The 72,089-nt window shown below is 36.6% G+C and overlaps 1 protein-coding gene across 2 annotated transcripts; it reads left to right on the plus strand.

Annotated features, from left to right (window-relative positions):
- The first annotated feature begins 19,424 nt into the window (after nucleotides 1-19,424).
- On the plus strand, nucleotides 19,425-53,834 carry LOC132280187 (uncharacterized). 2 transcript variants are annotated; one of them, XM_059782335.1, is made up of 6 exons: nucleotides 19,425-20,077; nucleotides 28,548-28,716; nucleotides 51,421-51,560; nucleotides 51,653-52,239; nucleotides 52,327-52,549; nucleotides 53,292-53,834. In XM_059782335.1, exons 1-6 carry the CDS (start codon nucleotides 19,574-19,576, stop codon nucleotides 53,484-53,486), a joined length of 1,818 nt encoding a protein of 605 aa, XP_059638318.1. In that variant the 5' UTR covers nucleotides 19,425-19,573; the 3' UTR covers nucleotides 53,487-53,834. The 2 variants fall into 2 exon arrangements, with proteins under 2 accessions (XP_059638318.1, XP_059638319.1); XM_059782336.1 differs by having other exon boundaries at nucleotides 52,327-52,554; nucleotides 53,292-53,431.
- The last annotated feature ends 18,255 nt before the right edge of the window (nucleotides 53,835-72,089 follow it).

Consider the following 72,089-nt stretch of genomic DNA (forward strand, 5'->3'; position numbering starts at 1 on the left):
GATCCGATGTTTGATTATGGTATGGTCTGGTAGTTGATATGTTTCAGGGAGATATGAGGGACTTTCGATGAAATGCCTTGTTGTGAGGTTCATTTTGATTTTTGGAGGTGCTGATTTGCTTGTTAGGCTTTGGATTCTTGATTGATGTTGTTAATAGGAGTATTTTGAGATGTTAGAGTTGTTGGTTTTGTTATATTGAGGATTTGGGGCCTTAAGCATAATGGTGCCTATGACATTGTTGTCAGAGTTTGGGATTGGTCGGGATGGTTTGGAACGTCTTTGGACCATATTCCAACTCTCATAGATGCCTGGTTCCCACATTGCTTTTAACCATGATCGTTTTGCGACATTAATGTCATTTGTATCAAAAGGTTTCATGGGTAGACCTAGTCGGGGTGGATTATGAATTAGTGCCTTATACTGTCATGCTACCGTACAAAGTTGTGTGTTGTGAGTGAGTGCTAGTTGCCGTCGATGTTACCTTACTGACGAGTAAGTGTGGGCGGACACTAGGTACTGTCTTTGCTACCACATATTTGAGTACGTCGTGGGCGGGTTCTAGTCGCTATTCGTACTGCCACGTCGTCTTTATTCAGTACCCTAATTTGATACGTGGTTATTTTGGAGTTCTTTTGGTAGTTATTTTTGGTTCCTTATGATGGTTCATCAAGAGGGATGCCTACGGTTGTTGTCTTCTGTTCCTTTGTCAGACCTTGGGTTCTATGTATGAGTTTCGACTTGTCGTGTGGCCGTGTGGTCACTTTTCTTTTGAGAGGTTGTCCTGTCATGAGCACGTGGGTGCGAATAGGTTTGTATGTTGTCTTTTAGTTCTGGGATTGCTTTCGTAGCATGTTGTGTGGGATACTCGAAGATGTACTCCATAGTTATCTTGGTTTCGCCTTTTGTTTTGTCTGGGCCGGATTTCGGGGACTAAATCCCTTTAAGGTGGGAAGGTTGTAATAACCTAGTCATTTTCATTCCTTTCCTTTTTCTCAGATTTTTACGGATATTTTTTTTTTTCCGTTGATCTTTTCTTTTCTGAGTTCAGTTTCTTGTCACTTAGTGTTGACTTGAGAGCTTGGGAATGGTTTCCGAGACTCTTTCCTTTGGATTGACAATTTCCGTTAAGAACCGAGTCATTTCCACATTTTCATTTTTTTGGACACTATTCACTTTTCGTCTTTTTCCCATTTGTCACTTTGTTGGAACAACCTTACTTTTCATGTTTGGAGTTAAGTTTTGACTTCATGAGTTTTCATTCCAGTTGATTTCCTCGAAACGCGTAGCTTTACTTTTGAAGAAAAGCTCGCCGGTTGTTTCCTTTTCCGCAGGGGCGTGGATGAAATCAGAAACATTTTTGTTTCTTGGGGTGTTTTTCATAAATATCTTTTGAAGATATTTATTTCAGGGGTTTTTAAGAAAATATCTTCTAAAAGATATTTTCATTCTGGGCCAGTTTTGCAGTATTGTATAATTAATAAAAGTTATTACAAAATGCCTCGTTTTGAACCTGGATCCTTGTATGTGATTCATTTTCACTTTTCATCGAGTCACGTACTCTTGCTCGGGACTCAGTTTTTGATGCCGTTTCTTTCGTTGTTCATTTTTTCTCATTGCGGTTCTTTTTCGTTCACAGTGTTTTACCGTTTGAAAGCGTCTGCGCAAATTCTATTTTTTCAGACCCGGCGGGGCCCGTTCGGGACACTTTTTGAGTTTTTCTCTAAATATGGGGTCTAAAATGAAAAAGTCATATTTCTTTATCTCTCTCCCCTTTCTTGACCGGATTCCATTGGGTTGCCACCTTCTCTCTCCTCTTTTGAACCTCATCCCTTTAGTGAAACACCGTAGTGCCTTAGTGTTTAATGTTCGCCTTGGTGAGGCCTTCGATTCAAACAGATTGGAATTCCGTTTTGGCCATTTTTTGAGTTCGGGTTTAAAGCCAAGTTTGGATTTTGGTATGACCTTTTTAGTGTTTAATGTTCACCTTGTTATCCCTGACAAAACCCCAAAGTATCGTCGGATTCGGGGCGGTTTCCGTTTGGTGGCTTTTGAGATTTTCATCTCAAATTGAGGTAGGGGATGCTATAGGTTCATATTTTTGTTGTCTTATATGCTATTGATACTTATATAACTTGTATACATGCCTTTATATTAAATCTATAAATTTAATTTAATTATTTCTTTGTATAAGATTCAATTCAGATGATTGTCTGTGATACCCCCAATTTTTAAAGGATAGTCCTGGTATTTATTTATTTGTTTAATTGCATTTTATTTTATTTTATTGATTATTTGCTTGCTGGAATGTTTGAATTAATTGTGATTTTATTTAATTGTTATTTAATTGATTAATTGAGTATTTTCATTTTTATGTTAATGGGTTGTTTTAAATTGACTTAATTTAATTTATTTAACTTAATTGGTTTAATTTAAATGTTTAATTTTTCACGGGGTAATTATTTTATTTATTTAAATTTAGGGTTTTAGGATTTATCGTAGGCCGACTTATAGTCAGAGTTGGAATAGGGTTTGGTAAATTGAAGCCTATATATACATGTACATACTAGGGTTTATGGTTTTAGAAAACATAAAGCTACGTCTGTATCACCAAGGGCTACTAAGAAACAGAGCGTGAACTTGGGGAATTGGCAAAGCAGTTCAAGGAAGACTACAGAAACTGTGGAATTAGAGTTTCAAAGTCTGAAATTCAAGGCAAGTCTCTGTTCTTCTCTATCCCTTTCATTTGTGTTCTGTGCATGCTTAGGAAGACTCCAAGGATTAAACTAAGTTGTAATTACATCTTTTAAACATGTTTAATCAGAATATTGAAGCATTGAATAAATCCGGTTTCAATTGTTTTAACAGTTCAGTATTGAATTTTGTTATCGTTGCTTTAAAAATTGATGTTTAATTCAATTCTAAGTTGTATAATTCTGCCTTATGATCAATCTGGGATGAGGATGGAACCTTAATACATGTATTAAAACTGTATTCAGTGTCGGGAAACCACCGGGGTCGGAGAAGAAAAGTAGTACAAGGGGAAACGGCTCTTAAGGGTGTGAGAGACGGCTCCCAAAAGGAGGGAACCGCCTCCCACAAAGCTAGAGCCGGCTCTCTAGGGTTGAGAGCCAGCTCTCAATAGCCTAGAGCCGGCTCCCAAGGGTGGGGAGCCGGCTCCCCTTTAATGGAGAAGGCTCTCAAAGTTTCAGAGCCTTCTCTCTCTTTTGTTTTTTCGCATACTGAGTTTGAATGGACTGTTTGGCTGAGACTGAGTTTCTGAAACTGTTTCAAGGCTACTGAATGATGTAATACACTGCTTAAGACTTATATATGAATTGAGAAGCAAGCTTATAATTAGGAATTTGGGATGGAATTAGCCTAGGTTTCAAAGTAAACCTGTATGGAGTAAGGTTAAACATAAATTGGTAATTGCTCATTGTTTTAGTAAGTTGGTTTCTCTGCATGTCTTAGAATTATAAATCATGTTTTGTAGCTGTGTTATAAGCATACTGTTGTTTAATAATATGCATGCTTAGTGGGGATTAACTGATGATTAAATATGTTATCAATTGTATCGATTATGACACTATTCGGAGGAGTTAAGTGTATAGTTTTACTTTGCCATACTAATGGACTGTAATTGGGATTCAAATACTTATATTGGATGCATAAATTGGTTATATATACGTTAAACTGTATTTGTGCTTGCTTTGGGATTGGTTGATGACTATTTAATACTGTATTATCAACCGTATTAACTAGAGGATGGTATGTACCGGTATGGGACGGTGACATACTAGATATGGACTAGATTAAATACTAAGTCCCATCCAACATGGATTAAGATATGGATTAATCATATAGGTTAAGTCCATCACCTACTTGTGTCATATCAATTGAGAATTGAATGACCTACTTTGGTTTCAGAATGGCTTGGTTATACATATATCAGACCACTACACAGATGGATAGTATTTTGTATTAGGAGGAGTATGGACTTTATATATATATTATATGGTACCGTGGTATGAGCTTGAGTCTCATGACCATGGTTAGGGTGCGTATATCGCCTAGGATGGATAGCTAGACAGAGGTGTTGTTCCCTGGTAGGTCTAGATACACATGACCACAGTATATGCGATTTGCATGGTATCTTTATTCAGGCTGAGACAATCCTTTTTGGACAAGTGAACATCCTATAGTGTGTACTATATACATATATGGACTATTCTAGATATTGTTGAGTCTTCCTAGGATGTATCTGCGTATCAAATTACTGTTTGGATTGTAGTAGATCAGGACTTGCATGTGGGCTTGACCCACTTCTTTATTTTTCAGGTGCTCGTCAGTTCTAGGGTTAGAGTTTGAACGTGCAAAGCAGATACAACTATTCATTCCTCCGATTATGTAGGAATCTTCTCCATGTTAGTTTTGGATTTTATTTTGATTATTTTTCAGTATCTTTTGGAGAATTTTAATAAGGGGTCTAATGGATGGATTCCCGAGTTGTAAACCTATGGAGTTTGGGATTGAACAGTTTTTAATAATTATATTATTTTAAGGATTTTCAATTAGCATTCTTTCAGTTTACTATTATTATTATTTATTTCATCTTGTATTCTGTGTTTAATTACATATTAATTGTTTGATACCCTCGGGTTTTGGGCCCGGGCCTGATCAACCGGTGTCTCGGATTCGAGGGGTATCACATTGTCTATAGCTTGGAATCAAATTGTGGCATGGTATTAAATTAAGCCTTGATATGTTCATTAACATATATTAAATTGGGTAGATTTGAATAAGGGTCCATTTTGTTTTAGGTGTTTTGTTTTTGGCTAAAACAGAAACAATGTTTTTGCTTTATGGTGTTTTGGAAAAAAATCAGAAGCATGTTTGGGAACGATTTTTTGCTGTGAAAATATCAAAAACAGAAACACGCAAAACATGTTTGGTAGGCCATGCGTTTCAAGAATTTTGAAAACAAAACATGTTTGATCACTCCAATTATTACCAAAAAAAAAAAAACCGAAACAAGAAAAACATGTTTGGTTATCATTGTTTTTAATTTGTTTTTATAAATTTAAGTATATTTATAAATTTATTTCTATATAAATAGTCATCATATTTTTAATAGATGTGGAGAAATTTGAACACACAAACACACACACACACACATATATATTAATTTTTGCAATAACCTATTTACAAGTTGTTTGCAATAACTTGCTTCAATTTTGTTATCCTATTACTTATACAGTCGGACACAATATTAAAAATAAAAACAAAACTCGACTGCAAGCATAAGTCAAATAGAGGGTATGCCATTTACAAGTGCTTAAATATTCAACCAACAAATTTATTAAACTTGCAAGTCATTTACTGTTTTTTTAGCCTTCTTAAAGTGATGAAGTACAATAATTAATACAAGTTAAAATATACAAAGACAGTATTTGAAACAGTAATTTGCGACCACTTGTTTTACAATTATACCAAGGTAATAACATCTATGCTATGAAGGTAAATAATAACCATCTATTCTAATATATATACTGGCAACAAAGCTCTCAAGGTAAATAATCACTTACAAACACTGTGTGAGAGAGCAAAATGCATAATCTAGTGAGTTATACAAATGAATATTACAAAGATGATACAACTGAGTAGTGAAAATACATAATGCAGAATGCCATTTTTGAAGATTACAAAGGTGATACAAGTGAGCTAGCCTCATTGATTACAAGGATGACGCTAGAAATACAGAATGAAGATTAGAAGGATGATACAACTGAGCAGCATCCAGAATGCCACTTATGAGGTCTTTAGCTATGGAAATGCCAGGATGAAAAACTTGAGATAGCATCCTTGATGCACAACAATAGCAAAGACTTTTCTTCAACCAAAATGCATCATCTATCTTTAGAAACTTGCAGTATGGAAGCTTTCTCAGTATTTTGAGAAGATGACCTCAAAATGAATTTGATCATAGCAGCCCCATTACATAGCAACAACCATATGCAAAAGAGGAGTACAACAATATTACCCAATTGTCCACATAAAGTTATGACAACAATGAATTATACCAAGTATGATAAATGCCACCATTTTGTAATATTCTCTTCCATTTTCATTGGTTATGAAACATTTGAAAATTGCCATTAAATATGTGTGAATCACATAAAATTTGAACAAGTATAAATAATTAATGAATAAAATCATAATGTTAGAGGTGGAATGATGAAACTAATGACAATATATTCCCCAAGTATTAAAAGATCAAAAAAGAAAATCCCCATAAGGCAACCTTAGAACCAATAGGTAATCTGATTGACTGTCCCTTGAATTTGGATGGCCACAATCATATTTTACATGGCATTCAAACAGGCCCTCAATTTGTCTCCATTAGTACACAGTGTTGTCCCTTAATTACCTTGGCTATGCGGTCCATGCCATGATTCCTAATCTTACACCTCTTTTGTTAGATCTTTAATCTGTTCATAATAATAATAAAATTTCAAAAGGAACAAGTTTTTTAATCTACCCCAATTACTCTTCAAACCTGCTAATAGAGCCATTCGATAGCACCCAAAAATGGTGAATTATCCCACTAAATCTACCTCGATTACACTACACAATTCATATAAATAATTTCCAAATTAGCAAAAAAATTAAGTATTAGTGCTTCTAAATTTCTCATTTTGTCTAATGTCTTCAGACTAAGATCAAGAGAATTATTGGACCTTAATTCACTCTGAAGACGTGAAATTCCTAAATAAGAATAGAGCCATGGAGTTTCTGATAGAAAAAAACATTAAATCTATTTTGTAGCAAAGATGGCATTATTTTGACTTCTGTATAACAAATTTTCAGTATAATAATTTTTGATATGAAGGCAACCGAACAACAATGACACTATGAGAATTATCTTTAAGCATGCTTCACTTAAGAAATTCAATTACACCTTGAAATAAGCTTTTAGGGAAGCTCTTCACATTAGATGTTTTTATGTAATTTGTATTATACTTATAGGTTTTCTTTGTTGTTTAATACATTAAACACCATTTGTTATTTAATCTATTAGTTACCAAACCCATCTGTAACTCTTTCCAATTTCCCAATAATGGGTATACACTAGCAGATTTAACAACTGACGTGTAAGCATTCGATATCATACTCTGTTTTCTCTTTCTTCTCACTTCGCTCTCACATCAAATTTTCTCCAACCAAGTTACTGAGTTCATTAACATTAAAAATGTAAATATAAACACACCATTGAGTCTTAAGCTCAAGTTGTATCTCCTCATCCTTCCCACGTGGAGGTTAAGGGTTTGAATCTCATTTAGGCACAGTGGGTCATATGTAAACTCACTTTCTCTCTCTCACACACACACAAACAAAAACCTTGCATATGTATATATGTTCCAATCATTAGAGTACATGTCTTTGGCAATGTGTTACATATACTATGTCAATGTCAAGGGTCAATTTGAGATTCACATACTATATATCAAAATTGTACTTAATTTCTTTTCTTTGCAAACATTCTCTCTCAGCCAAAACCAGAGAAAAAGTAAATTCCCGTATATTACAATAACGATACCATATATATATATATAAATTAATGCAAACAAATATTTCAATTTCATTCTACTTCCTCTATTTACAATAAGATAAAGAAATCCTAAAACTTTATTTATCTTATTGCAAAGATTTCAATTCTATTCGGTTTCCTCCTATTTAAGTAGGATTAAATAGATTAAAAAACTTAGTGGATAAATAGATTAAATTTTTTTGTTTATCTTATTGCAAAGATTTTCTCAGCAACCAAACAGAGGAATTTCTAACACTTAAACAATAATTTTAACTCTTTTGAACTAATTTCAATAACTCTTTTGGACTAATTTCAAGAATCAAGACTAACTTAGCAAAGATAAAAAAAAATAAAAAAACATTGGAAAATGGTAAGGGCTAGGGCTAACACACGGTTGGTTCGGAGTTTGGAGAGCTTGCCATTGACGATGAGGGCGTTGGCGTCGGTGGTTCTAGCGGACGGACCTCGAACAAAGAAGAAGCAGAGAAGAAGGCGATAAGTGATTTCCAGGTGATTGATGAGTTAAGAGATCGACGCCCTCTGTTCACGAAGACAAAATTGAACAAATCAAAACCGAAGAACACTTAAAAAAACATTAAATCGAATGTCTAGGGTTTCAAAGGCTCACACTACTTTGAATTGACCCTCTTCTTCACATATCGCAGGTCGCCTCCAAAATCGCCAGAGCTTACTAGCTTAGGGCTTCATAGGAGAGAGAAAATTTCGGGCCAAATGGATTACAATATTTTAACTTTTGCTTTTATACGTGGGCCAAAATGTTGCAAGTAGTTTAATTTTGTTTCGACTGCTACAGTTGTGTTTGGCCCGCTACAGTATTGAAACATCCAAAAACACCAATTTCTTATTTCACGTTTTGGGCCTAATTTGTGAAATGTTTTGATACTGTTGTAATACCCCTAATTTTAAAAGGATAGTCCTGGCATCTATTTAATTGTTTAATCTTTTATTTAATTGTTTAATTGCGTGTTATTTTATTGGTTATTTTAATCGTGTGTTTCTTTTATGGTTATTTACATTTGATTTTGTGTTAATTAATTAATTAAAGTGTTTTGTTTTGTTTTATTGTAAATTGTTTAAATTAAATTGTATTATGATGTTTTATTTGCCTTATTTGAAAATTGGTTTTATTTAATTAATTTGGTTTAAATTAGAATTATGTTTTTCTATATTTTCATGTATTAGCCGACATAGGTTATAATTTAGGTTATTCTTGGGCCCATTAAGTGTTGCATTAGGGCTCACATTATATAAGGGTTAGGGTTGGATTACTAAGCCTATAAATATACATGTACGAGTTCCACCTAGGGTTTTAAAACAAAACCCATATACGTAGTAAAATACAGAGAGCAACAGTTGTGGTTTTAAAAAAACAGAGAGTGGAAACTTGAGAGCTTACAGAGAGGGATCAAGGAGGGAAGCTAGGGTTGTGGGTTTTAACTAAGACTAAACCAAGAGTGACGGAGGTTGAACAACAGTCGGAAACTTCATCGAAAAATTCAGGAGACGACAGTTTAGAGTTTCAAATCTGAAACTTAAGGCAAGTCTTTGTTCAATTCTTTTCCTTTAATATGTGTTCTGTGCATGCCTAGCTAGACCCTAGGGGTTTAACTAATGATAAAACGAAGTAATCGTGCATGCTTGACGGACTGAAACTGAGAGTTTTATGGTTATATATACTTGTGTGTGATTTCATTATTTTCTTGGATCTTTGTGTATGGTTTGTAGTTTAACTTGAATCTTTGCCTACTAAAACACTTAAAATAATTTAGTATGGACGTATGAGACTTAGGTTGAAGCTTAGGGGCCTTAACAATGAAGTTTTAGGGTTTACAGAGGCTGAACGGACGAAGAAGAAGACCCCAGCACTAACTGAGGCGCCTAAGTTCGCAACTGAGGCGCCTAAGTTAGCAATTCAGCCCCTTTAGTTCGCAACTGAGCCCCCTCAGTTAGCAATTTAGCCCCCTCGGTTAGCAATTCAGCCCCCTCAGTTGGTAACTTAGGCTGCTTAGTTGTAACTTAGGCGGCTGAGTTGGGATTTTTGGTTTCAAATGCCCAGATTTGTTTTAAAACCTATTTTAATTAAATTAAATGGGTTAAATGGATTGGGGAAGGTTCTAGAGTGTATAATACATCTCTTAGGCCTAAGGAATTGGACAAAATGGATTTGAAAATAATTTTATAAATTATTTAAAGGATGAATCAGTATAAAAGCATACAGCTTAGCATACTGATAAGGGATGGAAAGAACCAAATTGTTTAGTTAAATTTTGGGCAACATAATGGATTGTAATAAGATTATAAATCTTATATTTTGATGCATGATAGATCATTTTATGTTTAAAGTTTGAACTATGCATGCTCTAGATATTAATTGTTGGAATATCAAATTCTCTAGTGCAATTACATGAATTAATGCTGGGATTTATATTGCTGAAATTTTAAATACTTTTCTGCAATGATATGGATAATGGTTTGGATTGTAAATTACTAGCTTATTATGCATGTGTTGTAATTTACAAGGATATAGAGGATTGTATGCACCGGTATGGGACGGTGACATACTAGGGATGGTTTAGCTCAAAACGCTTAAACCTAACCTATCGGATTAAAGGAATGGATTGAAAAAATATTGAATCCTAATTGTGACTAAGTCAGATCAACTACAACTAAGTTGAATGGCTTCCTGGATTAATGGATGGTGGTTAAGTCATATCAACTGAATAAGTTCATTGACTAACTAGTTTGTATATTGTATGTCATCTTAATAAGTATTTGAATGACATACCCTGGTTTTGGACGGACTTTATATATATGTTTATGGTGCCACGAGATGAGCTTGAGTCTCAGACTCGTTGGTTAGGGTGCATATATGCAGTGGATGCGTAGCTGGTTAAAGTAGGTCGAGGTGTACCCTGTTAGGTCTAGGTACTCATGCCCACCTTTGGGTGCGTTTTCGCATGTTGCCTTCTATTCAGGTTGAGACCCATACTGTACTCCAGTGAATGTCCCTTAGTGTGGATATATATGTGTATGGACTAGATAGATATTGTTGAGCTATCTAGGATGTATCTGCGTATCGGATTACTATTTGGATCGTAGTAGAATAAAATTTGCATGTGGGCCTGATGCACTTTTTATTTTCCAGGTGTTTGTCAGTTCTAAGGTTAGAGCTTGGACGTGCAGAGTAGATACAGACACTCACTCCTCCGTTTACGTAGGACTACTCTCTATGTTTAGCTTTATGTTTCATTTCAGTTATTTCAATTTCAGTTTGGGATTTTATTAGGGGTCCACAAGGATGGATTCCCGAGTTGTTAAACTTATGGAGTTTTGGGATTATCGGATTTTAATAATTATAGTTTGAGGATTTTTAATTTAGAATTCTTTCAGCGTTATTATTTATTTTCTTCATTATTTTGTAATCCGTGTTCGTTTTAAAACACTTAATTAACTGATATCCCTCGGGTTTGGGCTTAGGCCTGATCAACCCACGTCTCGGATCCGAGGGGTATCACAAATGTGCAAAACAATCAGCCCACTACCAAACATGTTGCAAACCACTTTTTCAGCTACAATACCCAACCTGTAACAAAAACACTAAAACAAAGCAGGTAACAAACAACCTCTAAGTATTGAGACTTTAATAATTTTCTTTTATGAAAATTTAATTCACATGGTTGTAACTAACAATAAATCAAGTTGTAATGTGATATTAAAATAGGACTTGGTGTGTTCTTTAACCTGTGTTAATTTGATGACATTTGAAGTTGTTTAGAAATATAGAGGAAATTAATTAATTAGCTTAATTAATTTTATTTTAAGTGTTCTAATCACTTAATTTAATTTTTGATGTGATATATGTGATGACCATGCTATGTCCTTTAACATATATTAATTAGAGGCTATTTGGAATTGATTTGAAATCTAGAGAATTTAATTATTTTATTTAATTAAATTCTATCTAATTGCCCCATGGATTTAATTTTGTTTTAGAAGTTGTTTCTATGTTTAAATCATGGACTTGGACTTGTTGTATATTCACTTGGTTATGTTTTGAGTATTTGATAGCATTGTAGTTATATTTATATTCATGATAACATGTTCCTTTATTGAATATATTGTTGTCTTGTATAATGAGTTGCACACTTTGTATTTGGCATTTTTCATACTATAGTAGTTGTGGACTTAGAGCATGCATTGTATGTATTTCCAAATTTCGTTGTGCATGATAGATAGTTTATTACTTTGTATATACATGATGTTATATACGTTATTGCACAACTTGTTGATTTTGGAAACTTGGGACGTCGTTGTTATGACTACGGCTAGGGCATAGTTCTAGTACAGGGGATTGTCCCCCTACAAGTCTAGTGCGCACATAGGGAGGTTACCTGTGGGCTAGTAACCCTAAAGTAACCACATTGTCGGTTTGATCCAGTGTGATGTCCAAGTATATCCACTTTTGTTTGATTTCGCATTTTAAATTCCAAATTGATAACTTTGTGGTTTATATTTTATTACGTTGTGTTGGGAGTTCCAATGTTGGTTAAACATTATGGATATAGTTGATTACTTTTAACTTGTGTTTTGGTGTATGATAGTTCATTTTTACCTACTATACTTGTGTTTTGTATATTTGTATATCGAATATCTTGTTACGTTGTACTGCATGCTTCTATGTCGTTTAAATTGTATGAATGGTGTGGTTTATGCTATAAATGATCTAAGGTAGCTTAGGATGCTCCTTGAGTCTCATATTTAACATAGGCGTTAGGTGGCATAACCGTATGAATTGATATTATCAACTTAATAAATTTATGAAACGTTAGATCTTTGCATGTTCGTCTTTTACGAGTAGCTTTATGTTACTCACTCCAAAGTAATCGATTTTTTTTTTTTTTTTCCAGGTACAGATACCTTAATTCGGGATGCATAATATCCCTAGGTTATGTCATTGAATTGAAGTTCATTTGAATGTATTCTTGTTCACATGCAAATGTTAGCATGTTGGAGTTTTAGTTTTGAAGTTGTAATGGTTAGCTAGGTTCAATATGCCCTTTTTGCTTTATGGTATGTAAAGTGTACTTAGATGCACTATTTAGAACCTATTTGATATGTATGACATAAGGCCAAGGGTCACAAATTTTAAAGTTCAAGTGTATGCATTTAAATTTTAAGTTTTGCCTTTGAAATGTAATTTTTCTAACTTTGGGGATTTGGCATGTGATTTGGAGTAAAAGATATGTAATGAGGCCATGGGCCATTGTAACACATTTCAATATGTAAATTACATTTGTTGGCATGCATTTACAGCTTTAAAGATTTGTTTTTGGACCAATTCATGAAGGGAATTGAGGCTTGGGTTAAGCCTTAACATTTTTGGTGTATGACAGATCTTTCAGCACTTTTTCGAGTCATTTCGGCCGATCGAAAGGTCATTTTGGTCGATCGATGGCTTTTGGGATTCATTTGAACAGTAAAAACTCATTTTCTTATAACTTTCGCACTATTTGGTTCTTCATTTTGGTCGACCTAAGTGATTTTCCTTCATTTTTTTTGAATTTTGGTGATTCTGGGTCCATTTCGGTCGACCTAAATGGCCATTTCAGTCGACCTAAATAGCACACACACAGCTGCCCTTTCGTTTTGTATCAGCTTTGTTCCTCTGACTTCAAACGGTCATAACTTCTTCATTTATAATCCAAATGGGGTAATTCTTGAGCCTAAATTCAAGGATTTTGAGTCAACTTTCCAATGGTATCAATTCCATTCTCAGATTCAAATTACAATGGGAGTTATTTATATTTTAGTGAGATAGTGTCAGATTTTGTTTAAACCAGGAATGAGAGTCTTGTGGGATTCTTGGCCAACGTTTTTAGAACTTCCTGAAATGTTTTGAAATGATTAGTTTAGGTTGTGTGGACCTCATTTGACTTGCTTAGAGTTAAATCTCCCTTTTTATTTGTAAATTGACCATTTTGCCCCTTGATGAATGGATTTTTGCCCGTTTTGACTCTCATTTGCTCTTTTTCATGGAATGTCACATTGGTGTCTTAGGGATGATTTATATCTCTAGAGACTTTGGTTTTATCTTTTGCTTCCATATTTTGGACCCGTTACTGGGTCAACTTTTGGGTCATTACTGACGCACTGGGTTACAAAACTTGGGCCTTCACAATCTGCCTAACTACATTACACTAAGGGTGTAGTATGGTCCATTTTCCCTAAGCATGGACTATCCAAATATCCATAAAACATGCCATGAAAACCACTGCACAATCATCATTCTCATTGTTACTGTAAGAATGATTTTGAGCTTACTCAAGATATGTTTTCCATTTAGATTATGCAACTATCACGCATATGAATAAGTTCTCCTAATTATAAACACAATCAGATAATCATTATTTGATTATAGTTGCATCAATTCCATATACATAGAACAAACATGAAAAATAAAGGAAATAAAACAACTAAAAATAAAACACATAAACAAACTGAAGGGGCAAGTGCCCCTTTTCTGCTCCAGGGAGGTCCGTTCTCTTCTGTCCGAATCCAAAAACTACTTTTAGTCTTCCTCTGCTAGGCTTTTAAATAGATGAATTTCTCTTTCCCCAATATTCTTTTCATTCTTTCATCATCCACCATTCCTTGTTTCTCTCTTATTTGATACCCACGCGGATTCCTAATCTCCGCTTTTCTCTTTTTTTTACTAAAAGAAAATACGTCGATGCCAAGGTTTGAACCTTGGATCCTTAAGCATATCTTTGCAAATACTACCAACTTTCCTAGAGTATGATCCATTAATATATGTTCTGATCTGAAGTGGCGGAGGCAGACCAGTGACATGCAAGGCGGGACTTGGACGATGACATGACGGGGTCGATGATGAGGTGGTAGGTGTCTGGCCCACGTGATGATATGGCACTGATGTGGACAGATGACGAGGCGCTGACTGAGATGTTAACCAAAATATTTGTATATATTTTGCATAAAATCTTAGAGGGATTGAACCATAGACCTCTAGTTGAATTAGCTAAGGACTTAACCATCTTTGCTAGGCTACTCCTTGTATAGAATGTTGGCTAAAAATATATGTATACTCTTGTGCTCTGCAGCCACATTTCTTATTGTTCACCAATTTCTTTCTATAACTTATCTATATTTCTTCTTTTTGGTGAACATTACAAATAAAACAAATAAATATAAAAATCAACTAATTAATTAAAATAAATAAAAATAAAATACTAACTAAAATAAATTTGGGGATAAAGAATGTATAAAATGTGAACTCATCACTCGAGCCTTTGCAAAAAGGGATCGAGCACAAACTCCATCCGAATATGAAAAGATGCTTCGGAAGATCCATGTTGCCAGACCTCGAGCAGAAACCAAAAAGCTCGAGCATAATTCAAAAAGCTTGAGTAGAAGTCCCAAAGCTCAAGCACCAAGTCAAGGTGATCGAGCACCGTGAATAAATTATCCAAAAATTTTCTAAGTGTTGATAAAAAAGACGCTTCAGAAATTATTTGAAGAATACTAGCTAAGTATGGAATTCCTGCTCAAGTATAAGTCAAAAGGCTCGAGCACATGCCAAAAGGTTCGAGCAGAAGCTAGCAAGCTCTACTCGAGCCTTTGATGTTAAGACATACTTTAAAGTTGCGGGATTAATTATATTGAGTCCTAATTCGTCCCAAACGAGCTTAGATGACCCCAGAAGACCTAAAGACCATCCACTCCTTGTTATAAGTCAGTTGCTTATATAAAAGGATGCATAAGGCCACAAAAATTATCTTTTGTTCTCTAGTTTTAGTTTTCATTATTCTGGCGGCTTTTAGGGTTTTTGGAAGTTGTTCTGAAGCATTGAAGGTGAAGATCCTTAAAAGAGAAGTGCAGTCCATGATGATGAAGACCACAACAACACAGATGATATCTTGCGTCGTCATGAGTTGCTAAATCTCCTCTTAGGGCATTGATGTGACCCGAATCTGAATATTATGGTTTGATTGTTCTATAATTTGGGAATTTAACTCTTTATGTATTTTGATTACATGATTATGGGCAATTGACTTAGATCAATTGGTTTTTAATAAAGTACATGATTTTTGAATGATTAATACCTTGTCTTAGATTTAATTGTTCATTAATTATATTCAACCTATTCTTAGCGTACGAGATTGGTGGCTAAGGGCTTCTCGGACAATAAGAATAGAGATCATGCAACAGTGTTCAAACGTTTTCATTAATGAATATTTTTATAGTTTATGCACAGGGAAGACGAGTTATACTATATCATTAGTTAGAACTAAGTAGGTAGATAATTCGTGCCAACTGAAGATAGGTTATTATTAATTGAAATTCATGAAACATTTTAATTAAATCTGAATTAAACAAATGTTATTGAGTTTAATTCCATATTATACATAAGTGTTGAAATGCCAAGGTTGAATAGTTGACCATAATATGAGGTTTGTGGTGAAGTCAATCCCTAAAATCTTCTCTCTCTGATCTTATTCCTTTATTTAGTTTAATTTTATTTATGCCAGTGACACACACCAAATCAAACAATCTTCTTATCTATATAAAATAGTATTAATTGAAGGGTTGAGAATCCACCAGAGTCCCTAAGGTTCAACACCCTCTAAGTAGCCCTATCTTGCAAATGATTCATTTTATTACGAGTGGTAATTTTATAATTAGAAATTTCACACACATCAGGAAGCAAGGCAACACAAAGAGAGAAGGCATAAAAAAAAAAGAAGCAAAAATGGAGGAAAAAGAGGAAAGAGATAGCGAAAGAAACGAAATGGGGAAGAAGAATAAAGAAGATGGATAACAAATATTCTAAAAGAATCCCAAAATTGCAAAGTGACGTCTCTAAAATCCAAAATGGAAATATTTTCAAAACATAATCGCACTCTTGCCCCAAATAAAAATATATGCAAAAGATAATTACACAAATACCCCCAAGCAATAAAGTCAAAAGTGTAAACAAGTGCAATATACATCCATGATGATATGAGGGTAAAACATGCAAGTATGGAATGAATAAAGTGTCTGGAATTATCCTTGATCACTTGACTCGATCTTGGGCCGACATGTCCTGAAGACAAAATAAATAAAATAAAAATAAGATAAATGCAAAAAAAAAAAAAGGAAAAAGATGACAAGGTCATCACAACTGTCGTCCGCCGCCATCTTCCACCATTGCGACCACCCGCCGCCTTCCAAACCACCACCTATACCACTACCATATGTTTTCCACCTCCACCATCATCTTCACCACCATCCAACACCACCACCATTTCTTTTATAATAATAATAAAAGAATGTTATTTTGTTAACTTAATTTATTGTCATTAAGAGGGGTATTTTGGATAATTCAATTCATTATAGTCTAAATTTTAAATTTGTCTAACCAAACACTAGAATGATTATTCATATACATTTCATATTTGCAACCAAACAATAGAATTAGAATGACTATTCCATTATATTCCCATACTCATTACATTCCTACTTGCATTTCATTCCATTCCTGCAAAACAAATGCAACATAATAGTAATCATATTTGTGAAAGGAAATGAAAGGAAACCATTTTATTGAATTACAACTATACCATTTTTATAGATTTTATTTTATTTTATAAAAATAATGACAAATTTGATATTAACAAAGTTTCATTATAAATATTTGTGTTTCATTCCATTTTGAAATGATAACAAAAAGTTACTATTCATGCCTTATTGCATTCCACTGAATCATTTTTTTTCCTTCCAACATTTCATACTAGAAACAATTTATCATCTTTATTACCATTATTATTTTTTCCCTTTTATTTCCATTGTGCCAAATTGGCCCTAAAATCGCAGCATAAGAGATTATGGATTATATATTTAAAATACGGGTGCAACTTGGGTTGGGTAACCTGAACCCACCCAAGCCCAGCTAGATTTTTCACAGGCTTAGACAATCATTTTTATGATTAAGTTTGGGTTTGGGTTGAAAATTTTCAACCCGAACTTAATTAGGGTTGAGCTTGGATTGATATGCTATAAACTTGGGTCGAACCTGAAACCGAATTCTATTTTTTTTCTATACATATTTTTATTTGAAATGCATTATATATAATGTTCAAATTACGATCACCTTTTTTCTTTTTAACTTCCTTTGTTAAATCTTAATTTATTTTATGTTAACATTTAGTAGAATTAATTTTCTAAGAGTTTGTTGGTAATTTATTTATAAATTTGCAATAAGTTTTTAAAACTTTTTTTAAGAGTAATTTAATCATAAAGTAATCCAAGCTCACATTAAATTTGCACCGTGGAGATTGGTCATATAAGTAACCCGAATTAGTCCGACTTTCTAACCCGAAATCTAAGCCCGAATTGTAAACCCGAGTTAAAAAAAAAAAAAAATTGAGATGGACTCGGGTTTAATAGTTAGGGTTGAATATAGAGTTAATGTTAAGATCGGGTTGAATGTAGGGTCAGGATTAGACTCGATTGAACATTTTATATATTGAGTTGGGCGAAAGGTATGCCTCCAATCTGTTTGAGTTGCAGCCTAATTTAAATCTATCGGGTCTAACAATTTTCGAGAAAAAAAATGGGGAAGGGGCGGCACAGGTTAGGCGAAGTTATACTTACAACTCGCTCGACTTCCCACCCTAATTTGGCTTCGTTTGGATGGGAAGATTTGGGGGGATTTGGAAAGAAAAGAAAGGAAAGGATAAGGAGTATTGTGTTTGAATTGGATGATTTGAAAAGGAAAGAAAGGATTGAGAAGGATTTGGAGGAATATTTATCCCTCCAAATTACTCATTTGGAATCCCTCCAAAATTGACAAGATATGGAAGGATTTGGAGAGAAAGGGAGCTAATGACAAAAGTATCCCTCCATGGATGCTGATGACCACAAGCTGTTCTACAAATTGGCAGTTGCAGAGAGAGACCTTGATTACAGACCTTGATTAGTTGAAAAACAAGAATTACAAGTTGATTAGTTTTTTTTTTTTGGTTCAAAGAATAGTTGATTAGTTTGCAAAACAAGAATTACAGACCTTGATTAGTTGAAAAAAAATTAAAACAAAACCAATACATACAAGTTAGCAGTTGGAGAGAGAGAGGGGGGCAAGCTTGAGAGTTGTGAGACAGCGGCGGAAGCTTGCGAACGGCGAACCTGAACTGGAACAGCGGGTGAGGGAAACAAAAAGATATGGGTTTTGATTTTTGGAACATCTGAAATGATATGCCGATATGGGTTTTGATATATTTGAAGACAGATAGATAAACTGAAATATATAGGTTTTAATCTTCTGATTCTTGTAGATTTTGTAATTTACAGTTGGGGAGAGAGAGAGAGGGCAAGTTCAGATTTATGAGAACGAGAATTGAGAGAGATGGAGGCCGGTATGGGTTTTGATATACTTGGAGACAGATAGATAAACTGAAATATATGGGTTTTGATCTTCTGATTCTTGTAGATTTTGTAGTTTACAGTTGCACAGAGAGAGAGGGGGAGTTCAGATTTATGAGAACGAGAATTGAGAGAGATGGAGGCGGTTGGGGAGGCTGAAATGATTTGCCCTATTAACCCCGGTAAGATGATAATTTTATTATTATCCGTTTCCTTCTTTTATCTCATTTGCGTTAGCCAAACAATAATATTGTCAATTTTTTTCTTTTCGCTCTTACTTATCTAAACATGAATATAAATTATAGATATTCTCTCATTTATTTTCTCTTGTAAATTTCTAACAATTTTAGGGAAAAAAAAAAACAGAGAAGGGAAGGCCTGCGTTTGTAACACACAAGGCACGTTGCAGTTTTGTATGCCTCCCACCCAACCAAAAAAGAAAAGGAAAACCTACACCCTTCCCATCTCTCTCACACCCAAAAACTTGAAACAGAAGCTCTCTATACCCATTTTCTCTCACACCCAAAAACCCTAGATGCAACAATGGCATTAAGCTACTCCCTCTCACACCGAAAAACCCTAGATGCAACAATGGCATTAAGAGCTCTCAACACAATCTACTCGAAGCTCCTCTCTCGAATGGCTGTTTGTTCCCTCCGCACATTCGCTCCCATCAACTCCAATTCCCAATCAGATATTCCAACTAACAATTCGGATTCGGACTTACGTTCAAAACAACTTCCTCATGCCGAAGGTAAGAAAAACATAGCATTCAATCGATTTATGAAAGACGGGTCAACATTCCCCCGCAAGGTGTTGAACGACGACGAGAAATATGCTAGGATGGACATGCCGGTGACCCGGAAGCAAGGGCTGAAACTGTTGGTTGCAGACAACTCTCTGAATGCCTTGGAAGAGGTGGATGATGATCCTCTGTCCGTGGAGGAGTATCGAGTGAGTTACTACGGCAACATCGATCTTCCTCAGAGCCTCTACAAGATGGGAAATATCGTAACGGAGCTCAAGGACATTGCGTTTAGCTTGAAAGTAAGTATTACTTTAGTAGAATCGGATATTTAAGTTGTGCTTGTAAATAATAGGTTTTTTTATTTTTTATTTTTATAAAAGAATTTGCTTTATCAATTTGGGACTACAATTGATGGGATTTCAAATACTGGGTAGATTGGAGAAGAAAAATTTAATATTTTGAACTAATTTTTCTTTAATTAATTCCAAAGCACCAAATCCATGCAAACCACTAGTTTATATAGACTCTCGAGTACTTTCCGTATGTCTAATGTCTTCCTACCCTGTAGTTTTTCTTTTATCTCTATATTCCATTCCATCACATCTTCCAACTGCACTCAAGTTTAAACACTAAACCATTATATCACCCTCAATGAATTTGCGCCTACTCTTATTTATATTATAAAATTGGTTCTAGAATTATTAAAAAACATATTTTAAAGATATTTACGAGCAATCAGACAAATTTCTAGTTTAGAACATTTTGAGAAGTTAAGTTCATTTTTTTTATATACTCATTTTACAATTTTATATCTATATATAATAATATTTTCACTTCGAATCCCATCTTACATCCAAACTAAAAACTGAATTTCTTTCTTTCGAATCCAATTGTTCGAAACATACAAATGGAATTTCATTTTAATTCCTATCTAATCCCAATTCCAACTCCTTTTTCAAATTCAAATCCCAAAAGGAACTTTTTTTTGGATAAGTAAGGTTTTATGAAAGGCCCTCAAAAGGGGAGCGATCCCAAAGAAGACAACGGCGGACCCACAATCGGCTCTATAGCTTTAAGCTATCCACAAAATTCAAAAGACTATCCATTGAATTACAATCCCGCCCATATACGCAAAAAAATAAAGAAGTAAGAATATTGTATTTAATAGCCCAAATGGACGACTCCTCTCCTTTAAAGAATCTCCTATTTCTTTCGCGCCACAGACCCTACCAAATACAAAGGGGAGTGGCCCTCCAAGCATCTCTGACTCGACTTTCCATTGTCCATCCTTTCTAAGTCTTTAAAAAGTCAACCGTGGATTCTGGGAACACCCATGGAAGACCAAACGCAACCCAAAACGTAGCCCAAACATCCCTAGCTACTGAGCAATGAATAAGGAGATGGTTGACAGATTCCCCCATCTTCTTGCACATGTAACACATGTCAACCACAATATGACTTCTTTTTCTAAGGTTATCAATAGTAAGGATACTTCCCAAAGCGACAGTCCACAAGAAGAATGCCACCTTCAGAGGAGCTTTTGTCCTCCAAATGGCTTTCCAAGGAAACATAAGGCCAGGGCGCTCCAACATGCATTTGTAGAAAAAATTGACCTTGAACACTCCTCTCCGGGTACCCACCCACAACATCTCGTCCATGCCCACCCTGACCACCACTTGTTTATAGATGAATGCTAGGAAGTCTGTAACCTCCAAAAGTTCCTAATCGTGAAACTGTCTGTGGAACTACACATCCCAAGTCACCTTCCCATTATCGAGTCGATAATAGTTAGCGACCACTGCATCTCTAGCCATAGCAATCCGGGAAATGCGAGAGAATCTACTGGCTAAATCCGAATCCCCACACCATTTGTTTTCCCAAAACTTGAAATTACTCCCGCTTCTAACTTTGAACCGAATACGTTTGGAGAATTCATCCCAACCTCTACGGATAAGTTTCCAAGAGCCCATACCTGCTGGGGTTCTAGGCTCCTAGCCTTCCTAGAAATCCACCCTTTATTGCCCTCCCCGTAATGACAAGCTATAACACGCCTCCAAAGCTTGAACCTTTCTCTCCCGAACCTCCACAACCACTTGCCCAACAATGCCTTATTAAACACATCTAGCCTTCGAATCCCCAAACCCCCTTTATTAATTGGAGAGCACACCCTCTCCCAGTTAACCAAGTGGTACTTGAACTCACCTCCTACACCCCCCACAGAAACTTCCTTTGAATATTATCAAGTCTTCGAACAACTGTCTTAGGCATCGGAAATAGCGACATATAGTAGGTCGGAAGATTTGAAGTGTGCCTTTCATAAGTGTAACCCAACCCCCCCCCCCCCCCCCCCCCCCCCCCCCCCCTTCTGGACAAGTATTGCTTTTTTCAACTTGCAAGCCTCTTCCCAAACCGCTCAACAATCGGATCCCACACAGAAACTCTCCTTGATGAGGCTCCCAAAGGGAGTCCCACGTAGGAGATCGGAAAAGAGCCAACACCACACCCAAGAGTATGCCAAGGCATGAATATCATCCACCTCCTCAACTGGTACAATCTCTCTTTTCACAGTGTTAATCTTCAACCCTGAAACAACTTGGAAGCAGGCCAGTACGCACCGTAAATACCTCAACTGAAGGTGGATAGCATCACAAAAGACAATGGTGTCATTCACAAAAAGAAGGTGGGAGATGACCAACTGATTTGGAGCTCTACCCACCGAGAATCCATGAATGAACCCAAGATCACCCGCCCCCCCATCAGACGGCTAAAGGCCTCCATGACGATAATAAATAAGAATGGGGAAAGAGGGCCCCCCTGCCTCAATCCAAGAGAACTAGCAAAAAAACCAGCTGGGGATCCATTCACTAAAACAGAGAATCGAGCAGTCGAAATACAGAAAAAAATCCACGACCTCCACTTTTGCCCAAAGCCCATTCTCTCCCTCAGGTACATCAAAAAATTCCAGCAAATATGATCATAAGCCTTTTCGATATTCAGCTTGCAAACAACCCCCGGAATACCACTTCTCTCCCTAGCCTCAATGCATTCACTAGCAATCAAAATTGAATCCAGAATTTGACGCCCTCCAACAAAAGCATTCTGGGAGTTTGAAATCACCCCTTCGAGAACTCTCCACAACTGAAGACTTTTGCAATAATTTTATACACCACCCCAACAACACTAAGTCCTTCGCCTCACATGCTCCACCCTCTTTGGGAATAAGAGTGATGAAGGAAGCGTTGAGGCTCTTCTCAAAAGAACCATGCAGAAAAAAAGAATCCAATGCCCCCATCACCTCAGCCTTCACCACCTCCTAATTCTGATGAAAGAAAGCTAAAGTAAACCCCTCCGGCCCTGTAGCTTTATCCCCATCACAGCTTCTTAGAGCCGCCAACTCCTCATCTTTCCCAAACGGCATTTCAAGCCCGTCTCTATCGCCTTCCGAGATTGTTGCAAACTCAAGCTCATTTGAAAAGTTGTTCATTTGAACTAGACTTGGTTTATAGCGTGCCCCTGTAAGGAGGTGATGATATGCTGTGTTTACATTTTTCTGAAGGAAAGAGGCATTGAAGGTTACAATGACAGAGGGGGCTCTTTTTGCAGTGAGGTCCTATTTTCATATAGAGTAAATTAACTAGAGGAGTCCTCTCCTTCTGAATACTTCTAAGGACTAATCCATATGAGGGAGCCATTAGTTTCTGGGAGACATTGATTCGCAAAAGACGGAATTTTGCCAGCGGTGGGATTCATGGGCGTAATAGGAAACTATGATTTGTAGTCTCTGCCTATTTTTACATGTCAATTACCTTACTTCTGTTTTTGCTTCATGTTCTTTTTAAATATTGGAGATTATAGCAGAATAGGTGGTTTATTTTTGCAGTATTTCAATTAAGCTCAACATTTCTGGAAGGGGAATTGTAGCATCAGGCTAGATTGTTTGTCAGGAACCTTTTATTATGAACCCCATAGTAATTATTCAATTAATTTGTGAGTTCCATTGAACAAGATTATGTGCCATGTAGACCACTTTCTTGTGTATTTCTGGTATTCTCCATCACTTATAATGAATACTGTTGTTATAGGTGGAATATGAAGCATCCGGAGTGAGCTTTTGGTAGAAATAGCTAGGGGCACTTCCATACAGGATCTTCATGCAAGGTTAACAAATAACATCAGAAACCCTCCTTCACAAATTCCCCCCCCCCCCCCCCCCCCCTCCCCTTCTTCTCTCTCTCTCTCTCGTGTTTTCAAAAACAAACTCATGAGATGATGGATAACAATTAGGAAGTACGAAAAATCGAGAGCCCACTTAGTGACACTGACAGTGCTCCCTTGGCTGTTTTTCTTTGGTAGAACACTTCCATTGATTTTAAAAATAGTGGTTGATAAACTGGTAGATAAGATTATTTTCACTCACTACATAGAAACCCAAGTAAACTTTATGCAGCATTAGGCTAATTTTTCAATTCCATTTACTGACTTTCACCTCTATGTTGGGGCCTTTTCTTGGTTCACTTCTCCAAAAAAAGGTTGAGTGTATAGTACAACTAGCGGTGCACACGGTTCGGTACCATCCCTGGGTTAAATGAGAACCAAACTTATCCCAACAGTTCCTAGAAAATTAGAACCAGAACCAGAAGCGGGCCATAGCAACTGTAAAATCAAACAGAACCATAAGAGATCAGTTTGGTCCGGTTATATCCACAGTTCTGGACTTTAGTAGTAGGAACCTGTGCCACCATTCTAACATGTGATTCCATACCTCCCAGAGATTTTGTCAATTCATCTCCTACTTTCACTTCTCTTTCAGCAAGCGTGAGATTGAGACTCAAATGATGTAAAATAGTGGCAAAATCTCTGTTGGGTGCATGTGTTAAAAAACTATGAACAAACTTAATAAATGTGAAGAAATTATATGATTAAGCAAAAAGCCACAACATCATATATATATATATATATATCATTAACAGTTCAATCCTAATGGACATTGGACCCCAAACCAGAACTGAATTGTGAGTTAGCGGTTCTCTGTTTTTGGAATTGGACCAGTCCAAATCATAACAAAACTAGATTGAACCATACGGTCTGGTTCAGTTCGGATCGATTCACCGGTTCCACTGATTTTTTGTGCACCCCTAATTACAACAAGTGATGCGAGCAGATGTATAATCAAATAATTTGGGGTCTAATTATATTAAGATGAAGTTGCCAACTAAGGGAGCAGGCTTGCCAGGTTATAAAAGAGATGTATGAAATGCATTTGTGTAGGTGAAATAAGAATGCTTAGCTAGATGAGAAGTATGAAATGCATTTGTGTAGGTGAAATAAGAATGCTTAGCTAGATGAGAAGTATGAAACACATTTGTGCGGCAGAAATAAGAATGCTTAAAGAGATGATACGAGTAATTAGAAGTAATATGGTAAATGATTAACGTGTGACATAATCAAGAGTTACACTTGTTGCTAATAAATTATAAGGAAGGCCAACTTAAGTGGTCTAGACATGTATAATTTAGACCCGTGGATACACTTGTTAAGAAATATAAGATTAGTTTTAAGAAAAATAGGATAACCAATATGGGATAGAATAAAGATGCATGACATGAATGATTTAATATATAATATATAATAATCTATATATGGGTAAATGAAAAGGTGCAAGTTGTATTCTTTTACTTAGTGAGCATGGTGACATGTGAGAGTGTCATTATGAAAGTGAGTGCAAGTTGCATTTACTTAGTGAGTAAGGAGGTTGCAAGTTACATTCTTTACTTAGTGAGCAAGGAGGTGACATGTGAGGGCATCATTATAGTTAGTGCAACTTGCATTGTTTTACTTAGAGAGTAAGGTGACGTGAGAAAGTGGGGTCCGCGTCATTATGAAAGTGAATGAAAGTTACGTTCCTTTCCTCAGTGAAGAAGTTCAGATTAGGCCATAAATAAGGCTCACCTTTGTATTGTTGAGGCAGCTTGAATGAAATTAACAATATATCAGTTTTATAATATGTTTGAGCTTGAGCTCGGTGTGAGATATATATCTCTTTTCCTGCTTCCGTTACGTGAGGTGGTATCAGAGCCTTGATTTACCCTGGTTTGATGTTGAATGATTGTTTCGGCAGCAACCGCTTTGCCGAAGAAGATCGCAAAGGCAGTCATTCATACTTAAGAAAAACAGTTTAGACAAATAGCTAGTCTTGGGATTTGTGGCAACCAGGTTCGTGATCCTGTTCGGGTTCGTGCTAGAGATTTTTCTCGCGGTCAACTGAACATGGGTGTAAATCCACGGAGGCCTCCAGCCTATGCGAATTATTCCGATAATGAGGAGTTAGGAAGATTCGGGATGGATTGGTGTGACCGAGCTAGGCCAGACAAAAACCAAACATATCTGAACACTCATGATTGTTACATGAAGATTGATCTTCCCAGTTTCAGTAGATATCTTCATATTGAGGATTTTTCAGACTGGCTGAACGATGTTGAGCGTTTTTTCGAGTATATGGAGATACCCGAAGACAAGTAGGTTAAGCTTGTACAATACAAGCTTCAAGGAGGTGCTACATCCTGGTGGCCCGCTGGGAACAAAGTCAAAGACACCGGAGATGGCTCAGAAAGCAACCTGCCCAAATGTGGCACAAGATGAAGAAATTATTGATGGCCAGATTTCTCCCACAAGAGTATGAAGAGATCTCGCACCACCAATATCAAAATTGCATGCAAAGGTACTTACACCTATTAACCACTATATTGATGAGTACTACTGCTTGAATGAATGCAATAATCTCTTAAAGTCGGTAAACCAACATATAGAGAGATATATTGGAAGATTGCGAGTGGTAGAACATGATAAAATTCAGAATCCAACCGAAGAAGAACTGCCCAAAGCTTCTAAAGTGGAGGGGCATTGTTTTCTTGCTGGAGATGAGGCATAGTTTGAAGAGGGAGTAAAGGAATCCGATGATATGACAATCATTGTTAAGAGCAAAGAGTCACCTCGTTTTGGATCCAGTGCAACCTTTATGAGCTGAATAACAGTAGTTGATCTCAGACGAGTTACCAGTTGGTTTATCACCCATGCGAGAAATTCAACATCACAAAGATTTGGTTCTTGGCATGAGTTTACCAAACGTGCAACAATACTGCATGAACCCAGTCGAGAATGAAGTGTTGCAGAGGCAAGTTGAAGAGTTGGTTCCTATACCATGTTTTGATGATAAGATTGATATGGTGGTTGCCTCAAAATTCTTTTCGAATATTAACTTGATTTATTATCATCAAATCCGTGATGATTATGGAGACAAGTGTGCTTTCAAGACGAAAGAGGGACATGCCTATGCATTCGACCTTCCTGAGGGCATGGTCCTTTCTCCTACCTTCTGCTGATTTAGTCTAGTGTCACCTGCCTAGTGAACAGCTTTATTTTCAGCTTAACTCGAGGACGAGTTTTTCTAAAGCGGAGGAGTCTGATGCAGGGCATCCATGATTTGATATATAATATATATATAATAATCACTATATGGGTAAATAAAAATGTGCAAGCTGTATTCTTTTACTTAGTGAGCAACGTGACACGTGAGAGTGTCATTATGAAAGTGAGTGCTAGTCGCATTTACTTAGTGAGGAAGGAGGTTGCAAGTTGCATTCTTTACTTAGTGAGCAAGGAAGTGACACGTGAGGGCATCATTATAGTAAGTGCAACTTGCATTGTTTTGCTTAGTGAGTAAGGTGACATGTGAGAAAGTGGGGTCCACGTCATTATGAAAGTGAATGCAAGTTGCATTCCTTTCCTTAGTGAGCAAGTTCAGATTAGGCTATAAATAAGGCTCACCTTTGTATTGTTGAGGCAGCTTGAATGAAATTAACAATATATAAGTTTTATAAACTGTTTGAGCTTATGCTCGATGTGAGATAATTAGACACCATTCAAAAATTAAATATAATGGGAGAAAAGAATTTCAATAGTAAAGAATGAAATAAGAGAATAGATATGCTCGATTCCATTTATATGGGATAAAGAGAAGGATAATGATCACAAAGGCCTACACGGGTAGGCAAAGGTGGGCTGTAGCCCACCCGAAAAAAAAAAAATTTTTTTTTTTTTTTTTACTATACTAATGTTAGCCCAGCCCAAAAAAAAGAAAAAAATTAATAGTATTAGCCTGCCCACCCGAATTTTTTTTTTTTTTTTTTTTTTACTATACTAATGTTAGCCCAGCCCAAAAAAAAGAAAAAAATTAATAGTATTAGCCCACCCCAAAATTAGCCCACTCAATGAAGCCCAAGTCAACTCGGCCACCATACTAAAATAAAGGCCCCAACCAGCATGCAAAATGTAATGTGGTGAAACCAAATGAATAAAACTTTAATATATCATTGAATTCAAATATTTATCTATATTATGTTATAATTTTTTTTTTTTTTTTAGCATAAGAAATTTTGTTATTAAATTTATGTTTAATATTAGCCCACCCCAACGAGAAATCCTGAATCCGCCCTTGAATGATCATGATTCCAAACTTATAAAAAAAAGATGATGATCCCGACTTGATCAAACTGATTATTTGGATTGAATAAGATTGCCCTTTGCTACGTTCTTCATGTAGCATATATATATATATATATATATATATTCCTATTGTTGTTGAAGACTTTTGGTTTACCTTTAAATTTGGTTTGAACTTGAATTTGGATCTTCTGTAGGAGTTCAAATTAAAATGAAAATTGCATCTTCATCTGTCATCAAATTTGGCTGACTGATTTTTTGTATTTTTAGCCGCAAATGATGATGAGGAACACTTGCGACAGCCGGCGATGGTTTACGAGTCGTACTGATGCAGTTAATGATGCAACCAATGTTGAGAGTAATGCCTTTTCTACTAATGCAGCTGGTAATGCCTTTTCTACTAATGTATCTGGTAATGCAATCCACGGTGAAGCCCCAGGTAAGTGTGTTTATGGTGCATGTGCCCTCATTTTTCATTACTTTTCATTCGAATGATAATTTTAGTATAAGTTACATGATTTAAAAGCTCTATTTATACCTTACGAGTTTAGAGCCTGATGCAGCTGTATATTTTCATTGTTTTAACCTGTACTTATGAGCTTAGAACCTGATGCAGTTGTATGTTTTCATTGTTTTAACCTGTACTACTCTGTTCATTTGCATTATCCTCATAATATGTTGCACAATTTTTTATTTTTTATTATTTGTCATTTGAGAAAAATCCAATTTTGAATTTGGGTGGGAGCATCCTATAGATTGGCATCTCATATTAAAAGAGATAAAAATAAAGAAAAAGAAAAAGAAAAAGAAAAATATGGAGGGAGGAAATATGTAAATCTTATCTCTAGGTATCATAAATACCTAAGAGGCACGGAAACGGTTACGGGACACGGATTCGAAAAGACACGGTCACGGCAAATCCTAAAAAATTAGGACACGGACACTACAAATAATAAATACAATATGTACTTCAAGAAATTAAGAGTAGTATAATTTTTTTATCAGTCTAATAATGAAAAAAAAAAAATTGTGTTTTGCTGGGAAAAGAATGAATGATAGAAAGAAGAAAGAGAAAAACAAAGAAATAAAGAGGATAGGGGTTTTGTTAAAAACAGAATTAGGGCTTAGTGAGAATTCATGGAAGAGAAAAAGTTCATGGAAAGAAGAGGAAAAAGGAAAAAGAGATGCAAAAATAATTTTGTTGTGAAAGGAAAGAGTGAAGTATCTAGGGTTTGTGTTGAATAAGAAGAAAGAAAGAATAGGTGGAGAATCGGTGGATCATCTTCTTTTGGACTGTCTAGTGGCTTTTGACTGTTGGTATCTTTTGTTAGGCATGTTTCGGGTTTCGTGGGTGATGCCTAGATCTGCGAGAGGACTGAAGGAGGCTTGGAGAGGATGCTTTGTGGGAGGTCATGCTTGTGGGTTTTGGAGGACGGCGCCGTTATGCTTATGGTGGTGTCTGTGGAGGGAGCAGAAAAATAGATCCTTTGAAGGAGAGGAATCCTCGATTGTTGTTCTTAAGTCAACTTTTATTACATCTTTATGCGTTTGGGGTTTGGGCAGGCATTGTTCCTCCCTAGAGGAGATAACTGACTTTATTTCTTCCTTGGGTCCATAGGATCCTTTTGTTGTTTATGGGACACGTTCCCCTTTTGAATGCCTTTTATTGAATTTGCTTAATTATCAAAAAAAAAAAAAAAAAGAAGAAGAAAGAAAGAATAGAGGAGGAGAAAGAAGAAGAGAGAAAAGAGGAGAGAGAGAGAGAGCATCCACTGAGAGCGAAGCTTGGTTGGTGGGAGAACAAGAGAGAGTCAAAGATGATTGAGCAAGAGTTTGAACCTTTGAACTAAAATATAAGCATATATATTTGATTGTTTAATATAACACTTTTTTATAAAACAACTTTTAAGTATTATTATTATTTTTTAATAAGTAAAAATGGTATAAAAAGCACTCAAAAGGGGGAGGGCATCCCAAGAGAGCCACACAAGGCCAAATAGGGCCTCTACACTCTCAAAGAGTCCAAAAAATCAACAATCTTCTTTAAGGATCTATAATTTCTCCCTACAACCTAACAAAAAAGAGTAGTAATAATGGAGAACTTAAGCGCAGAGATAGTAGTCACTTTTCCATCAAAAGATCTATTTCTTTCAATCCACAGACACCACCAAACGCACAAAGGCGAAACCCTCCAAACATTCCAGGCTTGGCCCTACTGTAAAACCTCTCCAAGCCTCACTTAACCCTCTGGTAGTGTTGGGCATAACCCACTGAACCCCAAACAAACCTAGCATCAAGTCCCAACAATCCCTAGCCATATGGCTGTGCAAAAGAAGGTGGTCCACCGTCTCCTCATTTCTAAGACACATGCAACAAAAATTGACCACAACTTCTTGTTTTCTCTTCAAATTATTTTGTTTAATATCTTCCCTAGAACAGAGGTCCATGCAAAGAAAGCCACCTTTAAAGGGGCTTTTGAGCTCCAAACAGCCTTCCATGGAAAAGGAAGCCCTGCCCCCTCCATGAGACATCTATAGAAGGACCGAACATCAAAGCGGCCCTGAGTAACATGATCCCACACCCAATCATCAGAAACGCCGCCCACAATTTCTTGATGATACAATAGCTCCAGAAAACCAATGACATCCTCAATCTCCCAGTCTTGGAAGTGCCTCGTGAAACGAACATCCTAAAACGATCTCCCACTATCAAAGCGATAGTAGTCAACCACCATGGCATGTCTATCCATGGCAATCCTGAAGAGCCAAGAAAAAGTAAGATCAAGAGAACGATCACTGCACCAAACATCCTCCCCAAAACGAATTCTCCTACCATCCCTGAGTCGAAATTTGATGTGTTCTGAAAATTCATCCCACCCCTTCCGAATGGATTTGCAAACCCCAACTCCCCCTGGAATACGCACCTCAACGGAGGTCCACCCTCCTCTCCCCTCCCCAAATCGACTCGCAATCACCCCTCCTCCATAGCTTATGCCTATCTACCCCAAATCTCCACTACCACTTCCCGAGGAGAGCCTTATTGAATGGCACCAATCTTCTGATTCCAAAACCTCCAACCCGGATCTGGCAGCAAACCTTCTCCTAGCTAACCAGATGATACTTCAACTCCTCCCCCAAGCCCCCTCATAGGAAATTCCTCTGCAACCTCTTAATCCTCTCAGAGGAGGGACTCTGGAAAAGTGAGAGTAAATATGTAGGGAGGCTTGAAAGAGTGCTCTTCATCAGAGTAACCCTTCCACCCTTAGAAAGATACTGCTTTTTCCAACCCGCCAACCTCCTCTCGAATCTTTCCACCACACCATAGGATCCCATCTCCCCACACTCCTCCAAGGCGAACCAAAGGGTAAACCCAAATAGGAAATAGGAAAGGAATCAATGCTGCGCCTAAGAACATCAACTAACGTAGCAATCTTAGGAACCTCCCCAACCAGCACCAAAACACTCTTCCCTCCATTCACATTCAGACCCGAGACAGCTTGGAACCAAATCAGGATAAATATCAAATATCTGAAGTGGGGCACATCTGCAACACAAAACGCTAAAGTGTCATCAGCAAACATCAAGTGAGAAATCTCGAGCTGACTATTTGTGTCCTTACCCACCTCGAAGCCTCTCAGGAATCCCAAGTCAACATTCCTCCTCTACAATCTACTTAGAGCCTCCATCACAATAAGGAACAAAAAGGGAGAAAGCGGGTCCCCCTACCTCAAGCCCCTCGAACTGGGAAAGAAACCCATTAGAGCTCCATTCACGAGAACTGAGAATTGAGCACTCGAAATACATAACTCTATCCATCTCCTCCATTTCTCATCCTCTCCAACAAATAGAGAAAAAAGCTCCAACTCATGTGATCATATGCTTTCTCAATGTCCAACTTACATAAACCACCAGGAACCCACTCACATTCTGGAGTCCACACACTCACTAGCGATAAGGGACGAGTCTTAAATCTGACACCTCCCACTAAGGCATTTTGAGAATCAGAAATGAACCCATCCAAAACCCTCCTCAATCTGAAAGCAAGGACCTTGGCAATTAATTTGTAAATGCTTCCCACCAAACTGATAGGTCTAAAATCCCAAACCTCCAAACTCCCCCCCCCCTCCTTCGGAATGAGAGCAATAAATGTAGTATTCAAACTCTCCGACACGGATTCTTTGCCCTTTTAGGCGTGCCCATGTTTCCTAGATATATACTATTTATTTAGAGATTTGGTATGTTCAATAGTTGTTGCATAATATTACTGATTTTTTTTTCTTCATAAAAATCATTTTTACTTGGATTCTTAATTGTCTACTACCAAACCTGGACTGAGTACAGAACTCAAGTCATGGTTATGATATGAGAGCATGATATTGAGGTTGCAGTTTACAAGTATTAATTCATTCAGTTTTGAATCATAAGGCAATGTATATATATATATATGATAAATAGAAGGCAATGTAAATATATATATATTTTTGATAAATAGAAGGCAATGTAAATATTAGTTGAAGTTACATTTTTTATCCATTATTGAAGTGCTAATGCTTTATCTATTTACTCTTTCTGTCCCAAAAAAAAAGTGTCCATCTTTCCTTTTTGGGTTGTCCCAAAGTAATTGTCCACCATTCCTTTTTGGGTTGTCCCAAAGTAATTGTCTACTTTCCTTTTTCAAACAACATATTTCACATATTTCCATATATGTCCTTGGAATTTAAAATTTCAAACTTGAATATTAAAAAAAAGGGCAAGTTAGTAATTTTCCAGGGGGACAATGCATGTCCCACATGTCCCCTTAAAAATTACTACTCCCCAAAAGTGACATTTATATTGGGACGGAGGGAGTATTATTTATAAGTAACATATCATAAAATAGCGCTTGAAAAGGGAGCATAACCCAAATAGAAAGCTCACAGCCAAAACAATATGCTATATCCTCAAACTATCCCTAAAATTATCATATCTTCTACAAATTTACAATTTCAACCGTTTACCATAACAACTAACAAAAATAAGAATATAGAAAGAATAGAGAATTTGAGTGCCCAAGTAGGAGTCTCCTTCCCATCAAGAGATCTCCTATTACTCTCTCTACCAAATACCTGACCACGAGCAAAGAGGAGCAATTTTCCAAGCATCTCGAACTTGCTTCCATTGTACTTTCTCTTCAAGCTGTAAGCATGCTGTTTGTAGAATGAGGCATGACCAAAGAAACACCAAAGCAGGCAAGAATAAAGCCCTATCTGTCCCTAGTCACTGGGCAATGCAAGAGTAGATTGTTCACCGACTTCTCATCCATCTTACACATACAACACCAGTTGACGATCAGCTACGCTGACTCTACCTTCTCCTGAGGTTTATCAATGGTCAGATCCCTCTCTAAGGTTGTCCGCCCTAAGACCATGGTTGTTAAAATTGCGTTTCTAACTCGTATAATCGCACGATTTTACGATCCAACACGCCCAAATCGATCCGAATCGCCTAAAAATCGTTGGTTGTGTAGAATCGCTGGGAGTGTGGGTAGAATCGTGGGATCGTACGATTCTATACGATCCCATTGATTCTAAATTACTCCATGTTTGTGGTCTTGTTTTGGGTTTAAGAGTTGTCAGAATTAGAAGAAGCCCTAGATCGATTAGCATAGTGCCACAATTCCTTCTTTTTGGCGGTTGACAAAGCAGCTCCAACGAAGAGGTAAGATGCCCGAGGAAAAAAGAAAAGGAAAAAAAGAGTCGCTGGGGTTTCGGTGAAGAAGAAGAAGAAGCGGAGGAGGAGTAGGAGAGAGAGACAACAAGAGATTAAGAGGGCTTACCTGAGAAACACGAGAGGGGCTGCCGGCTGCCACTGATATTTGGGAAATTGCAACAGGGGAACAGGGAAATTTGCTCTCTCACATCTGTTGCTATGGTTTTATCCAACTAGATTGGTCTTGTGCCTTGTTCTTTGCTTTTTCTTTCTTTGTTCTATTGTACAGTTAAGGCTGACGGGCTTTGCAAACTTCAGGTTTTTGAAGCCCAATGTAATATTTGCATTTATATAAATTTTGTCTTACCTCCCAAAAAAAAAAAAAAAGGAGAATAGAAAATTTAAAATTTAAAAATGAAAAGATCTGTTTGAATATTTTTATATGAACATACCCCTTAGACAATTGTTTAAGGATAGTTTTTGTTTAGAAAGTTACTTTGAGTTGTATTTTTATTAGTTTGGTAGAATCTTACTATTCACGATCCGATTCTACGATTCCAATTCTGCGGAGCCTAAAACGATTGTACGTAGAATCCCGATTCTAACAACCTTGCCTAAGACAGCTACCTCTAAAGGGGTTTTTGTGTGCCCAAATAGCCTTACAAGGAAAAATGCAGCCCTTCCACATTCACTAATCACTTATAAAAGGGAGGACCTCAAATTCATCCTTCTCCTCCTCACCGATCTACAAATTATACAACAACCCCAATAGCTCAACAAAGTCCTCAACCTTCCAATCTTGAGATGGTCTTATGAATTGTATATATCAAATCAGCCTCCTGTTTTATGGCGATAACAATCGGTTATGGTAGGAAGTCTGTGTGCTGCAATCCGAAACAGTCTCTGAAAAACCACGAGTAATAATCTCTCTCCACACCAGTTAACCTTGCGGGGTAGCTCAGCTAGTCAGGCCTTGGGTTTTGCTCCCCAATGGTCACTAGTTCGAGACTCCGCAAGGCCATTGGAGGTTTGCGGCTTGTCCGATCGTTAACTTCAGGGCCTCATGGGATTAGTCGAGGTGCGCGCAAGCTGGCCCGGACACCCACGATTACCTTATTTATTGGTCTTTCTGTTTTACTTATCAAAAAAAAAAAATAATCTCTCTCCACACCAGTCATCTACCCAAAACCATATACTCCTCCCATTATTCACTCGAAACCTAACATGTGTTGAGAATTCATCCAACCCTTCCTGATAACTTCCTCACCCACCCCTGCCAGCGCACGCACCTCCAAGGAGCACCAACCACCCCTCCCTTTCCTGAATTATAACTAATGACCCTCCTCCACAACACTTGATCACGCATCTCCAAAGCAACTTCCCCAACAAGGTTTTGTTGAACAAGTCCAACCTTTGAATCCCGAGACCATGTACTTGAATGGGCCTCCTCCCAATTAAAAAGTTGATACTTGAACTTGTCCTCCTTACTGCCCCACAAGAAGTTCCTTTGGAATCTCTCCATCTTCTGAACAACGATGCTGGAGTTTAAAAGAGGGAGAGAAACTAGGTTCGAAGACTCAAAAGGGTATTCTTCAAGAGTAGAAGTCGCCCCCCTTTGATACATATTGCTTTTTCCACCTTGTAAGTTTCCTCTTGAACCGATCTAGCGAGTGGATCCCACGAAGCCACCCTTGTCAGTGGATCTACCAATGGTAAACCCAAATACGTTGACCAGAATGTCCCACTGCACGCCCTAGAATATCAGCCAGAAAGTCTCATTTCCCCCACCTTCGCACCGACGCACTTTTCCCTATATTGACCTTTAGGCCAGACACAACCACAAAGCACACCAAAGCACTTGAAGATACCTGCATTGAGCCTCATCTGCCTCACAGAAAACAACTATTTCATCAACAAACAAAACATGGGATTATCTCCAACTGCAAAGACGTATCCCTGCCCACTCTAAAACCTGTAATATTGCCCAGATCCACTGCTCTCCTCGTCAGCTTACTGAATGCCTCCCTCACATTAATAAACAACAAAGGGGACAAGGGGAACCCCCTACCTCAACCCTCTAGAGCTACCAAAGAACCCAAATGGGGCCCCATTCACCAAAATTGAAAACCTCACTATAGAGATGCAAAAATAAATCCACCTCCTCCACCTCTCCTTGAAACCCATCCTCTTTAGCATACAAAGCAGGAAAGTCTTACATCTTTAGACTTCTCTACATCACGCTTACACATCACACGGGCACGTTGCTCCTCAGCATGGAGCCACATGCTGGCAATTAGAGCAGAATCCAATATTTGCCTCCCTCTAACAAAATCATTCCAGGTCTCCCAATTACATCATTCACCGCTTTATTTAACCTCAAGGGTAGGACTTTAGCTATTAGTTTGTAAACACTACCAATTGAACTAATTGGTCTAATGTCCTTGATGTCATTCGCCCCCCTTCTTTGGGATAAGTGTTAGAAAATTGGCGTTTATGCATTTCTCATACCGGTCATCCCACCTGGAAAGAATGGACCACCCCCATTAACTCTTTCCTCACCACCTTCCAGTGCCTTATCTTTGTCACAACTCTTCAAGGTACAAACCACCGCCTTTTCCGTGAATGGTCTTTGTATCTCCTCTCTATCCTCTGCTGAGATCACATCAAACTCCAAACCATCCAGCAGTGGTTGTTGCTTGATGCTCTCCATATGCAAGTACTGTTCAAATGACATCATCTCCGTACTAACATCATCCTCCTTGCTCCACACAAGAACATTCACTAGGATTTCTCCAATATGGGTACTCCCTCGGATTGGGCTTGTCCCTTGTTTCCCTTCATTGGGCTTCTTTTGCTCCACTTAGTTGGGCTTGTACTGCCCAATATGTAATTATTTCATCATACATTTCAGTTGTTTAATCATGCGGGAAAAAAAAACCTATGAAGTATTTCGTGTTTCAATCCCCTTCCTTGAGCCACAAATGTCACAATCCACCCAGAACCTGTGTAGATATTGCTACTTTTCACATTGTCCTCCGATGCTCAAAATGCGCTTACATGGTTAAGGGCGTCCACACATATAAGCATCAACAACTTCTCCTCCCACGACAATGTGGGAAGTTACAATCACTCTCTCTTAGGACCTAGCGTCATTGTTGGCCAACCCGTGCGCTTATGCACGCTCTCCCATTTTCGGCTGGGGATGGGCTCTGATACCATTTGTCATGACCTAATTAAAACCCATATAGATATTGTCCGCTTTGCACACTCTCCTCTTGGTGCTCATGATTTTGTTCAAAACGTATCTACATGGTTAGGGGGTATCCACATATATAAATGCCAGGAACTTCTCCCCTCCAGCGATGTGGGAGAGTGTGCAAAATAGCCAATATCTACACTGGTTTTGGGCGGGTCCTTACAAAAAATCCTTGGACTTTTGCCGCCACGAAATCTCTTATAATATAGTAATCTTCCTGAGCCCTAAGGTTGCATTCCTCTCCCCTGCACCTCACTAACTTGTCTAAACCCCCGCTCCCTCTGTACGATCAAACACAACAATTGCTATCAATATTCTGTCCTTCCTCCAATTAGGGTTCCCAAACACCTCCTTATTCCTTTTCTTAACATGCACATTTAAAAAATCTTATATTTACGAATGGTCACTAGCCTAGGTGCTATAAGCTCTCCTTCCCAAACCGGAATGGGGAAAGCTGAGTGTTCAAGTCTCGGTGGAGGCATAATATATATAGTGGGTGTGTGTGTTTGCTTGAACTTTTGAGAAAAAAGAACATCCTCTTTTAAAAGGTGAACCTTGCTAACAAGGAAAAAGCTCTATCTACCTTCTACTTCATACCTTTCTTACCAATGCTTCACTATCTCCTTGAAGCCTTCGCCTGAGGCCACATGTTTTCAAATCTGAATGTGTTTATTTATTTATTTTTTCTGCCACAATCCACCACAGTCCCGCAACAAAGGGATGTGACCTGAGACTGGTCTAGCCAATGCCACCTAAACAGCGTCAGAATCATCTTCTCCCACTCCCTCGAAATAAAATCTTGTGTGCTATAAATTCTTACATTAAATGTCCTTGTCGAGTAGGACTTCATTCCTCCAGAACGTGGTAACAGCACAAAACCCAGAAAGCACAAAGCACGAGAAAGCGCCATGCTACAGTAAATTGTATATCTTTAGATGAGATTGTGGACTTTTTGGGTTATTTGGCTCCGTAGGGTTTTTGTTTGGTTCCTTGTTTATCTCTTGGGATGCGTTCTCCGTTTGAACGCTTTCTAATACATTTTATTTATTAAAAAAGAAAAACACAACTAGAATAAATAGTATAGACAAATCTGCTAAAGAAACTAATCGCTTTTCTTGGTCGTCTTTGTAGTCTAGATTATGTATACTTTTATTTTTAATTAGTATTCCATACTATTAGGGCCATTTCTAACACGAACACGAGACATTGTGTTAAATGGGTCATTTCTAACACGAACACAACATATTTATCCGACACGTTTAATTACACAGGTTAGTTATAAATGGATTTGCAAGTCAAACACGAACATGACACATTTAGTTACCATGTCAATTCGGGTCATAGTTGTTGAAGGTTCAATGTGCACTATGGTGCCAAAGGTCTTTTGGATCCTAAACACAAGGTGCAACATATGTGCATGGCTGATCAAAGGAAGGTGCGTATTTGATCATCATATATATTAGTTACTTCTTCCATCCCAAAATTCTTGTCCATTTTTCTATTTTGGATTGTCCCAAAATACATTTCCCATTCCAAAAATGGTTGTACTATTTTTTATAACATTCCCAAACTATCCTTCTGACATTGATTTAATTAAAGGAGTGCACTAATTACGGAGTACTATTTTGTCTTTTAACAATGATAAATTTGGAAATTCACTATTATCAATGCAATAAGAAAGTATTAAAAACCTACTACCATAAAAAGTTGGATTCCCTGCACACCCTAAGAATTTTGGGACACATTATAAGTTTATAAAGTTTAATTAAACTATTCAACACATACTTGTCAATATTAAAATAAGAAATAACCAGTGGCCTAGCGGTATTGGCTTTTTACTTTTCAAAGGGAGGTCAGGGGTTCAAGTCTCAGAACAGACAAGTGTGTGTGAGTTCCAATTAGGGGGAAAAAAAAAAAAAATAAATATTTTCAACTTATCAAAATTCAATTAAGGGTTAATTTCACTGACACCCCCTCAGGTTTGGCCAAACATCACCTTCAAACATCTTTCGAAAATAACTATCACTTACATTGGAAACTTTTGCTCCGTTTTTCACTCACACCCCAATCGTTAATTGCACAGTTATGACACAATGTAAAATGACTTAAATATCCCTTGACTTTATCAAAACAACTCTTTAGCCTAAAAAATGATAAAAGACAAAAATATCCCTAAAACTATATATACATACATATATATACATACCCATTTTGTTTAAACACACACACACACACACATATATATCTATAGATACCCATTTTGTTTAAACCCATAATAGGTTTATACTATATATATATATATATATACATAATTAGTTTTAGATATGGACATACACATAATTAATTTTAAAACACCCTCTTTCTTTCTTTCTTTATTTTATTATTATTATTATTTTTTTTTCAATAATGGGTTCATACTATATACAGTCCTCACATCTTTAGTTTCCTATTATAATGTATATATTATTTTGGAACTCCTATTAAATCTGTAACTTATTTTTAATTGTATTGAATTGAATTTGTATTTAATTATTTTTAACTGTTATTGTAACACCCCCAAATCAAATTACACAAAAATTGACAATATATATGTCATACAGTTAGCTATATATATATTGATTATATATAAGTAGTTGTTGTATTAGTGAAAGAAATGTTAATGGAGTTTGAGGATCAAGAGGAAGAGGAGCAAGATGAGGAGATTGAGTTGCCACCGAGTTAGGTAACTCGTCTCGACCCTAGATGGAGCTAACACGCTGCCATATGAAGCGGCACCCAGGAAACTAGGTCCCAGGGTGGCTGAAAATCCACGTCGTCGGACTTGGTGGCCACACCATGTACGGCTTCGGCGGAGAGTTCATGCCGGCCGGCCTGGAAGGCACCTTGACAAATACGTTGCAAAAGAGCTCCACCCGCTGTGAACGGTGATGGTTGGTGGTACAGATCCTCCACGCCAAAGCTCTACCCAATTCAAAATTTCCAAGCCCATCCAAGGCGTCAAGACCATCGACTCCACCTGCAATCTTTGGTTCGGCGTCCCTCCCACCAAACCACCACCGTCCACGGGACCGTGAATATCCACCACCACCCATCACTGCTAACCGCCGCCAATTTGTTAGTTTGTTAAAAAAATCAACGCTGCAATTTACAGCCGTTCTCTGTTGATGGCACAGAGATGTCGTCACCTACAATATATATTTGCGATTATAATATATATATATATATATATTTTAAACTAGGTCTGTTTCTATTTATATAACTGAAGGTATAATGTATATTTTGGAATAAATAGGATTAAAAAATAAGGGGGTATAGTTGTCTTTTTTATATTATTAACGGAGATTTTAACGGAAAAATAGAAATAGACCTAAGTGATAGTTATTTTTGAAAGATGTTTGAGAGTGATATTTGGCCAAACCTGAGGGGTTGTTTGTGAAATTAACCCTTCAATAAATTAGTTAAATCAACATACATATATCTTTTCTATTTGCATATGAATTCAATAAACTTATATTTTTTTGATAAGTAAGATTGTATTAAAGCGTCCAAAAGGGGATGCATCCCACAAAACAAACACAAGACCAAATGGGGCCTCTAAATACTCAAAGAGCCCAAAATATCAACAATATCCTTTATAGAATTACAATTTCTCCCTAGAACCTAACAAAAAAGAGTCCTAATAATAGAGAACTTAAAGAGTCCCTATAGGAGTCTCCTTTCGTTCAATAGATCTCCTATTCCTTTTTAGCCATAAGCACCACTAGATGCATAGATGTATAAGGGTGCAACCCTCCAATAATCCCGAGCTCATTTAATAGAGAACAAAAAAGAGTGCTAATAATAGAGAACTTAAGAGTCCCTATAGGAGTCTTCTTTCCTTCAAAAGATCTTCTATTCCTTTTTAGCCATAAGCACTACCAGACGCATAAGGGCGCAACCCTCCAATAATCCTGAGCTTGGCCCCCACTATACACCCTCTCCAAGCCTCCACCAAAGCATTAGGGGACTTTGGCATGACCTAAAGAACCTTAAAAGTAAACCCCAACAATCCTGAGCCAAAGGGCAATGCAGGAGCAGATGATCCACCGTTTCCTCATCTCTTTTGCACATGCACAACACCAATTGATGATGAATTCAATAAAATCAACTAAGAGAGGATTAGGTTAATTAATGCTCATAAATAATTCATATGCATATGTATTAACCAAATTAAATGTGATTATGAATCTGAAATAATTATAATTTTCATTATGCACTACTTTAAACATATATTATCGTAAGTATTCATAATTAAGCACTAAATGCAACTATAAAGTTATGGATTTTGTCAAATATTTCATAATGTTGAAAAATATGATCATGATATGATATCAAACATTCTTTTTTTTTTTTTTGATAAGTAAAAAATATATTAGAAAAACGTTCAAAAGGGGAACGCGTCCCTAATTCGCAAAAACGAAAAAGCAGAAGTCAAACCTATGGACCAATAGAGTCTAAGAGAATAAAAAAATCATCAATCGAGGAGCAAGCGCTGCCTCTTACATAACAGAAAAGAAGGCGAAGAATATGAGACTTTAGGTTTGCTAAAGACGATTCCTTTCCTTTAAAATTTCTGTTATTTCTCTCCCTCCAAATGCACCACTAAACACAGTGTGGGGCGACCCTCCAAAAATCACGAGCATGACGAGTAGCAGGGCATCTTCTCCAAGCATTCATTAATTGAAAAGAATGCTTAGGCATTACCCACTGAACTCCAAAAATACTGAATATGAGATTCCAACAATCAGACGCAACAGGACAATGCATAAGAAAATAGTCCACGGACTCACCATCAGTTTTACAGAGACAGCACCAGTTAACAATGGTGTTACCTCTCTTGTGCAGATTATCCAATGTTAGAATTTTTTCCCAGGTAGCAGTCCAAACAAAGAAGGCGACTCTAAGAGGAGCTTTAGAGCGCCAAATACACTTCCATGGGAAATTATGTCCAATAAATTTAGACAAACACAAGAACATGGATCGAACTCCGTATCTACCATGAAGAGAGGAGGTCCACAAAATGTCATCACAACCTCTGCCAACATCCTTTTGTCTATACAATAGGTTCAAAAAGACGCATACTTCTGCTATCTCCCAATCCTGAAAAGAATGCCTAAAACGCACATCCCACATAACTCCATTGTTATCAAGATGATAACAGTCAATTACGTAAGCATGCTTATTCTCGGTTATACAAAAGAGACGAGGAAAGGAAAGTGACAACAACTAATCACCACACCATAAGTCTTCCCAAAATCTAACATTCGTACCATTACGAACCTTGAACTGAATATGGGTGGAAAACACATCCCAACCTTTCCAAATGAACTTCCAAACGCCAACGCCTCCATTGATAGATACAAGACGAGAGGACCAACCTCCACTCTCCTCCCCAAAACGACACGAGATAACTCTTCTCCATTGTTGATGACGCTCTTTATCGAACCTCCATAACCACTTCCCCAATAAGGCTCTATTAAAAGAGACCAACTTCCGAATGCCTAAACCGCCAAACTTCAAAGGTTTGTAAACTTGCTCCCAATTAACAAGATGATACTTAAACTCCTCTCCTTTTCCACCCCAAAGAAAATCTCTCTGAATTTTTTCGATCCGTTCAGCAGCAGAGCACGGGATTTGAAACAAGGATAAAAAATATGTGGGAAGGGACAAGAGGGTGCTCTTAATAAGAGTGACCTTCCTCCCTTTCGAAAGATATTGTTTTTTCCATCCCGTCAATCTTTTTTCATACATGTTAATTATCGGATCCCAGGTCCCCACTCTTCTAGAGGATACTCTCAAAGGTAATCCCAGATAAGGGAGTGGAAAAGCACCCACTCCACACCCAAGAACTGCAGCTAAGGTGGAAATATCAAAAACATCCCCCACTGGGACAAGCACACTCGTTCCAACATTAATCTTAAGACCAGACACCGCTTGGAAGCATGTAAGAATGCACCTCAAATACCTGAGTTGGGAAACATCAGCATCACAAAAAACCAAGGTATCATCTGCAAACAACAAATGGGATATCTCAATCTGATTAGCAACATCTCTACCAACTGTGAATCCCCCTATGTAACCCAGATCCTCTGCTTTTTTCATTAATCTGCTCAATCCCTCCATAACAATAAGTAATAGAAAACACGACAAAGGATCTCCTTGTCTCAAACCACGCGAACTCGAGAAAAAAATAGCAGGAAAGCCGTTCACAAGCACAGAGAACATAACGGACGAGATGCAAGATTCAATCCATTTTATCCATCGATCCCCGAACCCCATTCTTCGAAGCAAGTAAAGAAGAAATTTCCAAGTCACGTGATCATAAACTTTCTCGATATCAAGTTTGCATTAGACACCAGGAACTTCACTCTTCAACCTAGAGTCAACACATTCTCCTGCGATAATAACGAAATCTAAAATCTGCACCAACAAAAGCATTTTGTGACTCTGAAATAATTCCATCCAAAACATTTCGCATTCTAAGAACAAGGACCTCGGCAATAAGCTTATACATACATCCCACTAGACTGATTGGCCGGAAGACCTTAATGTCAGAGGCGTCGCCCTTCTTAGGAATAAGAGCAATGAAAGATGCATTCAATGATTTTTCAAATGTGCCATGAGAATGAAAATCCTGAAACGTGCCCATTACCATAGTTATTAAAGGCATTGGAGCCTAGGCGCGAGGTGCACGGCAAGGTGCACGCCCGAGTGATGTGAGGCGCACAAGTAAAAATTTAAAACAATAATTCTTAGCAAAAAGAACACAATTAAACAATAAACATCCAGTAATAAAAATACTAAATATATCACAATTAAACCAATAAAGCAACCAGCAAAATAGCCCAATTAAAACAATAAAGCTTCATTAAGAAAAACTGCAAATAAAAGGTATTTAGTTTCAGTTTTGAGTGATAAAACCAAACAATCTTAAACAATCTCAAAGGAAGAAGAAAAAAACAGAACAGAAAAAGAAAAAGGAAAAAAAAAAAAAAGCAGGAATGGTAAATTTATTTTATTCTTTTATTGCACAAGAAGACAAAGTTCATTGCAATAAACTACTCCCCTTTCTTTCTTTCTCTTTTTGGTCTTTCTTTATTTGTTCCACTCTCTCACGTTTCTATGTTGTATCCATTTTTATTTGATCATTGCATTTCTTTTCTTTATTTTATTCTTTTATTGCACAAGAAGACAAATTTACAAAAGCTTCTTTTTATTCCAGCAAATGTGTGCTGAACAGAATTCTTTTATTGCACAAGAAGACAAAGTTGACTACAACAAACTACACCCTTTTTCTTTCTTTCTTTGCTTTTGGTCTTCCTTTACTTGTTCTACTGTCTCACATTTCTATGTTGCTTTTCTTTATTTTATTCTTTTATTGCACAAGAAGACAAATTTACAGCACATGGAAAAAGCTGAACAGCACATGGAAAAGTGAACAACACATGGAAAAAGCTGAATAACACATGGATAAGTAATTAGGCGCGCCTAGGCGCTCCTGAATAAAAGCATCAAGCGCGTCCCAGGCGCGCACCTAATGAAGGTCGCTGCGCCTAGGCTATTATGAGTGCGCCTAGGCGTGCCTTTAATAACACTGTCCATTACCTCATTGCGCACCACCTCCCAACTCTCCTTAAGAAACCGCATAGTGAATCCGTCTGGCCCTAGAGCTTTATCACCATTACAATTGGATAACGCCTTAAGAACTTCCTCTTCAGAGAACGGAACCTCAAGCCTATCACTATCCAGCATAGAAATAGCATCGAAATGCAAACTGTCAAATTTGGGTCTCCATCCCAAAGTCTCGGTATAGAGCTGCTGATAAAAAGAAACAATTCCCCCATGCACCTCATCTTCTTTCCACAATTCTGAACCATTCACACGAATGTGCCCAATGTTATTGTATCTTCTATGAGCGTTAGTAAGCCTGTGAAAGAATTTAGTATTGTGGTCGCCTTCTTTGAGCCACAAAGCTCGAGATTTATGACGCCACAAAATCTCCTCCATAGTAGCAATCTCAGCAAAAGTCGCCAGACAAGATGCTCTTCTAGAGCGTATAGACTCTGAGCCTTGCCCTAGCTTATCAAGACGATCAAGTTCAGCAATATAAGCCAGGACTCTATTTTTCTTCCATTCAAGATTCCCAAACACCTCTTTGTTCCACTTCTTAAGCTCATATTTGAGAATCTGAAACTTCTTAGCAAGCACATAACTGGTAGAGCCTGTAAACGTTGCTTCCCCCCACCAGGACTGGACCTTCCCTTGGAAGTCCTCAGCTCTCAACCACATATTTTCGAAGCGAAATGGTGTGCGTCTAGATGTCATACCTCCACAATCAAGGACTAAGGGCTCGTGATCAGACGTGACTCTAACCAAAGCTGCCTGAGTGACATCCGGGAACTTCTCCTCCCAATCTCCAAAAATTAGGAATCTATCTAGCCTTGATAGAGTAACTGGGTCTCTGCCGCTTGACCAAGTGAAAGTTGCCCCTTCCAATGGCAAATCAATAAGAAGGTGACCATCAATAAAGTCAGAGAACTGGGTCATCTCCGGAGACCACCTCCCCCCTATGGATCTCTTAAATGGAGATCGAACAGAATTGAAGTCCCCGCCTAAGCACCAAGGCAACGAGTTCTTGCCAAAAAACAGGTCTTTCACAATCAATAACGGGTCTATAAACTCCAGAAAAGACCCAACTGAAAGTATCATCTTCCATCTGAAACACTCATGACGAAGAAAATAGCCCTTTCCAGAAATTCGTTCCGGACATCCATTTGCGATCCCACATAATAAGAATGCCGCCCGATGTGCTGGAAGCGTTCAATGCTTCCCAATCCAAGAACCTACTTCCCCAAAGGCTTCTAACCACATCATCAGTAATAGAAGCCAACTTGGTTTCTTGCAAACATATAACATGGGCATTCCACTTCCTCACAGCAACTTTAACCACCCTTCTTTTGTCCGGATCATTTAATCCACGGACGTTCCATGTAATAATTCGTATCTTCATTGAGAACCAAAAATAATCAATGCCCTTCCTCCCTGCTTCCCACTCCTGGTCCTTCCCCTTTCTTTATTCACTCCATCCTTCCCTTCGTAATTGACATTGGAAATAAGGTTCTTAACCTCCTGATCTCCTTTCCGATGTGCATGTTTCCTATTTTTATCAACTTTTGTGCTTTTAAAGGTCTCTGTATGGTTATTTCCTGCCACAATAGCATGAAGAATAGATTGTGTTCGGTCATCATTACCTTCCGAGGAGACACCCAAAGCTTCACTGACCTCGCCAATATTATCAAACACCTAGTCCATACCCAAATCGTTTGTCGTCTCTAGGCAATCAGGGTGCACAGTTGCTAAGGGTTCCATAATGTCCACGTTAGATTGATCAATATCCTAGGCAAGAGGACAGATCTGTTGAGAAGAAAACTGATCTTCAAACTCCTCCCCTTTGCTTTCAACACTGTTCTGATACAAGTTTAATTGCAGATTCAGCTCTGTTCCATGGTCATCCGTAAAATTTGTCATCAAATCATGGGTGTAATTCGTCCCAGTCACGGAGGGTAAACCATTTAAGCCTTTTAGAGCAGCAAAGAGCTTAAGTTCGTTAAGTAAAGTCACGGCTATATCATCTGTCAGCTTGAAATGAAGGTCCCGTCCTACACATACTATGACCCCGTTGGAACAACTAACACTTCTGGACGTGATCATTGAAGACAATGACTCTTCAGCCCGTGGAACAATGGCCTCAGAAAAACCCTCTTATGATCCAAACGATCCTCCACACCACCGCCACCATTTCCCATCACCTCACAAGTAGGGGTAGAAAATGAGCTCTTAGAATGAGAAACAGAGGTCAAACCTGGAGAAGGAGAAGGAGAAGGAGAGCATGCTACCCATTTATGTTTTTCAGTACGAGTCCATCGAGTGCCTTGGCGACTAGCTGAAGCAACCGGCAGTCTCCACTTTTCTTTCTCAGTCCGACGCTGAAATGAAGAAGAGGAGAGAGTTTAGTTTTGGATTTGAGCTTGAACCAGGGCTTGTCTTTTAGATGGATCTGGTTCGTTAAGAAAGGAAACAGAAAGTGAGTTGGGTCCTCTAAATACCCGTCTTTCAGTGTGGGCTGTCTTAGGCCCAAAGTCAGGCTTGAACTTGAGCCCATTCCTCCCAGACCCAAAACTTAACACTTTAGCTTGCCCTGAACCCCTCCAACCTAAATCAATCTTAGGCCAATTTGTGCGGCCCTACCCAACCTCTTCACCAACCCTTGTAGATAAGGATAGGGACGAATCTGGAAGTGAGCCTCTACGAGCACCACGTGTAATTTTATTCTTGTCAGCTGCAACGCGCGTAACCGGTGCGTCTCGGCTACTTGATTCCTCGCACAAATTTCACCGCCCTTTGAAGTTCTCTATCTTTCAGCCATTGTTGGACCTGTTGCACCCCTTCTTTCCCTTTGTTAAGAAGCGAATTCCATCCTTCCTCAGTCATAAGATGAGACCCGTCACTGCATTCAAGACTCTCTGTCGAGGGAACCAACTCTGGCGCGACTTCTTCCCAGATCGCCACCTTGTAACAGAAGGTGTCATCATTAATAAACACGAATTGCGGACAGGTCGATCCTATTCTCACTGTAATCCGAACGCTTTCGGCGTCCCTTGTTTCATCTGCAACAACTCCCATAAATCCGCCGCACAACTCCCCTACTTCAACAAATAAAGCATGACACCATAGGTGAAGGGGCAGTCCAAACATCCGGATCTGTTTGAGACCTTTGTCTCTAAGGATGCCGCAACAACCAACCCTAAAAGACCACACATCGATCCACAAGGTTGCAGATCCCCATTGACGCCGGCCTTCCTTCAACACACGTTGAGCTTTTGCCTGAGAAGGAAACCTGAATAGGAGCAACGAATCGGATAAGGGAGTAACCCCCACTCCACTGGACGTATTCCATGCTCACACCGCCCCTTCCTCCACCCGATCACATCCCCCAACTTCCTTGTCAAAACGACCGACCAAGCAAGGTGAGAGAACTGATTTCCTCCCTCCGACGGGCTCCTCGTCGATGTACAAAGACGGCCCTCGATGTGGAACTGCTGACTTCACATCCCTTCTCAGTGATATTCTTGGAATCCTTGCAATTTCTAAAAAAGATTTCATCGCAAACTGAAACTGAAAAACAAAATCACGATCGCCTTGAAATCGCCCCTAGTGGGGTGAAATCGCCCATAGTGACATTCTAATTTAGTAGTCATTTGATAAAAGAAAAATGATATGAATAAATTATTGAAAAATAGAGAACAAATTTCACTTACCTTAAAATATTCTGTTCATCTCTGTCAGGTGTCCCAACGGCAGGGGGAATCAAGAGAGGTAAGTGGAATTTACCCAAAAATTAAAAGACACTTTTTTTTTTGGCCTGGGACATACTAAAAAGTGCATGCCAGTGAGCCTGACTGAAGGGGCTTGGCCTTTACTAGGTCAAGGCTCTCTAGCTGAGCCTCGACAAGCCTGGGGCTTTTTTAGAGCCTAGGTGTGCCCTTAACAACTATGGTATGGGATGACACTATTGCAATCCAAGCACGATTAGTCAAACGTAAACACACTTATTTCATGTCGTATCAGTTATTGTCACTCCTACCTAGTATTTTTATTTCGGGTTGGATCAGTAATAGCAGGTTCATTCTTGTTTGAGGTGGTGGTCTATGTTTTCAAAATTTTAAAACCTAGACTGAATGCTTGCATTTATGATTGGATCATTAATAGCGGCACATGTCGCGTGACATCTCTCCCATTGCCATCCCCTATATGCCATGTTGCAACCGAGCTGCCTCCCACCCCTTTTTGGTTGTTAAGAAGACCCTCTCCTTTTGTTCACCTCTTCTTTTTACGTGCTTCAGGCGCTTGCAAAGACCCTTGTCCCCAACCTCTCTTGTCCCTTTTACCTCTACTTCTCATATTTCAATTTCCGGCATACTTCCGATGCACACTTGGCTTCGTCCTTCTCTCACCACCAATCCTTCTCTTGAGTTAACAACTTCTCATGTTGATCTCTGAGCGATGCTACTGTCAGAGTCAATTCTGACATGGTTCTTCCAACACAGCCACCTGATAAAACACCTTCCTGTCCCCCGCCATCACAAAAGCGGGTATCTCCTCTCTGTCCAGGCCTAAAATTTTATTCTTTTCATGTTTACCTTTTCATTTGCTTTTACGCCCTTAAAATCACCACACTGATCCCCAATTGCAACGAATTGTGGATGGCACCATAGATGGAGCTGCACACCATACAATAGAATTCGCCATTCCTTGCTCTTCCTCATAATGCCAGAGAATCCCACTCTGTATTTAAAAAAGCATCTCCCCACTATGGTTTTCCCTTTTTTAAAACCTTATTTGCCTCATTGCGAGAATGTAGCTTGAATAGAAGTATTGGGTCCCCGGCAATGAAGTCACACACCCCAGTCATCACCATTCAAGACTTCATAGCCCACTCTTCTGTCTTCTCGAGGCTTGCGACTTCTGTGTAGAAAAAACCAAAAAGGCACAGTTATTAAGTCTCTTTCCTTCTCTCGGCACTCCCACATCCACTTTGATGTGCCCTCCGTTTGGCGACAATAGCCCGAAAGTGAGAATGCGCGGTAGTCTTACTACCTCCAAAAACCTTCTCCTCTTCATACAGACTTGTCACAAACATAAGATCACGCTAAAGACAGGTCGACGCTTATCCTTGCCCTCTCTATCGCGCAAAGAATATAATGCAACTCTCTATTGCTGAAGATATCTTGAAATGCTGATGCTCAGTCTTTATAAGTAACATTACATCATCTATCAACGGAATTTTGTTTCATTACTTCTAATCCATGCCTTGGACTTGGAGTACTAATGCCCAGTTGCAAAGGTCAAATTGCAGTCTTTTATTTCTATCGTTCCAGAACATCAATTCCATGCTTGTCGTTGCTAGTTTTAAAAAATGAAGACAAAAGCCCGTAATGAGAGCATGTTGTTCACAGCATGAAATGTTTCGAATATCTAGTTCAATCTGAATTTTTGCATTGTGTTTAGCTATAACTTCCCTCGTCTAGGGAATTTTATTATTATCATAGTTAGTAAATTACGCTAAGGAAAAAGAGAAGAAGAAGGATTTGGGAATGTATGAGTATAATTCGATTTTTTTTTTTTTTTTTTTTTTTAATACATTGCAAAATTCGGCCAAATAAACGGAAAAGAAAAATACGAATACGGATACATACATGTATAACACGTATGAGCTGAAAATTCGGGACAAAAAATTAAGCTATACACATCTTATATATTTTCTTCTATATCATATACTTGTAAAGACAATAAAAGAAAATGTTACAATTAATAAAATAAATCCCATTTTATGCAAATTTACACCGTATGCCTCAACTTCCATCGTAGAATCTGGTGTTAGCTTCGTGCATAAAGTTGAGTAAGTTGGTAATTTGTATGATTGAGTCATACAACATAAATTTTAGGACTCAAATACAGATACACTCTTCACGAAATCAATAAAAGATCGAGTCTGAACCACATTGAATTGAATATCATTCGAAATAATATGCTTAGCAATTTTTTTATTTACCTCACTCCTATTTATTTTCTTAATTATTTCTGGCATGGTGTATTTGATGTGAACCCTTTGAAGATGAGGAGGGAAATTTAACAAGTCTACATTGTTCAACATCAGTTGAAGTAATGTAGTCTTAACTTTTTTTTTTTTGTTCAGACCACTGGTTGCTAATAATGCAGCTGTTTGAGAAATAGTGCTTGAGAAAAATATAGAATTAAAATTGAAATGTAAATAAAAATAATTGGGTTATCAGGAAACATAAAATAGATAAATAAATAAATGAATTAAAGGGCTAAACATATAAAATCGTTTCATTTGGGTTAATAGTGAAAACCGTATCTTTCAAACTTCAATTTCAAGCGGGAGCATTTCCCAAAGCATCGTACGTACACGTCTAATTCGTGAATTTACTTCCAGGATTGTCATTTCTATTTTTGTACCTGATTCTTAAAAACAATCAAGAAAGATTCTGGCTTCATGTGATTAAAATGTTTATCTTTTCGTTGTTATTTGTTACTATATTTTTGCCTTTAATGCTGTTTTTATATTTTGCCTCCTTAGGAATCCTTCATCGTATGGTGCGTGCCATTTACATCAAGGAAGGAAATTTTCCAAACATTGACAATTTTATTGCAAGTTCTGTATCTTTTATCAACAAAGGAAATTTTAAAAGCATCCACAATTGCATCCCCAATTTAGTCGTAAGTTCAATATATACATAACTTTAATTTTTTATTTTTTATCTAATTCAGATTTTTTTTAACAATTATATTGTTTGATCTTTAAACAACAGCTTTTTTGTGGACCCCAACAACTTTTTTTCGAACAGAAGCACAACATTATATTAGAAAATTATGGGTTGTTCAAAAAGGGCAACACTGATTGGCATGTGGCTGGGGTTTCCAAGACCAGATATATCTCGATAAATGACTTCATGTGGTTGGTACTCTGGATTCCTAAAAATTACAAAAAAAGGATTTATAATTACCTGTTTAAGCAGCAAATTTATGTTTTGGAGAGTTCTCCAATGACACTATTAAAATACTCAGTACTCTGTTCTTGGAGAGCACCATTCGATGGACAGTACAAGTTAAATGTTTCTGTGTTTTTTAAGAAAAATCTTGGTGGGACCAAGGAAGCTTGTTGTGGAGAAGTATTAAGAGATTGTAGGGGAAGGATTTTGGAAATTTTCTATAAGCCATTTCCTGATGCAACATCTAGAGATGAAGTATTGTTACTTGGAGTGCTTCATGGGATAGATGAAATTCTTAAAAGGGGATTGGAAGCAAAGGATATATTATTGGAGATTAACCATAAAAAAATTGTCAAGGTGCTAAATCGTGAGAACGATATACCAATTGAATGTCTTGGACTTTATCAGTAAGTTTTTTGTATAAAGTTCGAGTTTATTCTTAAAATTTATATTCAAGTTTCCAATTATATTGATATAAAACTATTGTGATGCAGCAAAATTTTTGGTTCGTTAGAATTTGATAAATATGAAATATCGTTTCAATATTTTCAAGGAAACACGGTAGCTAATAGAGTTGCGTATATAGCTTCGCATCTGACCGTGGGACAGAGTTTTCCCATAGGCGATAGAGGTTTTGAAACAGAAGTCAGGCATGATCGATTGAATATTCCGCGATATGAGATCATCCCGAATGAATCGTCTGATGAGGAATTTGAAGTCTGGTACTTTTACTTTTCTTATAGTATTTTAAATTCCTGAAATGAGAAAGTAATTACTGTGATCTTGTGTTGCTCACCCGGCATTAGAAACAAAAATAAATAATAAGGGGAAATTTAAATTTCTCTATTTCATCAGTATTAAAGTAATCCTTGTAAGTTTGTGTTTTCTATATATTCTAGACTCCATCATGACAATCACACTTATTTCTGCTCCTATAAGCCTATTTTTACTAATACAATTTTCTTTACCTTTATTCTAGTAAATTACTCCGTATAAAGTTATCTAGGAGAAAAGAATTGTTAGCTGAATATATTTTCTGCAGATTGTTATCTGGTTCATTATGCTAGCAGCGAGTAGCTTATGAGCTGATCACAATAACAATGCCCTTTCACTGATTGTTCTACTCCAGTTTGTGCCCGCACTATATTTGATTTTCCTATTAAGTTCACTACTTATTAAAGCAACTGGTGTCGTCACAAAACCAGTTTTTAGCAAGGGATGCATATAATCTGATATTGTACATGTTTGCTTACTATGTAACTTTAAATTAAATCAATTTATGTTATTTATTTGTCACTTTATGCTTTTAACCAATTTAGTTGAAAACTTCTACCAGTGTTATGCCATTTGTGCTCATTTTTATCACTTTAATATTCCTTTTCTCAATTTTTTTTTTTTCCCTCTCTCTCAAGAGTTGCGTAATTGTGTTGGAATTGATGATTCAATTTTGTTCTTCCAGGTTTTAGGGGCACCATGGTATTTGCTGTCAGTGGACTGGTATGTATCGTGCTGGAAATCATATTGCAAAAAAGATTTTAGCCCTACAAAATGCCTTCTTAATTATTTGGAAAACTGGAATGTGACGCTCTTGACCATGACGAGGATTGCAAGAATTGGGCCAATAGTACAAACGTTTTTAAGAGTTGGATCCTGACAATCATGATCACTTTCAAGTATGTAATATTTTAAAAATGCAGTGACAAAAAGTGGTCTCCTCAAAGTTTCTTGAAAAGTCGGTTGGGTTTCCAAAACTTCAGGAATGTTTTCTCCAATTTTTATTACTGGTATCCACAAACAACGAGGTTGTCTTTATTTCATTATTAGCAATTAGCATCAGTTCTGTATCCATTTTGAAAGTAATAATTCTCGTTCCATAAAACTTAAATGTGGAACGTCCCAATGTAAATTTATCATATTAGGTGCATCCAGCATGAATAATCGGCTAATTATTTGTTTGTACCTTATCATCATCGAATGAAATGATTATATATGTTTGGATGTCTTTCTTTTCCTGTACAATTTAATTTTTTTTTCCCTTTATTTATTATTTTTTTCTTTGTTACTAAATCCAATGTCTATCTTTATACATCTACGGACTCTGTCGATGAAATTCTTGCTCGATCATTACCTTATATGTATCGAAAATGATTTCTTGTTTACTAATGAGCAAGAAATTCAATCACATTATACGGTTCCTTAGATATGATGGCTATATATCTATAGGGTTAAGTACAGAAAATTCCCTTATTATATAAAAAATATGCAAGAAACACCCCTATTAGAAAAGAAAAAAAAAAAAAAAAAAAATTGAATACAACTAATTGTATTATTCATCTTTTGAGCAATTTGTCCATCATTGAATGGATTAGTTGAAAAAGAGCAGCTAGTAATATTACTTTTTTAAAAAAAATTTAAAAGTGCTATTTTTGTTTGACAAGATTGTCCCTACTAATTTTGTATATATTTGAATATTAAATGGTTTTGTTTGAATGTGTTTCAAGACCTGTCCAAGGAAAATTCTATGTATTGTCATAGTCTGTCTCTCTAAAAATATATTCTATCTAAAATATTTTTTGTGGCCGCCGATATTATCTCTATTTTTATTTTCTTTTTCTCCTAAATTTTTTTCTATGCCAATATTATCTCCTCTCCGAATGATAGATGCACTATATTTTATTGTAAATGAATGAGCCCCCCTTAATTATATATTTATCTATATCTATAATAATATTATTATTATTATTAAATAAATGGATTTGCTTTGATGCAAATTGTTATTAGACGAACTTCAGATTTCTATCAAAATTAAAATTTTGATCTAGTTACTCTTCGGCTGAACACATACTCAAGCAACACATTTTTTTTAAAAAAAAATTGTTTATTTTATTTTATTTTATTAATGTCTATTTTTATCATATAATGTGCAAGCCAAACTTTTTGAGTTTACTATTAACTTTTTTTTTTCTCTTTTTTTTTCCAAGTCCGTTTACCATTAACTTTTCAAGCACAATTTCTCAAAAATCATTAATAAGTAGGATAAAATACAGTTAAAAAAAAAAATTATAATTGATAAGTGAGATTGACGTATAGTTAGTGGCGTATGTCTAATTTTTTTTTTTAGCAACTATAGATTTATATATAGATATTCTTGAATGTATTGGAAGGACAATGGTTGAATTTGGTAAAAGGTAATTAGACACCCACATTCCAAATTTGTTTTAAATATTGGGACACTGATTTATAATCCTTATACTGTTATGTTATGTTTTGACTTTAAAGGTAATTTTGATATTTTGCCCCCTTTTTTTTACTAATGTTAAAGTAAGGTTAATTTAGTAATTTTATCACCAAAATTATGATTTGTCATTTTTTACACTTAACCCCTCTCTCTCTCTCTCTCTCTATATATATATATATATATGTATGTATTTTTGGTAAACTACTCGTGGTCCGTAATGGAAAAATGCATATAAATTGAGCACCCATTTTTGGTAAACTACTCATGGTTCGTAATGGAAAAATGCATATAAATTGAGCACCCTCTTGGATTGAAGGTATGAATTCAAATTTTAGTTTTGTTTTGTTTCGTTGATTTTTTCTTTTTTAATTTTTTTTTTTCTCAATATATATTTTTAGCTTTTGTACAAGGCATTCATTGAATAGAATATCATCAGTTAATAATCATATATAAGTCTTGCCAAATTTGGTTTTGAAGATATCCGCTTTATCAATTTTGTCACCTTCGCTCCTTCCGACTCCAATTCCGAATCATATATTCCAACTAACAATTTGGATTCGGACTCGTGCTCCAAACAACAACTTCCTCACGCCCGAAATTACGAACGCAAATCCTCTGATGTAATTATTTCAGTAGTTTTCTGCAGCGGAATAATTTTTCTCCCTATATGCAAGCAAATATAATATATCTCTACTTTTATATGTGCTGAAAATAATAGAGAACAAATCAATCGCACCAAGCCACAAGAACACAAGCAATTTTTTACGTGGAAAACTTTCCCAGTGTGAGGAAGAAAAACCACGAGACCTAGTCGAGTTAAAATCTCCACTATCAACCAAATAATGGGTACACAAAGTCTTCTCTAATCGCAATTAGAGGCTACAAAACGTCTCATCAAGATAACAACAATCTTGGCAAAAAGAAAGAGAATTGGAGAGAAAAATACCAAAACCCGGTTACTGTTTACGGGCACGAATCACTGTTCCCGAGTGCAAAATCCAATCTTCACCGTTCATATTTTAACTCATTGAGTCGTGAACCTCTCCTCTAAATTTCAGCTCGATCGGACCACGGACAAAGCGGGATCGGATATTTGATGAAATCTGGGCAGAATAGAAAAACCTGCATTTTTCTACCAAAACCAGGTTATTGTTCACGGGTACGAATCACTGTTCCTGAGCTCAAAATCTGATCTCCATCGTTCAGATTGTGCGTCACTGAGTCGTGAACCTCTCCTCCAATTTTCAGCTTGATCTGACCACAGAAGAAGCGGAATCGGACATTTGATCAGACCTGGGCAGAATGGAAAAACCTGTGTTTTTCTTCTCTTTGTTTTTTTCACTTGCGGCTAACCTCTCTCTCTTTTTATACTAACTTCCTTAGGGTTTTCTTTTCCCTAAAGGCTGGGCTTTGAGCTTTTAATAAAACCCACTTGGGCTTTCCTCCATATAGAAGGAAATAAACCCAACAAATCTCCCCCTTTCCGACTATGTGAAGGGAATCGCCATCCCGGCGATCGAATAACAAACTTCAAACTTCTCCCTTGGTAATGTCTTTGTCAACATATCAGAGCTATTATCATCAGTGTGAACCTTCTCAAGTTCAAGTAACTTATTGTTCAATGCATCTCTGATCCAATGGTATCGTACATCAATGTGCTTAGATCTTGCATAGAAACTGGAATTCTTAGCAAGATGAATAGCACTCTGGCTATCACAAAACAACACATACCTCTGCTGCTTGAAACCAAGTTCTCTCAAGAACTTCTTTGCTTATAGGAACTCTTTAGTCGCTTCCGTTGCTGCAATAAACTCTGCCTCTGTCGTAGAAAGAGCAATACACTTCTGAAGTCTCGATTGCCAACCTACAGCTCCACCTGCAAAAGTGATCAAATAACCCGAAGTAGACCTACGAGTATCTACATCCCCTGCCATATCTGCATCTGTGTAGCCAACTAACAATGGTTGTCCGTTTCCTAAACCAAGTCTTAAACTGGAAGTGCCTCGAAGATATCTCATGATCCCCTTCACTGCATTCCAATGCTCTCTTCCCGGATTTGACAAGAATCGGCTAACTACACCAACTGCATGGGCTATATCTGGTCTTGTGCAAATCATTGCATATATCAAACTTCCTACTGCTGAGGCGTAAGGAACTCTTTCCATGTCTTTCTTTTCCTTATCTGTAGAAGGACATTGCTTTGTACTCAATCTGAAGTGGGTAGCAAGAGGAAAGCTAACCACTTTAGTGTTGTCCATATTGAACCTCTGAAGCACTTTTTCAATGTACTCCTCTTGTGACAAATATAACTTCTTGGCACTCTTGTCATGACTGATTCTTATGCCAAGAATTTTCTTTGCTGGCCCCAAATCCTTCATAGCAAATGACTTACTCAATTGCTTCTTCAACTGTTCAATCCTTGAAGCATTCCTGCCAACAATCAACATGTCATCCATATAATGCAGTAGAATAATAAAATCATCATCAGAGAATTTTTGAACAAATACACAGTGATCAGAAGTTGTCTTCTTGTAGCCTTGCTCCCCCATAACAGATTCAAACTTCTTATACCACTGTCTCGGTGCTTGTTTCAAACCATATAGGCTTTTCTTCAGCTTGCACACATAATCCTCTTTCCCTTTCACTTTGAAACCCTCTGGCTGCTTCATATAAATCTCTTCTTCCAAATCACCATGAAGGAAGGCAGTTTTCACATCCATCTGCTCAACTTCCAAGTCAAGACTAGTTGCTAGGCCGAGTGCTATACGGATCGATGACATCTTTACGACTGGAGAGAAGATCTCATCAAAGTTAATACCTTTTCTCTGATCGAACCCTTTGACAACCAATCTAGCTTTGTACCGTGGCCGTAAAGATAACTCATTTTGTTTCTTCCTGTAAATCCACTTGTTTTCCAAAGCTCTTTTTCGTTTAGGTAGCTTCACTAACTCAAAGGTGTGGTTATCATGCAATGACTGCATCTCATCTTGCATGGCCTCAACCCATTCTGTCTTTTGTTCATCTTCTATGGCTTCTGCAAAACACTGGGGCTCTCCCCTGTCAGTCAATAACACATACTGCTCTGCTGAATACCGAGTGGAAGAATGTCGGTCTCTGGCAGACTTCCTGGATGGAATCACTGGTGGAATCTCTGGCGCTGTCAACTGCTCATCAGTCTCAATATCTCCCTGAACCTGTAAGGGAACATCCACATCACATGTACACTGGTGGTCATCCTGACCATCATTCTCAACCTGAGATGGCAGATTCTTCAGAGGAGCTGGATCCATATCAGTCAAGATATCACCTTGTTGAGACATAAATTTCCCTGCTTTCTCAATATCCTGAATCGTCTGATCTTCTACAAACACGACATCTCTGCTTCTCACAATTTTTTTCTCAACTGGATCATAAAGCTTGTTCCCAAACTCATCTTGGCCATAGCCAAGGAATAGACACTGTCGCATTTTCAAATCAAGTTTGGACCTTTCATCTTTTGGAATATGCACAAATGCTTTACACCAAAAAACTCGCAAACGATTATAGGATACATCCTTACCTATCTAAACTCGGTCTGGCACAGCAAACTGTAGAGGAACACAGGGTATAAGATTCAACACACGAACAACTGTGCTCAATGCCCCCCCCCCCCAAATTTTTTTTGGCAATTGGGCTTGTGAAAGCAAACATCTCATTCTTTCAACCAGTGTCCTGTTTATCCTTTCTGCTACGCCTTTCAACTGAGGAGTTTTTGGAGTTGTCTTTTGATGCCGGATACCCTATTGTCTACAATACTCATCAAAAGGACCAGAATACTCTCCGCCATTATCAGTACGAATGCATCTCAGTTTCTTCCCAGTCTGTCTCTTAACTAGGGCTTGGAATTGCTTGAACACTGCCAATACTTGGTCTTTTGAATTCAAGGTATATACCCATAACTTCCTTGAATAGTTATCTATGAAGGTCATAAAGTATCTAGACCCACCAAGTGTTCTCGTCTTCATAAGGCCACACACATCTGAATGTACCAAATCCAGTATCTCTGACTTTCTCGAATGAAAAGAATTCTTGAAGGAGACTCTGCTTTGCTTCCCTGACAAACAATGAGTACACCTTTTCAGAAGTGTACTTTTCAGTCCACATAGTAGACTTTTCTTCCCTAGTAGAGCTAATCATTTCTCACTCATGTGAGCCAGTCTCTTGTGCCACAATTCTGTTGTATCATTATCCTCCATCGCATTAACAATGTCGTTGGAGATCTTTGTTTGCAAAACGTACAGTGCAGAGTGCTTCATACCTCGAGCCACAACCATAGCACCCCTAGTGAGCTTCCACTGGCCATTACTGAAAATGCTGCAATACCCTTCATCATCAAGTTTACCTGCATAAATCAAATTCAAACGAATGTTAAGAACATGCTTCACATCTCTGAGAACTAACTTCATGCCATTATTCATCTTCAGATACACATCCCCAATTCCAATGACTTTAACCAAGCCATTGTTGCCCATCTTTACTGTTCCAAAATCGCCAGATTTATAAGATGTAAAGAAATTCTTCCGAGATGTAGTATGAATGGAAGCACCACTGTCAATCACCCAACTAGTCTCATAGTATGCAACATTTATCATCTTATCATCATAAACAATGAGGAAGTCTGCAGGAGTGGTGGTAGCAACTCTGTCATTACCATCTTTGTCATCTTCATTCTTCGTTCCCTTCCCTTTCTCATTCTTGTTTTCTTTCTTCAATTGCCTGCAATATTTCTTGATGTGTCCCTTTTTCCTGCATTGATAACACTCAATATTTGCAAACTTGTTGGACTTGCTTCTGTTGTTATCTTTGTTATTCGGACCTCTGCTTTTACTTCTCCCCCTCTTTTCTGTAACTAAGATCTCTGACTGTGAAGAGTATCCCTGTGTTTTTCTTCTCATCTCTTCATTTAGCAAACAACTTTTGGCCATATCCATTGTGATTACACCTTCTGGAGCGGAGTTAGACAATGAAGTTCTGAACGTCTCCTACAAGTTCGGTAATGAACCAAGCAACCATAATCCTTGTATCTCATTATCAAACTTAATACCCATTCCAGCCGGCTGATTAATAATTCCTTGGAATGTATTCAGGTGATCAGATAAAGGAGTCCCGTCCTGGTATCTCAAAGCCATCATCTGCTTAATCAGAAACAATTTATTATTTCCAGTCTGTCTAGCATATAGCTGTTCAAGCTTACTCCATAGAGAACGTGCATGTGTCTCTCCACTAATATGGTTCAAAACATTATCATCTACCCACTGCCTGATATACCCACACACCTGTCGATGTAACAAAGTCCATTCCACATCAGATTTGTTTTCTGGTTTTTCAGCACTAAACACCGGTAGGTACTAATCTTTCACATAAAGAAGATCCTCCATTTTTCCTTTCCATATGTAATAATTTGAACCATTTAAATTAATCATTCTACTCGTATTTGCTTCCATAACTCAAACTGCCAACCTGGCAATCTGTCAACCTAGAACTCTGATACCACTTTGTTGGGAGAGATGACAATAAACAAATACAACGGAATAATTCTTCTCCCTATATGCAAGCAAATATAGTATATCTCTACTTTTATATGTGCTGAAAATAATAGAGAGTAAATCAATCACACCAAGCCACAAGAACACAAACAATTTTTTACGTGGAAAACTTCCCCAGTGTGAGGAAGAAAAACCACGGGACCTAATCCAGTTAAAATCTCCACTATCAACCAAATAATGGGTACACAAAGGCTTCTCTAATCAAGCTTACTCCAAAATAATCAAGCTTAATCCTTTTCTCTGACTGAACCCTTTGACAACCAATCTAGCTTTGTACCGTGCCCGTGAACAGTAACTGGGTTTTGGTAGAAAAACGCAGGTTTTTCTATTCTGCCCAGATTTCATCAAACGTCCGATCCCGCTTCGTCCGTGGTTTGATCGAGCTGAAATTTGGAGGAAAGGTTCATGACTCAATGAGTTAAAATTTGAACGGTGAAGATCGGATTTTGAGCTCGAGAACAGTGATTCGTGCCTGTGAACAGTAACCGGGTTTTGGTATTGTTCTCTCCAATTCTCTTTATTTTTTACCAAGATTGTTGTTATCTTGATGAGATATTTTGTAGCCTCTAATTGCGATTAGAGAAAACTTTGTATACCCATTATTTGGTTGATAGTGGAGATTTTAACTAGACTAGGTCCCGTGGTTTTTCTTCCTCACACTGGGGAAGTTTTCCACGAAAAAAATTGCTTGTGTTCTTGTGGCTTGGTGTGATTGATTTGTTTTCTATTATTCTTAGTACATATAAAAGTAGAGATATACTATATTTGCTTGCACATAGGAAGAAGAATTATTCCGCTGTGTTTGTTTATTGTCATCTCTCCCAACAGGTTTGACCACGTATTTCTTCATAAAACAGACACTAAGTCTGCATTTGACAATTACACCACCATTTATAAGTAATATCATAGGAAACTAAAAAATAACATTACCATTTGTAAAAAGGAACATCACCACTTAGGTAATATATAAGTGTGTGTATATATATATATATATACATATACATATACAAGAACGCTTTGAACTCAAGGTACTTAATATATATACGTATATATAAAACATGTTGAATTGAGTTAGATTTATGTGTAGTTATTAGTTTTTCAACACTATGTAAATACATTTTTTTGATGGTGAAGGTGGTGAGTGTGACAATTAATATTAAATTTGGCCAAATTTTTTTCAAAAACATGTTAAATAATTTATACTTAAGTGTATGTTTTTTTTAATATTTGGAAAAAAATAAAGTTGTGGCTCTTTTCATTATTATTAGAAACATCAAGTGTTTTGTTTGTTGTCTAAAGTTAATCCAAGTGACTTTAATTTTGGTTTAAATTCTTTAAATTAACATGTTAAAGTGTTTTTAAAATACTTTAATTTCAAATAATAACATAAATGATATGTTGAATTGAGTTGCGTTTATATGTGACATTACTTAGTCTGTATTATGTGCATATCTTATTTTGAGGATGAAGATGATTTATTTTGTTAATTTAGCTGTCAACAACCTTTACTATTTAAGTGGTGATGTTACTTTTTAGACTCCTATGATCGTGCTTATAAATGGTGGTGAAATGTTATTTATAAATGGTGGTGTAATTGGCTAAAAACAATCTCAGTGTCTGTTAGCTGAAGAATGATGTGGCCAAATATGGACCACTTAAAAATTACTGCAGGAAACTATATGGGAACCACATTCGCGCCCAAAAATCAATGGATTCATGTGATAAGTTCCTCGCACCAAAATAAAGAAATGGTTAATGATACAATTAACCAATGGATTATGACTTAATTAGTCCATTGCTTAGATTCATCCAGTCGAAGTAACTAACAACTCCGCATTCAAGTAATAATATTATTAAATCATCAAAATTACTTCGATATGTCTTTTTTAATTTCTATCCACAGATTCTTTGTGAATTTATACTACTTTTGGTCTTTCATTTCTTTGTTTCGAATCGTTCTTTGACCTCTTCAAGTAAGAAAAATAGAATATTCAATCGATTTCTTAAAGAAGGGCCAGCATGCCCCTGCAAAGATGATGACCAACACTTGATCAATGTAATTATTTGACTAAGGAATTGATGGATAGAACCTATCCGAATCTAACCAATTCAGTGCTTCAACTCTTGTTCCTCACTAGTTCAGTTTCAAATTTGAATAATATTGCCCTTTGCTACATTCTTCATATAGCATATTTTGAGGGCCCATGTAACGTGAGTGTGTTTATGATGCATGTACCCTCATTTTTCATTGATTTTCATTCTAATGATATAATTTTAGTACAAGTATGTGATCCAAAAGCTCTATTTATAGCTTACGAGCTTAGAGTACTTATCTGTTCTTTTGCATCATCCTCATAATATGTTGCACATTTTTTTTTTTTTTCATTATTTGTCATTCGAAAAAAGTCCAATTTGAATTTGGGTAGGAGCATCCTATAGATTGATACCCCATATTAAAAGAGATAAAACTAAAAAAGAAAAATATGAAGGAGGGAGGAAATTTGTAAATCTTATCTCTAGGTATCCTAGTGGGATTCAAATAAATACATAATACATAGATGCTATTTGTTCAGAGATTTGGTACGTTCAATTTATAGTTTGTTGCATAATATTACTTATTATTTTTTTCATAAAAATCTTTTTTTACTTCAATTCTTAATTCTTTATGATCAAACCTGGATGGAGTCGGCAAGTCAAGTGAGACGGCGAGAGCTACTACAACACTAGTAGTGGGAGCGTGCAGGCTCGAGTGAACATGGGAGGTCGGCTGACTGTTGCGAGGAGGGACATGGATCCCGTCCTGTTAAGGAGGTCATGTGCCTCAAAACAGCGTCGTTTTGAGGCACAACAGCTCACTCTTATTATAATCTTCCAAAAAATAAAAATAAAAACTTGTCATTTTTATATTTATTCTCTTTATCTTCTCTCATTCCATATCTCTTCCTATCACTTTATTTTCATAAGTCACTTCTTGAAGCGAGATCTAGAGATAAAGTATTCTTACTTAGAGTGCATCATGGGATTGATGAAATACTCCATAGGAGAACGAAAGCAAAGAAACTAATATTGGAGATTGACCATAAAACAATTGTCAAGGAGAAGCATATACCAGTGGAATGTTTAGAACATATGAGTAAGCTTTTTTGTATAAAATTTGAGTTTATTCTTTAAATTTAGATTCCTATTTTCAATTATATTGATATAAAAACTATTGTTATGCAGAAAAATTGTTGATATGTTGTCAAAATTTGATGTTTATCTCAAATATTTTCAACATGCTCAAGGAAACTCTGTATCTAATAGAGTTGCCTATATAGGGACACAGTTTTCCAATAGGCGACCGACCTTTTGATATACAAGTCATGTGTGATCAATTGAATATTCAATGATATGAGATCTATCCGAAAAAAATGAAATGAAGCTGAAGAATCATCGATGACAAATAGTTTGATAAGGAATTTGAAGTCTACTTTGTTTTTAAAAATGTATTTTAAATTTCTGAAAGAAAAAAGTTAGGGTTAAATGCTCTGACACCCCAGGTTTGTCTTTATTGCTCATAGATTAAACTAATAATAATAATAATAATAATAATAATAAAAAGCCTAAACCTCCTTTCAGGTTTGGTTAACTTTGCTTTGACATCCCCTTTCATGATTTGACCGTTAAAAAAAGTCAAAAGTCAACTAATTAAAAAAATGTAATACCAAAACTGCACCAGAATATGAGATGTATAACGCCATTAATGAGTTTGAGACCAACTAGGCCATAAATGACGTGGACCTTGACTTTTTTTGTTTCATTTTCTATTGAGTTGGATGTTTAATTGAGGTATATGATTGTTAAAGCTAATTATATACTTCAGACTAATGTTTTATTATTTTCAATCAATTCAATTCATAAAATGAAGGAAAGCAGAGGAAAAAAGAAAAGAAGAAATAAATAGAGAAAAAAGATGACATCGTATTATGAACATTTCTTGTTTTTCTTTTCCTATTAGTTAGTGAATTTTGAACCTCATAGCCTTATCCTTATTATAGGGTTGTCCACTTTTTTCCAGAGCAGAAGGGCAATTCTCATAATCGGTAAGGCTTTCATTATATAAAATATATTAAGTAATCGTCGATCTATATTGTTAGATTAATAAGTTAAATTGTGTATCATGATTCAAAATCAATTTCATAATAATTTCATTGGATTGATTTAAAAATATATATATTCATAATATTAATCAATTTCGTAATAATTTGATTAGATTGATTTAAAGAATAAATCAGAAATGCTAGATGTTGTTTTTTATGATGATTTTATGTGAGATTGGTAGTGCACTTCTTTGATTCATGGCTTATGCCTAAATTAAAATGATATCTAAGTTAATTTAGGTTGATATTTGTGTCCAAATTAAAATTACTTATTTTGGGAAAGAGTAGTTTTGGTATTATATTTTTTTAATTAGTTGATTTTTGGCAATATTAAATTAAAATGATATATCTAAGTTAATTTAGGTTGATATTTGTGTCCAAATTAAAATTACTTAAATTGGGAAAGAGTAGTTTTGGTATTATATTTTTTTAATTAGTTGATTTTCGACTTTTTTAACTATTAATTAACAAAGGGGTGTCAGGGCAATATTAACCAAATCTTAGAGGATGTTTAGACCTTTTTTTTCACTAATTTAATTTGTGAGTAATAGAGGCAAACCTGATAGAGTGTCGAGCATTTAACCCCATTCTAAACCAATAATTACAATCACACTTATTTCTGCTCCTATTTCTTCTAGGCTTTAGAGCAGCTCCATTAGTGCTCTGTTTGGCGAAAATGGCACTACTTTTGGAGATTGCATGCTCCAATGGAATATGGGAAAAGTGGGCCCCAAATTTGTGATCGCCATGGAGGTCGCCAAAAAGGGCGATTGGGAAGGCGATTGGGGCTCACTTTTTGTGGGCCCATTTTTGTTTTCTTTTATTTTTTTAATTCAGACCCGGAACACTGTACCAACCCAAAACACTGTTCCTAAGGGCATGCTTTGCTGAAATAAAAGCTAAAATTCAGATTTTTGGATTACTTTGGTCTTTTTTTTTTCTTTTTCTTTTTTTCTTCAAAATAATTGAACCAATGAGCCGTTAAGGCATTGATTGGCTAACACAAACAGTGCCTTAAAGGTTTTTTTGGGCAAAAAAAAGTTTTAAAAAATTGAAAAAAAGTGATTTTTTTTCGTTTTCAAAATTTTCAATCTTCCTATTAACATTATAGCCGTTTAGGTACAATTTTTTTATTTATATGATTTCCCTAACAAATTGAAATTTATTTTAAAATATTATTTTTTTTTTTATTAAAAATAATGTGTCTTTGTTTGCACTATAAATTAATAAATTAAATGATATTAGATATTGTATTGTTTACAAGATTTCATACATATTGGCTAAATAATTTAATCAACAAACAATTTAATTTTTTATTTCAAAATAAAACATTACACAATAAATATTCCATTACATAAACTTCAGAACAATTTAAAAATAAAACAATGCAATATAAATTAAACACGTTCTTCACCAAAGTGGTTCCACAAATTTTCAATTAAATCTTTCCTCAACCACGTATTTGTCTCTTTGTTGCGAATTTGGACTTGGCGAGAATAGATGTGTGCCGCTAAGACTGATGGATTTTGAATTAAAGTGGGAATCGAGATTGTCTCCTCTGGTGGCGGAGTCCATCTTCCAACATTGACATGACGCTCATCTTCAATGATCATGTTGTGAAAGATGATGCACGTTTTCATTATAAGGCACAAGTCTCCTTTATCCTAAAAATGCATTGGTCCTTGCGTTATTGCCCATTTGCTCTGCAAGACCCCAAAAGCTCGTTCCATATCTTTCCTACAGGCTTATTGTCTCTGAGCAAAAAGTTTATCTTTTGTTGTAGTTGGGTGTGGCATAGTCTGTATCAAAGTTTCTCACTTAGGGTATATACCATCAGATAGGTAATACCCCATTGTATGGTAATGGCCGTTCATAACGAAATTAACCGGAGGAATTTGGCAAGTAACGATACTGTCGAACACTGGAGAATGATCTAGCACATTAATATCATTGTGTGAACCCAGCATTCCAAAGAATGCATGCTAGATCCACAAACTTTTGAGGCAACTGCCTCCAATATGAGCGTAGGCGTATGAGAGCATCATTTGTGCGTGCCATGCCACGCCACCGGACAATTCTTCCACTCCAAGTGCATACAGTCGATAGAACCAATCATACTTGGGAATCCTCTCCCTTCCCCTTCTTGAAGTAGTCGTGTTATGTCGGCTTCGTTGGGTGGGTGCATGTACTCTTCCCCATACACACCCATAACAACCTTACAGAATGTCATCAGGGTTTCAATGGCAGTGCTCTCGCTGATTTTAATATACTCTTCACAATGGTCAGCTGCACAACCATATGCGAGTATATGTATTGCAGTTGTCATATTTTGTATTGAAGACAACCCCAAACGACCTGTTGCATCCCTTTTTTTTTTTTGGATGAAGTAGTCGTCATAAGGTTTAACATCATTCAAAATATGAAAAAATAGTTCTTGTCGTATCCTGAATCGTCTGTTAAAGTACTCCGGTGGATATATGCAATTCTTGTCAAAGTAGTCTTTCATTAGTTGACAATCGCTTCCCTCTCGATCATGATGAATGTATCGCCTTTTACGCAGTTTAAAAACTTCTCATGAAGAGGATGATGAAGAAGATGATGAAAAAGATGAAGAATTAGAGTCTGACAAAGGAAAAATCGTGATGAGGAAGCCATTGAAATTTTGAGATTGAAAGATATATGAATTGATATTTTGCTAGAATAAGTTGAGATGAATGTAATGACGATGAGATGAACAAATAGTTGTTTATATAACATGAAAAATATAACCGTTAGGAAAAAGTTAAAAAATAAATTTTATTTTAAATATTAAAATATTAATATTTTTGGAGAGCGAAAATGCACCATTGGAGTACATGCGATAGCTAAAATTTGGAGATTCTAAAACGCTGACGTGGCTATAGGAAACGCTGATATGGTTATTGAAAAATGTTGATGTGGCAAATTCGGAGAGCCTAATTTTAGAGAGTCTATTGGAGATGCTCTTAGGGGCAATATGGTATTTGCTGTGTGTATACATCGTACTGGAAATCATACTACAAGAAGGATTGCAAAAAAAATTCTGGCCCTACAAAATGCCGCCTTAATTATTTGGAATGTGACACTCTTAAGGGCAAATAGTATAAACGTTTTTAAGGGTTGGATCCTGACAATCATGATCACTTTCAAGTATGTAATATTTAAAAATATAGTGACAAAAAGTAGGGCTGCAACTCGGGCAGGTTGGACAGGCATGGCACTCATCTCGGTCTAGGCCCATATAGAAAATCTTTAGCCCAAGCCCAGCTCGAGCCGACACTAAGCCCACCTCAAAATAATTTGTGTGTAAAAAATAAATCAATTAATGCTGCACCCATGACTTGAACCTGAAACCTTAAACATAAATCTCAAGCACATTACCAACTTGGCTACTACACTCTTGTGACTTAAGCATAATTATAAATATATATAATATTTTCAGGCTCGGGTTAGGCTTTGGGCTTCATCCATATCAACCCAAGCCCAGCCCGAATTGAATTCGGGCTCAAAATATATAGCCCGAGCCCAAACCAAAATTAGAAAAACATTACCCAAGCCCACAAAAATTCGGGCTGGGCTCGGGTTATTTTGGATTGGGCCCGCCCGAGTTGTAGCCCTAACAAAAAGTGTGATCTTCTCAAAGTTCGTGGAAAAGTACATTTTTATTGTTTATGATTGGGTTTTCAGAACTTTTATGCTCTGTTTGGTTGATGGATGGAAAAATTGATGGAGGGGGGGGGGGGAGGATAAGGGATAGATGAGGCATTCCTAGGGAAGGAAGGGGAGATGTCTCCCTCAAATTTTATTTGGTTGCATGGAATGGATAGTAAAAAGGATGGATGAGATGAGGCATTCCTAGGGAAGGAAGGGGAGATGTCTCCCTCAAATTTTATTTGGTTGCATGGAATGGATAGTAAAAAGGATGGATGAGATGACACATTATTATTTTTTTTAGTTGGAAGGAAGGGAAAAAGGGTTTTTATATTCTTTTTACCAATATACCCTCATTATTTAAAATTATAAAATTTCTATATTTATTCCAAGTTTATAGGAAGGTTAAAAATGAAAAATACATATTTTTGTTAATTGTTACTTCTTTCTCTCTCCTCTTCCTTCCAATTTTAGGGGATAGAAAAATACAAAGAAATGAGGGATGAAGCCTTCCTCCCTTTTTTCCATTCCCTCAAACCAAACATGAAAAAATTGTTTTATCTACCCTCTCATCCATCCCTCCTTAATCCCCTCCCTCCAAACCAACACTGCATTAGGAATGTTTTCTGCAATTTTTATCACTTATATTCATAAACAATGATGTTGTCTTTATTTGGTTATAAGCAATTACAGTCAGTTCTCTATTGATTTTGAAAGTAACAAGGCTCGTTTCGGAAAACTTATGATGTGGAACATCCCAATGTAAATTTGCATAACAATTTTCAGATTAGGTGTCATTTCTAGCTTGAATGATAGGCTAATTATTTGCCTGTATTTTATCATCAATTCGAATGAAACGATTTTATATGTTTGGATACATCTTTCATTTCCTGTACAATTTTAATTCTTTCCCCCTATTTTTTTGCTGTTACTAAATTTAATGTCTTTATCACTTCAATGTGTTTGGCTCATAAAAAATCGTGGTCCTTTCCAAGTGTGGAAAGGAGAGTGGGTGTCACGGTCGTATTAGAAACTGTTGTCGTTTCAAAGTGGATTTTCCAAACAATATTCCAGTTGGAAGTTGTAGGGATCAGCCGATTGAATGAAGGACTGGAATAACCATCTTCAAAGGTTCTTTTTGTCTTGAAAAAGGACTTTAGGAATGTTCTATAGCTAGTGGAAAGAAAAAATGTATTGAAAGTGCGAGACTTGTAATTGAAAGAGTTATGGACTACTTGCTGGAAAGTAAGAAAAGTAAGTGTTGGACTTAAATTAGACATAATTGAAGTATATTATTGGAATGTAAAGATAAATGAAATGATAAGTAAAGATGTTGTATTGTTGTGTGTATTGAACATGATTTGCATATTAAGCCTAAATACTCTATTTATAGAGCCTTCTTGTAACAATTGGAAATGTGATCTTTCAGCCTTCTCTCAACGTTGACAAGTGTAAAATCATATTCTTCCGTAATCTACAACTGATAAATAGTGATTTTGGTGGTTGTATGCATGTTTGCAATCGTTTACCCACATTCTGGAACTGCCCAGATGGAAAGGCGATGGTTTCCAACAGCAGTTGAAAACTTCCACCTTGAAGGTTCGGAATATGCCACGTGTCTCATGTCTTCCTTAGTCTTCTCACAATATTGACACATGTAAGAACATGATGTCCCATGAATTACAACTTTGAATGAGTGATTTTGGTGGTTCAATTCCAATTGAAGGCTTCTAGCCACGTTCTGAAACTGCTAAATGGAATAGGCTACGATCTCCGAACTGCCTGTAATGGCCTCTAACTTGCAGGTAATTGTTTTCTTCTCTGCCTGCCATGTGTCCACTTAGAAAGTCACACGTCTTTCCAACTGCAAGTAACTGATTCCCTCTTTGGCTGACACGTGTCTTATTTAGAAGCAACTTTCCAACTATAAAAAACTATTTCCTTCTGCCATGTATCAACTTGGAAAGTCACACGTCCTTCCAACCGTAGGTAATTGCTTCATTTTTTGGCTGACACATGTCCCTGTGTAGTTACTTGTACTAAATGGCTACATTTTTCACATGTTGCTTCATGATTGAATATTATTTGTATATCACTCTTCCAATTAGAAACGCTCACATTTCTAATAAGAAACGCTCACCTTTCCATTGGGATCGCCATGATAACCTTTCCAACTGAAAGATATTTATGGTATAAACAGGGACGGAGCCAATGAAGGCCTGGGGGCACGTGCCCCCCTGAATTGGCCAGCAACCTATAATATATGTGGTAATTTTAAAAAAAAATTCCATATATATGAAAAAATTTATATAGTGCCCCCCTCAAATTTGTAGTTTCTAAAATTATATTTTTATTTTTTCTTTATTTTCTCTTTTACTCTCCACATTCTTAAATTTCCTTAGTAGAAAAAGTTAATTTTTTTTTCCTCAATTAAAACTTTTTAACTATTTCCTTTTAAAGTTTTCTCATTTTTCTTTCCTTTTATATTATAATATTTTTCTTCTTTTTTGTCTTTTGAATTTTATAGTTGTTATATACACACACACACACACACTCCGTATTTTTTTTTTTTTTTTGGCAGTGTGCCCTCCTCACTTGAAATCCTGGCTCCGTCACTGGGTATAAACACAATGTATTGTATTAAATCGAGTAATGGAATATATATTATAGTAAGAAATTCATATACACTATAGTTGGATATGATTATTATTATTATTATTATTATTATTTTTTTGGCCAGCATGCTTGGTGTCCATGAAATTCTTGCTCTTTGATAAGCAAGAGATCGAAAGTGATCTCTTGTTCACTAGTGAGTCACATTATACATAATGACCTTTAGATATGATTGATAAATTACTCATGGTTCGTAATAGAAAAATACATATAAATAGAGCTCCGTCTTTCGATTGAAGGTATTAATTCTTATTTTTTTCCCTACATATATTTTTAGCTTTTGTATAAGTTATTCGTTGAATAGAACTTCATGAAATAATAATCATATATAAGTCTTGTCAAATTTAGTTCTGAAGATAGCCACTTTATCAATTTTGTCACAATTCATTTCAATCTTCATATGGTTCATATTTCATTTGTTTGATGGATAAAAATTTATATCTTAGACAACAAAATAGTTTAATTGACAATGGATCCAGTGGGACTATAATTACCTAAAGCAGGGTTGCAGTTTCATTGTTGGGATCAGCGGCTCCAAATGTCCATGCATCCCTATGATTACCAAATATGACAAACCAATATGTAGTTGCAAATTGGTGATTAAATTATACTTAACTTTTTGGGAAATTACCACACGGTCTAGAATGGTTGATCAGACCAATTACTATTTGATAAATAAAAATTAAATAAAATGTTATATATTTTTGACACATTTATGTTAAATGATGATCGGTACTAAGATCATTGATATGGATCAATTATCATTTTATTTAAGTATCAAGTGGTGATTAGCGTGGAAACAATGATTAAAATTACTTTATTTTGATTATTTTATTTATTATTTTAGTATGAGTCAATTAGTTCAATAGAAAAGAGCAATTAATTTTTTTTTTACTTTATGAATGGTAATTATGAAGTATCACTATTTTAATTACGATATTGTGGTATAAAAA

Source organism: Cornus florida, unplaced genomic scaffold (assembly GCF_030987335.1).
Source record: "Cornus florida cultivar Cherokee Brave unplaced genomic scaffold, ASM3098733v1 CherokeeBrave_3.0.0_Hap2_Chr10, whole genome shotgun sequence".
Taxonomy (NCBI): Eukaryota; Viridiplantae; Streptophyta; class Magnoliopsida; order Cornales; family Cornaceae; genus Cornus; species Cornus florida.

What these genes read in the sequence shown, in the direction of transcription:
- LOC132280187 (XM_059782335.1), top strand. Translation starts at nt 19,574, where the DNA reads ATGGCATTAAGCTACTCCCTCTCACACCGAAAAACCCTAGATGCAACA. An exon ending in GAATGTCTTGGACTTTATCA is followed by an intron (nt 52,240 to 52,326) that starts GTAAGTTTTTTG and finishes ATTGTGATGCAG; the next exon opens with CAAAATTTTTGGTTCGTTAG. An exon ending in CGTCTGATGAGGAATTTGAA is followed by an intron (nt 52,550 to 53,291) that starts GTCTGGTACTTT and finishes TTGTTCTTCCAG; the next exon opens with GTTTTAGGGGCACCATGGTA.